General features: G+C 44.4%; 6 protein-coding genes across 6 annotated transcripts; 5 read left to right on the forward strand and 1 right to left on the reverse strand.

The window, feature by feature from the left end:
- Nucleotides 1-3,202: 3,202 nt before the first annotated feature.
- LOC120924613 (gamma-crystallin-3-like) lies at nt 3,203-6,891 on the reverse strand. Its single transcript, XM_040335608.1, has 3 exons — nt 6,846-6,891; nt 4,414-4,656; nt 3,203-3,530 (listed from the first exon to the last, which is right to left on the reverse strand). Exons 1-3 carry the CDS (start codon nt 6,852-6,854, stop codon nt 3,255-3,257), a joined length of 528 nt encoding a protein of 175 aa, XP_040191542.1. The 5' UTR covers nt 6,855-6,891; the 3' UTR covers nt 3,203-3,254.
- Nucleotides 6,892-10,016: 3,125 nt separating this feature from the next.
- On the forward strand, nt 10,017-12,397 carry LOC120924610 (gamma-crystallin-3-like). The gene is made up of 3 exons (XM_040335605.1): nt 10,017-10,117; nt 11,109-11,351; nt 12,070-12,397. The coding sequence occupies exons 1-3, from the start codon at nt 10,019-10,021 to the stop codon at nt 12,343-12,345; spliced, it is 618 nt and encodes a 205-aa protein (XP_040191539.1). The 5' UTR covers nt 10,017-10,018; the 3' UTR covers nt 12,346-12,397.
- Nucleotides 12,398-17,876: 5,479 nt separating this feature from the next.
- LOC120925070 (gamma-crystallin-3-like) lies at nt 17,877-21,177 on the forward strand. The gene is made up of 3 exons (XM_040335953.1): nt 17,877-17,922; nt 18,912-19,154; nt 20,849-21,177. The coding sequence occupies exons 1-3, from the start codon at nt 17,914-17,916 to the stop codon at nt 21,122-21,124; spliced, it is 528 nt and encodes a 175-aa protein (XP_040191887.1). The 5' UTR covers nt 17,877-17,913; the 3' UTR covers nt 21,125-21,177.
- A 10,672-nt stretch (nt 21,178-31,849) lies between these two features.
- LOC120924619 (gamma-crystallin-3-like) lies at nt 31,850-34,146 on the forward strand. Its single transcript, XM_040335614.1, has 3 exons — nt 31,850-31,963; nt 32,934-33,176; nt 33,819-34,146. Exons 1-3 carry the CDS (start codon nt 31,865-31,867, stop codon nt 34,092-34,094), a joined length of 618 nt encoding a protein of 205 aa, XP_040191548.1. The 5' UTR covers nt 31,850-31,864; the 3' UTR covers nt 34,095-34,146.
- Nucleotides 34,147-44,237: 10,091 nt separating this feature from the next.
- Nucleotides 44,238-46,500, forward strand: LOC120924620 (gamma-crystallin-3-like). The gene is made up of 3 exons (XM_040335615.1): nt 44,238-44,339; nt 45,291-45,533; nt 46,173-46,500. Exons 1-3 carry the CDS (start codon nt 44,241-44,243, stop codon nt 46,446-46,448), a joined length of 618 nt encoding a protein of 205 aa, XP_040191549.1. The 5' UTR covers nt 44,238-44,240; the 3' UTR covers nt 46,449-46,500.
- Nucleotides 46,501-57,027: 10,527 nt separating this feature from the next.
- On the forward strand, nt 57,028-59,341 carry LOC120924621 (gamma-crystallin-3-like). Its single transcript, XM_040335616.1, has 3 exons — nt 57,028-57,120; nt 58,081-58,323; nt 59,026-59,341. The coding sequence occupies exons 1-3, from the start codon at nt 57,043-57,045 to the stop codon at nt 59,299-59,301; spliced, it is 597 nt and encodes a 198-aa protein (XP_040191550.1). The 5' UTR covers nt 57,028-57,042; the 3' UTR covers nt 59,302-59,341.
- Nucleotides 59,342-64,753: the final 5,412 nt, after the last annotated feature.

Raw genomic sequence — 64,753 nt, forward strand, 5'->3', positions numbered from 1 at the left:
GTGTTACTCACTGCGTCTCTGGCTTCACTGTGCCTCTGACTTTGTGGTGTCTCGTAGCAGTGACACCTATGCTGAAATCAGGAGATAGGGTCTCCTCCAGCCCCTCCCACTTCACATTCCTCACCAGTGAGCTGACCTCTAGTCTCTGCCCCCCAGCCATGCCGTGAACAGGATGGGCGGCTGCGAAGAGGCTGAGTGGGTGGCCTTGGGCTCCAGGAACAGCCCAGCTGGGTGGCCGCGGGTTCCAGGAACAGCCCAGCTGGGTGGCCACAGGCTCCAGGAACAGCCCTGCTGGGCGGCCGCAAAAAGGCTGGGAGAGCGGTTCGGGCTTCAGGAACAGCCCAGGATTCGGTGACCCCTGACAAAACATCATTCGACCCCCGAGGGGGTCCCGACCCCCAGGTTAAGAACCACTGCTCTAAGCTGTATGAAGACTCACCTTGCTGTACTTTTTTTTTCATGTTTTGCCCATTGGTACATGTCCCCGATGGCAGAGCACAGCTTTCCCAATGTTTATTTTTATTTTTTTACAGAATTCTATTAACCCTAAGACCCCTTTCACACTGAGGGCGTTTCGCAGGTGCTATAGCGTTAAAAATAGCGCCTGCAATCTGCCCTTAAACTGCTGCTCTATTGGAGCGGTGTGCTGGCAGGGCATCGGAAAAGGTCCTGCCAGCAGCTTCTTTGGAGTGCATTAGCAGCGGTGAACTCACCGCTGCTAATGCGCTACTGCCTATTGAAATCAATGGGCAGTACCGCCGGCAATACGCCGCTGTAGTGGCGCATTGCCGGTGGTATAAACCCTTTCTCGGCCGCTAGCGGGATTAAAGGCGTCCTGCTAGCGGCCGAAATGCGCCGCAAATCCGCCTGTAAAATAGCGGCGTTTTACCGCTATAGGCGTCGGCAGTGTGAAAGGGGTCTAAAAATGGCCAGAATCTGCAGGATTCACCTTCCACCGCCTTCAACATAATTTACTGCTAAGTTCAGAATTTCACTCAGAGTTCACCACATTCTTTGTGAATTGAACCCAGGCAGATTTGCCCATCCCTTACCAAAATGTGAGGTGCCCCACTGTAACTGGAAAGTATTAAGGAGAAAAAGTACCATCCAAACTTGATGATACTGTAGACCAGGGGCCTCCAAATGTTCGAAAAATAAGTTCCAGTTTACTGTCTTTTAAACTTTAGGGGGGCAGACTGTGACCAATGGGAGAAGAAATTGTGTTGGCATCAGTGGACGTAAACCATCCCCCGTCATTTGTATTAGGGGAAGGAATAGTGTCCCATCATTTGTATTGGGGGAAAGAATCATGTCCCAAAATTGGTATCAATAGGTGAGATTGGGCCCCAATATTGGTATCAATGGGAGGAATAGAGCCCCATTATTGGTATCAATGTGAGGAATAGCACCCCATTATTGGTATAAATAGGGGAAATAGTGCCCCATTATTGGTGTCAGTGGGAAGAATAGTGTCCCATCATTGGTATTAATGGGAAGCATAGTATTCCTAATGCCTAGGGTTGTCCCGATACCACTTTTTTAGGACTGAGTACGAGTACCGATACTTTTTTTCAAGTACTCGCCGATACCGAATACCGATACTTTTTTTTAAATGTGTCCCCAAATCCAACCATGTCCCCCCACAAATGCAGCCATGTCCCCCCACAGATGCAGCCATGTCTCCCCCCATATCCAGCCATGTCTCCCCCCATATCCAGCCATGTCCCCCCATATGCAGCCATGTCCCCCCATATCCAGCCATGTCCCCCCATATCCAGCCATGTCCCCCCCCCATGCAGCCATGTCTCCCCCCATATCCAGCCATGTCCCCCATATGCAGCCATGTCTCCCCCCCATATGCAGCCATGTCTCCCCCCATATCCCCCCCATGCAGCCATGTCCCCCCATATGCAGCCATGTCTCCCCCCCATATCCAGCCATGTCCCCCATATGCAGCCATGTCTCCCCCCATATCCAGCCATGTCCCCCCATATGCAGCCATGTTTCCCCCCCATATCCAGCCATGTCCCCCATATGCAGCCATGTCTCCTTCCCATATCCAGCCATGTCCCCCATATGCAGCCATGTCTCCCCCCCATATCCAGCCATGTCCCCCATATGCAGCCATTGTCTCCCCCCATATCCTGCCATGTCCCCCATATGCAGCCATCGTCTCCCCCCATATCCAGCCATGTCCCCCATATGCAGCCATTGTCTCCTCCCGGCGGGGGGGCTTGGTATTCTATTTCGGTATCGGGGGTATTTGCGGGAGTACGAGTACTCCCGCAAATACTCGGAATCGGTCCTGATACCGATACTAGTATCGGTATCGGGACAACCCTACTAATGCCCTATTGTCGGTGTCAGTGGCAGGAACTACGTCCCACTGTTGCTGACAGTGGCGGGGGGGGGGGTAATGCCCCAAGGGCCAGATAAAATCCAGCAAAGGCTCACATGCGGCTTCCAGGCCACAGTTTGGAGACCACTGCTGTAGACCAACCATTCTCAACCAGGGTTCTTCCACAACCACTTTAGGTTTTGACAATAAAACCTGAAGCTGATTGGTTCCTATGCAGAGCTGCATCAGATTTTGCAAGCTCCAGTTCTAGTAAATCTCCTCCAGTATGTATAGAAGCAACCAACTTGTTCTACATGGAATAAATTAATTAAGTGAATTTATGATGGAGTCAGTGTGACTCTCTGGGCCGCCATCAGCGGTGTACAGGCATTACACATGTAAGGAGCCCGAATATAGCAAGGGGCCCACCGGTTATAATGGAGAGAGAGAAGAGAAGTGAGATAACACTTACACATTTCTGGTGCCCCCCGTTCTCTGCTCGCGGCTGGAGACAGAAGAGGTGAGAAGATTCTTTGTCATTTCCGGCAGCATCTCCCCCCCCCCCCCCCCCGGTTCCCTGTTCACGGCGGCTGGCTTCTGAAGAGGTGAGATCTCACTCTCTCATTTTCGGCAGCACCCCCCCCCTCCCCCGGTTCTCTGCTCCAGGGGGGCCATGGCTAAAGCTGTGTAAGGGGCCCCAAATTTTCTGATGGCTGCCCTGGCGACTCTCATCCAGTGTACAATATAATCTTATATACATGGTAGATGATTGTGTCTCTAAGATTGGCATTTGACCGGTTGTACGGGCTGCTGCTTTCTCATCGAAAATCGACATTGCATGAATGAAAAACAAAACGGAAAAAATGTCTTTATCAAGTTTATTATCAAGCAGAAAACTTAAAATATTTTTAAACATTTAATAGGAATGATGGACACGTCTGAAGGACCCAATTCTGGGGTTTGTGGCTCCCCAGTCGCTGTATCTCCTGTACTCTCCAGGTCTCAGGTAATACTGACGTCCTCTGTAGTTGGGCTCCTCATAGAACATCCAGTAGCCATCATTGACATGGCAAGAATAAATGTCATGGTAGTGAAATCTCTCATAGACATGAGGACAATCCTCAGTGAACTCCATCATCTGACCTCTGAAGTCTTCTTTCTCGTAGATCCTGATTCTGAAGGAACCTTGGTGCTAAAGAAGAAAACGAAACTTGAAATTACCCAAGCAGTCAAACCTGTAACATCAACACTACCAATTAAAGCATAATTCAACCATGCCTTAGCTTTGTATAGAGTGTAGAGGGGAAAGGAAACTATTAGGTGTTTTCTCACTTTTTTCTCGCCATTTCAGTGCCTAGATACACTATGGGCCAGATTCACAGAAGAGATATGACGGCGTATCTCCTGATACGCCGTCGTATCTCTATGCGACTGATTCATAGAATCAGGTTACGCATAGATAGCCGAAAGATCCGACAGGTGTAATTGAATGTGGACATTTGCCGTCTGAGTTTCCGACAACAAAAATTTGAGAGCTGGTTCTCAAATTTTCCAACAACAAAATCCGTTCTCGTAAATTCCGAGCACGTGTGGACAATTCCACGCATGCTCTGAATCAAGTACGAGACGGAAGTGCTCGGTCTGGTAAAACTAGCGATCGTAATGGAGTTAGCACATTCGTCACACTTTAACGGACTGAAATGCACGAGGCTGAAAACACGCAAATTTTCTCTCCCCAAACTTCTACTAACACAAGATTAGCAGAAGGAGCCCAAAGGGTGGCGTACTTGGTATAGAACTTCAGTTTTATTGTGCCGTCGTACGTGCTGTACGTGACCGCATTCTTGATGTTCGCAATTTCCGACAACGTTTGTGCGACCGTGTGTATGCAAGACAAGTTTGAGCCACCATCCGTCGGAAATGTATCAAAGGTTTTGTTGTCGGAATTTCCGATCGTATGTACGCGGCATTACAAGTATTAGATGGATCACAGGCATCAAGATCCTAAGATGACTAAACAAGACATTTGTCGCATGGCTAGGGGCAGCGTTATGCTTTAACTCCCATTGTATTACCTGAGGGCTCAGACGACAAGACTTAATGGAGTCATTGTAGCCCATCCATTGCTGGAAGTCAGGATACTCTCCTCTATGGAGGAAGTACTGGTGTCCTCTGTAGTTGGGGAGCTCATACAGGATCCAGTTCCCACTCTCCACACGGATGGAGTTGCACCGTCTGAAGTATGAGGACAGGTCGGGACATTCAGCGCTACACTCGTAAGAGCGACCCTGGAAGTTCTTATCCTCGTAGAAGATGATCTAAAGAGATAAAATGGTAGACATTTACTCGTATAAGCCATGTAATTAATTTTACTTCTTGATTATCAAATAAATAGATGGGACGTTCAACACTATATAAACCTAAAGACTATCAGCTGGACACACACAAGATCACAGTTAGATAAATTCTTAAAGATCAGACAAAATATTATTATTATTTTTTTTGATCAGGGTGGAGAAGAGCTTGAATTTCATGTCATTTTATATCAGTCTTTCTCAACAATGGTTTCTCCAGAGGTTACTAGTGGTTCCTTGAACAATGGGCAATATCTGTCTCTCAATTATTAGGCCTTGTACACACGATAGGTTAACCAGAGGACAATGGTCTGAAGGACCGTTGTCATAGGTTAACCGATGAAGCTGACTGATGGTCCATCGTGCCTACACACCATCAGTTAAAAAACCGATCGTGTCAGAACGCGGTGACGTAAAACACAACGACGTGCTGAAAAAAACGAAGTTCATTGCTTCCAAGCATGCGTCGACTTGATTCTGAGCATGCATGGATTTTTAACCGATTGTCGTGCCTACTAATGATTGGTTTTGACCCATCGGGTTAGGAATCCATCGGTTAATTTTAAAGCAAGTTGGCTTTTTTTTTAACCTATGGTTAAATAACCTATGGGGCCCACACACGATCGGTTTGGACTGATAAAAACGGTCCATCAGACCGTTGTCCTCTGGTTAACCTATCGTGTGTACGAGGCCTTACTGACATCTATGATCTTTTTAGCTATAGGCAAGGGAGGACACTTTTTATTTTTAACACTATCGTAATGGTATCACACTGACACAGAATTATCAGTTGCCGCCTTCTGATATCCACCAGGCACTGTTCAGTGACGGAGGAATAGAACTCACAATACCACAGGACAGTGGACACTCTTCCCCAACTTCTTTAGTGAGTTCTTCAGACTAGAACCTTGCTTTGTACACTGGTCCAAATCATTTGGTGGTGGTGGGGGGGGATTATGGTGTTGGGTTGTTTTTCAGGGGTTGGGCTTGGCTCCTTAGTTCCAGTGAAGGGAATACGTCAGCATACCAAGACATTTTGCACAATTTCATGCCCCCAACTTTGTGGGAACAGTTTGGGGACGGCCCCTTCCTGTTCCAATATGACTGCGCACCAGTGCACAAACCAAGGTCCATAAAGACATAAATTAGGGAGTTTGAGGTGGAGGAACTTGACTGGCCTGCACAGAATGCGGTCCAACATCAGCCCCTGACCTCACAAATGCTCTTCTGGAAGAATGGTCAAACATTCCCATAGACAACCTCCCAAACCTTGTGGACGGCCTTCCCAGAAGAGGTGAAGCTGTTATAGCTGCAAAGGGCGGGCCAACTCAATATTGAACCCTACGAACCAAGACTGGGATGCAGGGGCGGCCCGTCCATTAAGGGCGCACCGGCCCCTTCCCTCTATCCTCGCCACACCCCTATATGGTTAATGGATAGATTTGCGCATAGCTTGCATATATTGCCATCAACATCTTTATTCGATTTTCCTTCACTTCTGTCAGACACTCGGACAGGAAAGAATGGAAAATTCCCAAATCTCCCAAAGACAGTAATAACAATTTAATTAATTCCCAAATCTTAAAGCCGAGCTCCACCCTAAAGTGGAACTTCGGCTGATCGGAACCCTCCCCCCCTCCGGTGTCACATTTGACACCTTTCAGGGGGAGGGGGGTGCAGATACCTGTCTAAAGACAGGTATTTGCACCCACTTCCGCTCATACAGTCTCGGACTGCGGGCATGACGTTACCTCCTGTCCCCCCCCCCGTTGTGTTCTGGGAACACTCGGCTCCCAGTACACAGCGGGAGCCAATCATCAGGCGTAGCGCGACTCACGCATGCGCCGTAGGGAACCGGGCAGTGAAGCCGGAGCGCTTCACTTCCTGGTTCCCTCACCGAGGATGGCGGGGGGAGCAGCAGGGTGACGAGCGATCGCTTATCCTCTGCTGCGGACGGCGCTGGACTCCAGGACAGGTAAGTGTCCCGATTTTAAAAGTCAGCAGCTGCAGTATTTGTAGCTGCTGGCTTTTAATATTTTTTTCTCAGCAGATATCCGCTTTAACAGAAAAGAAAAAACAAGTTGGAAAGGGTTGGCATTTAATTATTAATTCCCCCCACCCCCCAAAAAAAAGAATTGTTTTTATAAACTCACCTTTCCCATTTTTTTTTATTTGTCACCGTGCTGCTATTCGCTTACACCAGTAACTGCTGGGATGTCTATGGCCCTTATATACGTCCTTTACTGCTTACACACTCACATGCTGACGTTGTGCTTTGTGTGGAGTATGAATGGCCTTTTCCCTTTACTGTGTTGAACTTTGCTTGGTTTCTTTCTATAACTATTGTTTGAATCTTTCTGGGTGCATCAGCATTCATACGTACCACACCTGAACGAGAGATAAACAGAGATGAATGAATGAATGAATGAAAAACTTATAAAGCGCGGCGCATGCGAACTGAATCGCTATATAGATGAGCTATACACCCATGTGAAGGGTCTAAAATGTATATATATATATATAGATATGTTTTTATGTACTGTATGTAATAGCATTATGTTAACCACTTCAGATCTGACATCTGATCACCCCAATGGATCAGAACAAATTAAGCAGTTCTGCTTTGGTGACCAGATTTTTTAAATGAAATCCGGGGACGTATTTATTTATTTTTTATTGGAAAATGGTAAAGTATTTTATACGCATATTTTCCTCAAATTATATATGCAGTCAGTGGTATAGCGTAGGTTGTCAGAGCCCGGGATGAGGCAAGAAATTTGCACCCCACTGCCAGACTTTTAGCACCCCCTGAGTCCTTTCCACTAGTACAGTAGTACTGACCAACTTGATTCCTACACTGACCTACCTGACCACTGCACTAACCTACCTGATTCCTACATTGACCACTACACTGACCCAGGGCCGCCATCAGGAATTATGGGGCCCCTTCAGGGCCGCCATCAGGAATTATTGGGCCCCTTTACACAGCTTCAGGCATGGGCCCTCCTGGAGCAGAGAACCGGGGGGGGGGGGGGTGCTGCCGCCTGAGATTGAGAGCTTCAGGGATGCCTGAGATTGAAAAGCGGGGGGGGGGGGGGCTGCCGCGAATTGAGAAGCGGGGGGCCCTTTACAAAAAAAAGAAAGAGAAAATAAAGAAAAATATATATAATAAAAGGGGGGGGTTGCCATCCAGGGCCCTAGGGGCGGTAAAAAAAAGAGCGACAATTTTGAAAAAAACACAATATTTTTTACTTTTTGCTATAATAAATATCCCATTTTTTTTTTTACTTTTCCTCAGTTTGGGCCGATATGTATTCTTCTACATATTTTTAGTAAAACAAAATTGCAATAAGCGTTTATTGATTGGTTTGCACAAAAGTTATAGCGCCTACAAAATAGGGGACAGAATTATGAAATTTTTTTTTTAATCATTTTTTTTTTTACTATTAATGGCAGCGATCTGTGATTTTTTTATTGGGACTGCGATATTGCGGCGGACACATCGGACACTTTTGACACATTTTTGGGACCATATGCTGGGTAAAAACAGTAAATTTGTGGTGAGGAAAGTAAAGGTAGAATAGCAGATTCAGGCGTGATGATAGGAAACAGTCCTACTCCCAAGCGTAACACTTCTCTGCGCCACTCCCGCCGGAGTGGGTTTAGTGTACCCGGACAGGCCTCTCACACCGACCTGGCAGCCGGAGTATCACTCGGACAATTTGTAGGATAAAGTCTCTGCCACAGACCCTCCTTGGTGAAGTTGACTCCACTGCTGCCACCTGCAGCACCGGGGCTGGAAGAACACCCCAATGCAACAGAATAGCCCACAGCCAAGCTGAGACAGAGACCCTGTTTTGCACTTAACAATCTGGATCAGAGTCTAACTACACTCTGATCTACCCTTAAATTTAACTAGCACCGGTAGTATAAAGTACACAGGCGCTACAGGTGGTACAGATTATGGCCTAAATACCAAAATCATGGTTATGAGTGGGTATAGGAACCTGTGTAGGATTTATATGTGCTTCTGGAAGAATGGTCAAACATTCCCATAGACACCCTCCTAAACCTTGTGGACGGCCTTCCCAGAAGAGTTGAAGCTGTTATAGCTGCAAAGGGCGGGGCCAACTCAATATTGAACCCTACGGACTAAGACTGGGATGCCATTAAAGTTCATATGAGTGTAAAGGCAGGCATGTTTTAGTCCCCAAATACTTAACCACTTTCCGACCGCCGCATGTATATGTACGTCCACAGAATGGCACGTACAGGCAAATGGGCGTACATGTACGTCCTTGCCTTCTAGCTGGTGGGGGGTCCGATCGGGACCCCCGCCCCCCCCCGCTACATGCGGCGGTCGGATTCCCGCGGGCAGCGATCCGGGACGACGGCGCGGCTATTCGTTTATAGCCGCTCTGTCGCGATCGCTCCCCGGAGCTGAAGAACGGGGAGAGCCGTATGTAAACACGGCTTCCCCGTGCTTCACTATGGCGCTGCATCGATCGAGTGATCCCTTATATAGGGAGACTCGATCGATGGCGTCAGACCTACAGCCCCACCCCCCTACAGTTGTAAACACACACTAATTGAACACTAAATCCTACAGCGCCCCCTGTGGTTAACTCCCAAACTGCAACTGTCATTTTCACAATATTCACAATTTAAATGCATTCCGACGGTCCGACGGTCACATCTATCGCGTCACGATTTTCCGAAAGTAGCCGAACGTCGGTGTGTTCGGCTTCTTTCGGCTACTCGTGACGCGATGGATGCGACCGTCGGAAGCCTGTCGGAAGACTGTCAATCAAATAGGAACGCCCAGTCCTGCAGCCCATACCCGGAAGCGGCGGAGAAGATCGCTCTCTAAAACGGTAAGTACTGCTTCGTTTTAAAAAAAAATTGCCGATTCCCCTAGACAAAATGAGCATGAATCTAATGTTAAAAAATGTTTTTCGGATGAACTCCTGCTTTAATTTTACATTAAACTTCATTTTCCACACAGTTGTCCAATAAGAGCAGATTGTAAGTCAGAAACATCTTATAGGGACATAATTTGGCGTCATTTGCAAAAAACAAATGTAATGATACTTTGAATCCAAAACGCTATAATCACATAACGTCTTACATAAAACACACATATACACAGATTCCAACCTATTCAAGTGACTGGTTGCTGCAGCAAAGGTTTTGTGTAGGCAGTCTAGGTAAAGCATTTGGGTGCTGATGCAAGGGGAACGATACAAACAATGGTCTCACAGAAACACTGAACAATTCTCAATAGCGTGCAATAGCTCTTCATTCTGATTGGTCAAAGCCTAAACATATGAGAAATGTTGCAGGGTATATAAAGGCCATTTCCCACCAGCCATCTACCAGTGCAGACCAACAGGAGCCCACTGACAAGACAAGCACAATGGGAAAGGTAAGAAGGGCTTGAAAGTATTGAAATATAAAATGAATATTTAGCCAATGGTTCAGCCTGTGGATATTGGTTGTTAGTAGCTGCATAACTCTGTTTGAGTTTTATTCTTAAAATTGTGTGGATTTGTAAATTCTGAGGTCTATTTTATAGGCAGCTCATCAGATGGACATTATCTGGCATAGCTAAGTCTATCATTTTACATTATATGGCCAAACATTTGTGAATACCGGACCATTATACCTATATGAACTTGTTGGAAATACCAAAACCTTGGCCATTAATATGGAATTGCTTCCCCATCACACCTAAAACAGTCGCCAGCTCTTTTTGGGTAGGTTTTCTACGATATTTTGGAGTATTTTTGTAGATGTGGGCCCATTTAGCCAATGTGGGCCCAATTAACCAAAAGAGTATTTATAAGATCAGGTACTGATGCAGGTCAAGAACGCTTGGCTTACAATTGGTATTCTAATTCATCCCAAAGATGTTCAATGAGGTTGAGGTCAATGACAGAAGTCTGTGATATATTAGGTGTAGTGTTTCAATTAAAAACAGTCTTTCTCAAACCTTTTACCCCAGAGGAACCATTGAAATAATTTTCATATCTCAGGGAAACCCCTGCTAGGATTAGTCCAATGGGGGTCTTTAGGAAAAAATGGCCCTTACTTTGCTGGTTGGTGGGAAGAATGCCTCCCTTACAGTGGTGGTTAGAAGGCCACTCTTACAGACATATTTAAAGATCATTGGTGCCATGCTACTGGCTCCGCCAAGTGGTGATGGACCTGGATCTATGAAGGCATCATCAGATTGGAGGTCAATTAGCCACAGCTCAGGGAATTCCCAGCAACCTCTGGAGGAAGCCTAGGATTCCAACGAGCCCTGGTTGAGAATGGCTGTATTAAAAATATTATCCACGCTGTTTCATATAATTTTAAAACTCAACCTTTCTATTGATCCTGAATTGACCTGATCTTGTTTTATTATTCAACAGATCATCTTCTACGAGGACAAGAACTTCCAGGGTCGCTCTTACGAGTGTAGCGCTGAATGTCCCGACCTGTCCTCATACTTCAGACGCTGCAACTCCATCCGTGTGGATAGTGGGAACTGGATCCTGTATGAGCTCCCCAACTACAGAGGACACCAGTACTTCCTCCATAGAGGAGAGTATCCTGACTTCCAGCAATGGATGGGCTACAATGACTCCATTAAGTCTTGCCGTCTGAGCCCCCAGGTAATAACACATTGGGTACTCTGAATAAGGGCCAAAGCTGTCTATCAGTGTCATTTTTATGAGGTGAACTACTCCTATAATCATAGGGGGCCATTGATTGTACAGCCAAAAAAAAATATTTTAAGCTTTACTTGTCCTGCCAGTATACACTGACCCAATGGAGTTTACTTCTCCTCTCTCCTATTACTCTGCTCTGTAGGGCTAAACAAAAATCCTCAACTCAGCCAAGGATTTTAATTTTGTTTAAAAAAAAATTGCCAAAATTGATGGAGCACAGTTGTATTAAGCATGGCAAAGTAACCTTTTTCTGTGGGCAGCTTATATGATACTGATGTCAAGTGCCCATTACACTCAAGGGAGAACTGGCCTGGGGGGAATTTGCCTGGGGGGGCATTATATCTTGAAGAGGACCGCCCACTCCTGAAGAGGATACTACCATAACAACTATATTCCACTTCAAAGTAGGGACGTATAACGAAGGTGGGTGGTCCGGAAGTGGTTTAAAATATACTATAGAAGATCAAAAGAAAGTTCTTCTGACCCCAAATCATTAATATTTCAGTTTAACATGTGGGAGAATATTGAGTATTTCTACAATCTATCCAAACCCTCAAAAAATCTTTGGGTGAATTTTTATTGTAAATTATAGCAGTAATGTGACCAGTTGCCTTTTCTATCATTGACTTATGTTTTATTGTGGTGTAACTTATTTTAACAGCACCAAGGTTCCTTCAGAATCAGGATCTACGAGAGAGAAGAGTTCAGAGGTCAGATGATGGAGTTCACTGAGGATTGCCCTCATGTCAATGAGAGATTCCGCTACAATGACATCCACTCCGTCCAAGTCCAAGATGGCTACTGGATGTTCTATGAGGAGCCCAACTACAGAGGACGTCAGTATTACCTGAGACCTGGAGAGTACAGGAGATACAGCGACTGGGGAGCCACAAGCCCCAGAATTGGGTCCTTCAGACGTCTCCATCATTCGTTTTAAATGTGTAAAAACATTTTAAGTTTTCTGCTTGACAATAAACTTGATAAAGACATTTTTTCTGTTTGTTTTTAATTTATTCAATGTCAATTTTCGATGAGAATTTGTAAAGTGCAACCAGTCAAAAGCCACTCTTAGTCAGAGACACAATCATCTATATGAGAATATACTGTACACTGGATGTCCCACGCCATCATAAAATTACTGTAGATACTCAAGTTTAAGCCAACCCGAATATAAGCCGACGCACCTAATTTTAGCACAAAAAAATGGGAAAATGTATTGAGTATAAGCCAAGGGTGAGAAATGCAGCAGCTACTGTAAGTAGAAAAGCGGGTCAACAATGCCCATCTGCAGCCTCACTGTGCCCATCGCAAGCCTCACTGTGCCCATTTGCAGCCTCACTGTGCCCATCTGCAGCCTCTCTGTGTCCATCTGCAGCATCACTGTGCCCATCTCCCTGCCTCACTGTGTCCATCTGCAGCCTCACCGTGCCCATCTCCCTGCCTTACTGTGTCCATCTTTCTTCCCTCAATGTGTCCATCTGCAGCCTCACTGTGCCCATCTCCCTGCCTCACTGTGTCCATCTGCAGGCTCATGTACCTGATCCCCAGAACATCGGCGCTGTGACATGCGGTCAGTCTAGTTGGCAGCTGTCCAGTGTAACAAAGCCCCGCCTCCTCCTCGTCCGTGACGGAACACTGATTCAGTTTCCCAGCAGTGAGTCAATGTTCCACCTATCACGGATGAAGATGAGGAGGAGGCGGGGCTTTGTTACACTGGATGGCTGTCGACTAAACTGCATGTCACAGTGACGGGAGATCAGGCGCATGAGGCTGCAGATGGACACCGTGAGACTCGAGTATTAGCACAGGGGGGCATTTTCGGCACAAAAAAATGTGCTAAAAAACTCAGCTTATACTCGAGTATATACATATTTATTGATTTATTCCATGCAGAATAAGTTGGTTGCTTACTGTATATACATGGAGAAAAACAGAAAAATACTGCGCTAAAAAGAACTACAGTGACATAAGCTGCAACAACTAAGTGTTATACACACAAAAAATGTAAAGAAAGAAGGAATGGAGTTGCGCTGTGATTTAAATACTAACAAAACTAAACTAATAAGGGACCATGTGTGAACAGAGTAACCCTTTTAACATTGAATTAAAAATAAGTCCAAATGTGAAACAAAGTTCAAAATGGCAAATGCAAGCCAAATCAGCTTGCAGCTGTAATCCCAATTGGAAAAATAGTGTGAAAACAAATCTTGCGTCTTAAACGTTGAAAACAATCCTGATGATAGGAGGTCCAATATGCAGTACAAACTACTACAAACTTTGTATGGACCGGCTGCTGACCCAGATGTCCTACGTCAGCACGTCACCTTCCCGACGTACGTTTCGTCATAAAATTGACGTCGTTTGGTGCCCCAGACGACGTCAATTTTATGACGAAACGTACGTCGGGAAGGTGACGTGCTGACGTATGACGTGACGATCCGAGCGGAACGGGCGTTCGAGTAAGCCGGCCGGCTTTACATTTTCTGTGCTTTTATTCATCCGAATTTTTGTAAGTGTAACTTTTATTAAAGTTTCTGACAGTGGAGGGAATAATGCCCAAAGGGCCAGATAAAAACAAGCAAAGGGCTCCCTCCGGCCCCTGGGCCGCAGTTTGGAGACCACTGCTAAAATAGGTTTATACATGTAGGAAGTTACTCTTCCAACATGTGAAATTTGAATGACTCATGGTATAAGCAATTTAGAGGGCTGTTATAAGTTAATAAAAAAGGCATGCCCACTTTTGCCTTAGTTTCAGTACAACCATTGTATCTTGGTTGCATTAGAAACTGTAATTTTGAATTCCATCCTGTTATTACGTACACTATATTACCAAATGTATTGGGACACCTGCCTTTACAAGCACATCAATGTTAAGACTACGTACACACGATCAGTCCATCCGATGAGAATGGTCCGACGGACCGTTTTCATCGGTTCACTGCTGAAGCAGATTGATGGTCTGATGTGCGTACACACCATTGTTTCCAAAACCGATTGGGTCAGAACGCGGTGACGTAAAACACACGACGTGCTGAAAAAAACGAAGTTCAATGCTTCCAAGCATGCGTCGACTTGATTCTAAGCATGCGCGGGTTTGCAACCGATGCTTTTGCGTACTAACCATCGGTTTTGACCTATCGGTCCGATTTTAAAGCAAGTTCTCTGTTTTGGGACCGAAGGTCAACAGACCGATGGGGCGTACACACGGTCGGTTTGGACAGATGAAACTGAACTTCAGTCCTTTTTCATCGGTTTGGACCGACCGTGTGTACGCGGCCTAATGGCATTCCTTTCTTAGTTCATAGGGTTCAATATTGAGTTGGCCCACCCTTTGCAGCTATAACAGCTTCAACTTATCTGGGAGGGCTGTCCACCCCAAACGCGATCATCCATGTCTTTATGGACCTTGCTTTGTGCACTGGTGCACAGTCATGTTGAAACAGGAAGGGATCGTCCCCAAACTGTTCCCACAAAGTTGGGAGCATGAAATGGTCCAAAATTTCTTGGTACGCTGACACATTTATGCCCTGTACACACGATAGGTTAGTCTGATGAAAACGGTCTGATGGATTTTTCCATCAGTTATCCGATGAAGCTGACTGATGATCAGTCATGCCTACACACTATCAGTTAAAAAAACGATTGTGTCAGAACGCGGTGACGTAAAACACAACGACGTCCTGAACAAAATGAAGTTCAATGCTTCCAACCATGCATCGACTTGATTCTGAGCATGCGTGTTTTTTTAACCGATGGACGTGCCTACAAACGTTTGTTTTTTTACTATCGGTTAGGTATCCATCAGATAATTTTAAAACAAGTTCCATTTTTTTAACCTATGGATAAATAACCTTTGGGGCCCACACACGATCGGTTTGGACGGATGAAAACGGTCCATCATACCGTTTTCATCAGACTAACCTATCGTGTGTACAGGGCATAAGAGTTCCTTCACTGGAATTAAGGGGCCAAGCCCGACCCTGAAAAACAACCCCCCACCATAATCCCTCCTCCACCAAATGATTTACACAAAGCAAGGCTCATAAAGGCATGGATGAGCGAGTTTGGGGTGGAGGATCTTGACTGGCCTGTACAGAGTCCTAACCTCAACCCAATAGAACACCTTTGGGATGAATTAGAGCGGAGACTGTGGGCCAGGCCTTCTCGTCCAACATTAGTGCCTGACCTCACTAATGCGCTTCTGCAAGAATGGTCAAACATTCCCATAGACACACTCCTAAACCTCGTGGACAGCCTTCCCTGAAGAGCTGAAGCTGTTATAGCTGCAAAGGGTGGGCCAACTCAATATTGACCAAAACAGACTAAGACTGGGATGCCATTAGGATCCTCTCAATGGCCCACCTCAATGCCTGTCCCCTTAAACCCTGTCCCCTCTCAATTACTGCAACCACCTTCCTGCTCAACTCCCTAACCCACATCTACAAACTCTCCCTCTCCGCTTGCACCTATCCTTCACCCCTCAAACATGCACTTGTTACCCCCATACTTAAAAAACCCTCATCTGTTTGAATAACTTAAGACCCATCTCCCTGCTCCCGTTTGCCTCCAAGCTCATCAAACGCTTTGTCCATGACCGAATAAGTCGTTACCTCATGGACAACAACCTTTTCGATCCCCTACAGTCTGGCTTCTGCCCACAACATTCTACTGACACTGCCCTACTAAAACTCACCAATGACCTACTAACTGCTAAAACCAGTCTTTAGACCTCTCTGCTGCCTTTGACACAGTTGACCACCTGCTCCTCCTCAGCAAATTACACTCCCTTGGCCTCCGTGATTCTGCTTTATCCTGGTTCTCCTCCTCCTACTTATCTCAGCGCACTTTCGGTGTCACTTACAACTCCATCTCCTCCGCTCCTCTTCCTCTTTCTGTTGGGGAACCCTAAGGCTCCATCCTTGGGCCCCTCCTATTCTCACTCTATACCTCTTCCCTGGGCCAGTTGATAACCTCCCACGGCTTCCAATACCACCTCAATGCCGACAACACCCATATCTATCTCTCCACTCCTCAACGCACCCCCTCGACCTCCTCACGGATCTCAAACTTACTGAATGACATATCGTTATGGATGTCACACCACTTCCTCAAACTCAATCTTTCTAAAACTGAGCTTGTTATATTTCCTCCTTCACAGTCCCCCCCCCCATTAATTCACCATTAATATAAACAACACAACCATTGGTCCCTCCACACATGCCAAGGTCCTGGGTGTAATCCTTGACTCAGACCTCTCCTTCAGCCTCCATATCCAATCACTGGCTAAATTCTGCCACCTTAACCTCTTCAACATCTCCAGAATTCGACCCTTCCTGACTAATGACACCACAAAGCAACTTATTCACTCCTTGATTTTTTCCCGCCTTGACTATTGCAACTCTCTCCTTAATGGTCTACCCATACATAGGCTATCCCCCTTCAGTCTATTATGAATGCTGCTGCTAGACTAATACACCTCACTAACCGATTCACAACATCGCCCCCAGCTACATCACCATCCTCATCTGCAGATATCGCCCAAAATGGCCCCTCCGCTGCTCCCAGGACCTCCTGCTCTCTAGCTCCCTTGTTACCTCCTCCCATGCTCGCCTTCAGGACTTCTCCAGAGCCTCTCCCATCCTCTGGAACTTCCTGCCCCAGTATGTCCGATCAGCCCCTACCCTGTCCACCTTTAGGAGATCCCTGAAAACGAATTTATTCAGGGAAGCCTATCCCCCACCCAACTAACTGTCCCAGAGCCAACCCCATCAAATCATTCTCTGCAGCATTTACCCTTTGTACCACCACCCCCTCCCTTTAGAATGTAAGCTCTACGAGCCGGGCCCTCCTGTACCTTTTGTTATGAACTGTACTGCAATTGTGCTGTTCCCCCATATACATTGTAAAGCGCTGTGTAAACTGTTGGCGCTATATAAATTGTGTATAATACTAATAATTATAGTTCTTGTGCGTGTAAAGGCCGGTGTCCCAATACTTTTGCTAATATAGTGTATGACATGTGCATGTTTTAGTCCCCAAATACTTAATTTTACATTTTATAAACATTAAACTTAATTTGCCACATTATTGCCCAATAAGAGCATCCAGATCGGATTGTAAGTCAGAAACATCCTATAGGGACATTTGGCGTCATTTGCAAAAAAAAATTTAAATGATGCTATGAATCCAAAACTCTATAATCACCTAACATCTTACATAAAACACACATATACACAGATTCCAACCCATTCAGGTGACTGGTTGCTGCAGCAAAGGTTTTGTGTAGGCAGTCTAGGCAAAGCATTTGGGTGCTGATGCAAGGGGAAAGATACAAACAATGGTCTCACAGAAACACTGAACAATTCTCAATAGCGTGCAATAGCTCTTCATTCTGATTGGTCAAAGCCTAAACATATGAGAAATTTTTGCAGGGTATATAAAGGCCATTTTCCACCAGCCATTTACCAGTGGAAACCTTCAGGAGCACACTGACAAGACAAGCAAAATGGGAAAGGTAAGAAGGGCTTGAAAGTATTGAAATATAAAATGAATATTTAGCCAATGGTTCAGCCTGTGGATATTGGTTGTTAGTAGCTGCATAACTATGTTTAAGTTTTATTCTTAAAATTGTGTGGATTTGTAAATACTGACGTCTATTTTATAGGCAGCTCATCAGACGGACATTATCTGGCATAGCTAAGTCTATCATTTTACATTATATGGCCAAACATTTGTGAATACCGGACCCTTACACCTATATGAGCTTGTTGGAAATCCCAAAACCTTGGCCATTAATATGGAATTGCTTCCCTTTCACAACTAAAACAGTCGCCACCTCTTTTGGGAAGGTTTTTTATGAAATCTTGGAGTAATTTTGTAGATGTGAGCCCATTTAGCCAATGTGGGCTCATTATGCCAAAGGAGTTTTTATAAGGTCAGGTACTGATGCAGGTCAAGAACGTTTGGCTTACAATTAGTATTCCAATTCATCCCAAAGATGTTCAATGAGGTTGAGGTCAATGACAGAAGTCTGTGACATATTAGGTGTAGTGTTTCAATTAAAACAGTCTTTCTCAAACCTTTTACCCCAGAGGAACCCTTGAAATAATTTTCATATCTCAGGGAAACCCCTGCTAGGATTAGTCCAATGGGGGTCTTTAGGAAAAAATGCCCCTTACCTTGCTGATCGGTGGGAAGAATGCCTCTCTTACAGTGGTGGTTAGAAGGCCACTCTTACAGACAAATTTAAAGATCATTGGTGCCATGCTACTGGCTCCGCCAAGTGGTGATGGACCTGGATCTATGAAGGCACCATCAGATTGGAGGTCAATTAGCCACAGCTCAGAGAATTCCCAACAACCTCTGGAGGAACCCTAGGATTCCAACGAGCACTGGTCGAGAATGGCTGTATTAAAAATATTGTCCTCACTGTTTCATATAATTCTAAAACTCAACCTTTCTATTGATCCTGAATTGACCTGATCTTGTTTTATTATTCAACAGATCATCTTCTACGAGGACAAGAACTTCCAGGGTCGCTCTTACGAGTGTAGCGCTGAATGTCCCGACCTGTCCTCATACTTCAGGCGCTGCAACTCCATCCGTGTGGATAGTGGGAACTGGATCCTGTATGAGCTCCCCAACTACAGAGGACACCAGTACTTCCTCCATAGAGGAGAGTATCCTGACTTCCAGCAATGGATGGGCTACAATGACTCCATTAAGTCTTGCCGTCTGAGCCCCCAGGTAATAACACATTGGGTACTCTGATTAAGGGCCAAAGCTGTCTATCAGTGTCATTTTTACGAGGTGAACTACTCCTATAATCATAGGTGGCCATTGATTGTACAGGTAAAAAAAAACTATTTCAAGCTTTACTTGTCCTGCCAGTATACACTGACCCAATGGAGTTGTTCTTCTCCTCTCTCCTATTACCCTGCTCTGTAGGGCTAAACAAAAATCCTCAACTCAACCAAGGATTTTAATTTTGTTTAAAAAAAATTGCCAAAATTGATGGAGCACAGTTGTATTAAGCATGGCCAAGTAACCTTTTTCTGTGGGCAGCTTATATGATACTGATGTCAAGTGCCCATTACACTCAAGGAAGAACTGGCCTGGGGGGAATTTGCCTGGAGGGGCATTATATCTTGAAGAGGATCGCCCGCTACTGAAGAGGATACCAGGGTTATGGCAGCTAGCTGCTGCCATAACAACGGTATTCCACTTCAAAGTAGTGACGTATAATGACGGTGGGCGGTCCGGAAGTGGTAAAAAATATACTATATAAGGTCAAAAGAAAGTTCTTCAGACCCCAAATGATTAATATTTCAGTTTAACCGCTTAAGAAAAGCCTCACACGTCGACAGAATGGCTGGGCACAAGGGCATACAGGTACGTCCCCTCTAAGATCCAAGCCGTGGGCGCGCGCACGCCGGTCCTGAGCTCCGTGATCGCGCCTGTGAAACCCGCGGGACACCGGCGATCGGGTCACAGAGCTGTAGAACAGGGAGAGCCAAGTGTAAACAAACCTCTCCCCGTTCTTCCTAGTGAGACTGTCACTGATCGTCTGTTCCCTGTCATAGGGAACGATGATCAGTGACATCACACGCCAAGCCACGCCACCACACAGTAAGAATCACACATTAGGTCACACTTAACCCCTTCAGTGCCCCCTACAGGTTCTCCCCTTCAATGCCAGTGTCATTTTGACAGTAATCAGTGCATTTGTAAAGCACTGATTGCTGTAAAAATTACAATGGTCCCAAAATGGTGTCAAAAGTGTTGCATGTGTCCGCCATAATGTCGCAGTCACGATAAAAATCGCTGATCGCCGCCATTACTAGTAAAAAATAATAATACAAATGCCATAAACCTATCCCCTATTCTGTAGAAGCTATAATTTTTGCGCAAACCAATCAATAAACGCTTATTGCAATTTTTTTTACCATAAATATGTAGAAGAATACGTATCGGCCTAAACTGAGGGAAAAAAAAAGATTTTTTTTATATATTTTCTGGGGGACATTTATTATAGCAAAAAGTAAAAAATATTGCATTTTTTTCAAAATTTACGCTCTATTTTTGTTTATAGCGCTAAAAATAAAAACCGCAGAGATGATCAAATACCACCAAAAGAAAGCTCTATTTGTGGGAAAAAAAGGACGCCAATTTTGTTTGGAAACCACGTCGCAAGACCACGCAATTGTCAGTTAAAGCGACGCAGTGTCGAATCGCAAAAAGGGGCCTGGTCCTTTAGCAACAAAATGGTCCGGGTCTTAAGTGGTTAACATGTGAAGAATATTGAATATTTCTACAATCTATCCAAACCTGAAAAAAATATCTTTGGGTGAATTTTTTATTGTAAATGATAGCAGTAATGTGACCAGTTGCCTTTTTTAACATTGCTTTATGATTTATTGTGGTGTAACTTATTTTAACAGCACCAAGGTTCCTTCAGAATCAGGATCTACGAGAGAGAAGAGTTCAGAGGTCAGATGATGGAGTTCACTGAGGATTGTCCTCATGTCAATGAGAGATTCCGCTACAATGACATCCACTCCGTCCAAGTCCAAGATGGCTACTGGATGTTCTATGAGGAGCCCAACTACAGAGGACGTCAGTATTACCTGAGACCTGGAGAGTACAGGAGATACAGCGACTGGGGAGCCACAAGCCCCAGAATTGGGTCCTTCAGACGTCTCCATCATTCCTTTTAAATGTGTAAAAACATTTTACGTTTTCTGCTTGACAATAAACTTGATAAAGAATTTTTTTCTGTTTGTTTTTAATGTATTCAATGTCAATTTTCGATGAGAATTTGTAAAGTGCAACCAGTCAAAAGCCACTCTGAGGCCTCGTACACACGACCGAGGAACTCGACGGGCGAAACACATCGTTTTGCTCGTCAAATTCATTGTTAGGCTGTCGAGGAACTCGACATGCTAATTTTCTCCATTCCCGTCAAGGAAGTAGAGAACATGCTCTCTTTTTGGCTCGTTGAGTTTCTCGACAGTTTTCTCTACGAAAATGTACACCCGACTGGTTTCCTCGGCAAAAAAAATCTCCCAGCAAGTTTCTTGCTGGTTTTTGCCGAGAAACTCGGTCGTGTGTACGAGGCCTGAGTCAGAGAAACAATCATCTATATGAGAATATACTGTACACTGGATGTCCCACGCCATCATAAAATTACTGTATATACTCAAGTTTAAGCCGACCTGAATATAAGCCGACGCACCTAATTTTACCACAAAAAAATGGGAAAACGTATTGACTCGAGTATAAGCCTAGGGTGAGAAATGCAGCAGCTACTGTAGAAAAGAGGGTCAACAATGTCCATCTGCAGCCTCACCGTGCCCATCGCAAGCCTCACTGTGACAATTTGCAGCCTCACTGTGCCCATCTGCAGCTTCACTGTGTCCATTTGCAGCTTTAATGTGCCCATCGCAAGCCTCACTGTGACAATTTGCAGCCTCACTGTGCCCATCTGCAGCTTCACTGTGTCCTTTTGCAGCTTTAATGTGCACATCTGCCTTCCTCACTGTGCACATCTCCCTGCCTCACTGTGTCCATCCGCAGCCTCACTGTGCCCATCTCCCTGCCTCACTGTGTCCATCTGCAGCCTCACTGTGCCCATCTCCCTACCTTACTGTGTCCATCTTTCTTTCCTCACTGTGTCCATCTGCAGCCACACTGTGCCCATCTCCCTGCCTCACTGTGTCCATCTGCAGCCTCACTGTGCCCATCTCCCTGCCTTACTGTGTCCATCTTTCTTCCCTCAATGTGTCCATCTGCAGCCTTACTGTGCCCATCTCCCTGCCTCACTGTGTCCATCTGCAGCCTCATGTACCTGATCTCCAGAACACCGGCGCTGTGACATGCGGTCAGTCTAGTCGTCAGCTGTCCAGTGTAAAAAAGCCCCGCCTCCTACTGATTCAGTTTCCCAGCAGTGAGTCAGTGTTCCACCTATCACGGATGAAGACGAGGAGGAGGCGGGGCTTTGTTACACTGGATGGCCGGCGACTAAACTGCATGTCACAGCGCCGGGAGATCAGGCGCATGAGGCTGCAGATGGACACAGTGAGACTCGAGTATAAACAGAGGGGGGCATTTTTGGCACAAAAAAATTTGCTGAAAAAACTCAGCTTATACTCGAGTATATACGGTATTTATTGATTTATTCCATGCAGAATAAGTTGTTTGCTTACTGTATATACATACTGGAGGAGGTTTACTAAAATCAGATGATGGAGTTCACTGAGGATTGGCCTCATATCAATGAGAGATTTCACTACCATGACATTCATTCTTGCCATGTCCATGGTGGGTACTGGATGTTCTATGAGGGGCCCAGCTACAGGGGATGCCAGTATTACATGAGACCTGGAGAGTATAAGTCCAAACGCAATGTTCCCCATGCACACATTTAAGAAAACCAGCCGCTCAGTGATGCCGGGACTGTAATGACCATAGGCTGGAAACCGTGGATAATCAAAGTGAAGAAAATGTCACCAACACACCAAAGATTCCTCAAAGGGGTCCAAAGTTTAATTCCGTGGTCACATGATAAATATACAGCATGTGACTGTATATTTATCATGTGACCACGGAATATCACTTTGGACCCATTTGAGGAATCTTTGGTGTGCTGATGACATTTCATGGAGAGTACAAGGGATACACTGACCGAGGAGCCACAAGCCCCAGAATTGGGTCTTTCAGACATCTTCATCATTTCCATTAAAATTGCAAAAAAATAAATAAATATTTTTCTAGAATAAACTTGATTTAAAAAAAATATCTTGAAGTGTATGTGTTCGTTTTTTTTTTTTGTATCATAACATTGTTGCATAATAAAATCTATTCAAGTGATGTGAGATGTGATTTTCAGCCAATGACACAATCATCCATACACACATTTACTAAGCAAAAGCAAAAAAAATGCCCAACTGTTGCTGACAGTGGAGGGAATAATGCCCAAAGGGCCAGACAAAAACAAGCAAAGGGCTCCCTCCGGCCCCTGGCAGGGCCGGATTAACAATGGGGCTGATGGAGCTGCAGCTCCAGGCCCCTTTCTCAAGATAGGCCCATTTGCCCCAAAAAAAAAAAAAAAATTTTTTTTTTTTTTTTTTTTTTTTTTTAAGATTTTTTTTTTTTTTAAGATCGAATTTGGGGGGTTGTAGCTCGATGACCAGAGGTCACAGAAACCCCACATTTAGGGGTAGGCATGGGAAGAGCTACCCCACAACTGGTTAAAATATGGGACGGCTATCATTTATGGTTCCGGAGATATGGGCCTGCTTGCACAGCCTGTCAGAAGCTACATTCAGAGCGCCAATATAAATACAAGCTGACACACTACAGCAGACTGATAGGATCACAGTGCTTATAATAATTATTTGTATATTACTCATGGTAATTAACCCCTTGCCACCCAGACCAATTCTGACACTTCTCTACTACATGTAAAAATTTGTTTTTTGCTAGAAAATTACTCTATGGTGGTCTTTGCACTTTTTATGTTGCAGGGTACAGAGCTGCACGATTCTGGCTAAAATGAGAATTGCAATTTTTTTGCTTAGAAGATAGATCACGATTCTCTCACGATTGTTGCGGCGTAACATCATCTTTCACATTAAAACAAAAAAAATAAAAAAGTGGGCTAACTTCACTGTTTTGTTTTTATGGTTTTTATTATTCATTGAAGTGGGCAAATGCAGTGTGACATAAAATATTGCAGCAATTGCCATTGTATTCCCTAGAGTCTCTGCTAAAATATATATAATGTTTGGCGGTTTCAAGTAATTTTCTAGCAAATAATATTGCTTTCTAACTTAAGAAACAAGTGTTGGACTTTAAGTGGTTACATTTAGTTACAATGTTAGTTAGTTACAATGTTTCATTTTGTTTACAAACTTCGCAGACTACCCAGATTTATTCTTTACACACAGAAGTTTATCCCTTTGATCTAAGAAGGAAGCGTTAGTTACAATGTTTCCTGTTAAAAACTTGGCAGACTGCCCAGATATTTTCTTTTGACAGCTGAAAGTCTCTCCACTTGTTATATGAAAGAATCAGCAAACTCTGCATTGAAGATCGTCAGGGGGGTTGAATCGAGATCACGATTTTTTTAACGATTAATTGTGCAGCTCTAGCACGGTATTTGCGCAGAAATTTTTCAACCATGTTTTTTTGGAAAAAAATGTTTCATTCATTAAAAAAACAGTTAGTTAGTTAAGTTAGCACACTTTTTTTTGGTATCCTAAGCGATGCTTTACATTTTTTTTAGGTTACATGTTTAGAGTTACAGAGGAGGTCTAGTACTAGAATTATTGTTCTCGCTCTAACGATCGTGGCGTATGTAACCTGTGTGTATCTGGCTCTGATACTACCAGTGCCTACCCAGCCACTGACTAGTATCTCTCCCCAGCCTGTCCCCACACACCCTCTCACCTGCTGACCTGTGGATGGGGGAATCACTCCTGCAGTGTTATTGTGTTCTGCCAGTGCGTACAATGATCAGTGTTGCTAACTTTAGCTGGCAGCACTGATTGTTTTAAGAAAAAAAAACAGGCTGGTTGTACTCAAGTTGATTAATAGATTGACTTGTGTAAAACCAGCTAGCCCATACATAGATTGACTATGGCTGGTCTCTGCATAATTGGCGTAATTTCAATCCATGTATGACCCGCTTAACCACTACTCAGTCCCTAAATATCCTTCCACTCCTGTACATAGTGCCCACTGTCATACTCTCCACACTCCTCTCCTGTACATAGTGCCCACTGTCATACTCTCCACACTTCTCTCCTATACATAGTACCCACTGTCATACCCTACACACTCCTCTCCTGTACATAGTGCCCACTGTCATACCCTCCACACTCCTCTCCTATACATAGCGCCCACTGTCATACCCTTCACACTCCTCTCCTGTACATAGTGCCTGCTGTCATACACTTCTCTCCTGTACTTAGTGCCCACTGTCGCACCCTCCACACTCCTCTCCTGTACATACTGCTCACTGTCATACCCTCCACACTCCTCTCCTATACATAGTGCCCACTGTCATACCCTCCACACTCCTCTCCTATACATAGTGTTCACTGTCATACCCTCCACACTCCTCTCCTATACATAGAGCCCACTATCATACCGTCTACATTCCTCTCCTGTACATACTGCCCACTGTCATACCCTCCACACTCCTCTCCTGTACATACTGCCCCATCATACCCTCCACACTTCTCTCTGGTACGTACTACCCTCTGTCATACCCCCTCACTCTTCCTGTACATACTGCCCATTGTCATGCCCTTCACACTCCTCTCCTGTACATAGTGCTTTTTTCCGTACCCTTTGTACTCCTCTCCTGTACATAGTGCCCACTGTTAGACCCTCCACATTCCTCTCCCTCACCTGCACATACTTCCCACTTATATACCGTCCATACTCCTCCCCTATGTCGCTACCCACAAAAACAGTTCTTTAAAATTATACTGAATATCCTCAATGTTACCAGCTCTAGAATGGACACACTTTTGTTAGTTCAACTAAAGGAAATATCAGTTCTCATATTTGTTCTGCCCCATTATTAGTACTCATTTAATTTTGTGATTACTACTATGATGTATAGAGGAACATCAGGGATCTCAGCTACTTTAAATATAGCACTTATATAAAAAAGTGGCCCTGAAAATATTTTTTAAATGTTGGCAACTGTGCACTTAGGCACTGCCCAAGGGCCACCGTCCACCGGGTCAGTAGGGGGCCCCATGAGAAGCTCCTGGGATCCTGTGATAATAAAGCGGTAGTAAACTTTCCTGACATTACTACTTTTTAGAGGCCCTGGGGTAGGTTATGCCACAATGTACAAGTATGCACAGCATATTAGCACATTAGTGTACACTTAAATTTTCAGACTGAGCCCTCCAGTGCTGCGATGAATCAGGCGGGGCCCGGGCACTTCCATCTTCATCCGGTCTTCCTTCTGGGTTCTGTGCCTTTGGTCACTTGCCTTGGCTGGGCTGCGTTCATGTCATTCCCACGCATTTATTTATTATTTATTACACCCCATTCACACCTCCGCGACAAAACGCCCGATGCCGGCCGCTCGTGCCGCTGGAGGGGAGAATTCCCATTGCTGTCTATGAGATGGTTCACATCTCATAGACGCCGTACACCTGCAGCATGAAAAAAAGTCCCGGACCCTTTTTTTCAGGCGGCATTGGCGTTCGGCCATACAAAGCAATAGGAAGGATTTGTAAAAAAAAAGTTACACTATTCGCGGCAAAATACGCCGCGTACGCGGCGTTACTTGTCGCGGAGGTGTGAATGCAGCCTAAAAGGCCCCACCAAAATCCTCAGCACCAGGCCCATGATGTTCTTAATCTGGCCCTGGCCCCTGGGCCGCACTTTGGAGACCACTGCGAAAAAAAGGAAGAGTTAGGCCTCGTACACATGACCGGGGAACTCGTCGTAAATGAAACATTGTTTTCCTCGACGAGTTCCTTGTTAGGCTTGTCGAGAATCTTGTCAAGCTTTCTTTGCGTACACACTGTCAAGACAAAATCTCGTCGTTCTCAAACGCGGTGACGTACAACACGCACGACGGCACTATAAAGGGAAAGTTTGATTCCACTGGCGCCACCCTTGGGGATGCTTTTGTTAATCTCATGTTACTGCGTGTTAAGTAAATGTTTAGTAAGAGACGATTCGCGCTTTTCAGTCTGTTACAGCGTGACGAATGTGCTATCTAAATTACGAACGCTACTTTTACCGAAGGCACACTCCCATCTCATACTTTATTCTGAGCATGCGCGGGTTTCTAAGCATACACACAAATGTGTTTCTCGTGGCAAACCAGCCCGACGAGAAACACAACGAGGATATTGAGACTCCCAACGAGGAAAAAAAAAACTTGTTTTCTTTTTTTCTCATCGAGTTCCACGATAGTTTTCTCAACGAAAAACATACACACAACCATTTTCTTGATGGATTCTGTCGAGGAAAACGGTCGTGTGTACGAGGCCTTACTCTTTCAACATGTGAAATTTAAATGACTCATGGTATAAGCAATTTAGAGGGCTGTCATAAGTTAATAAAAAAGGCATGCCCACTTTTGCCTTAGTTTCAGTACAACCATTGTATCTTGGTTGCATTAGAAACTGCAATTTTGAATTCCATCCTGTTATTACGTACACTATATTACCAAAAGTTTTGGGACACCTGCCTTTACAAGCACATCAACTTTAATGTTATTCCTGTCTTAGTCCATAGGGTTCAATATTGAGTTGGTCCACCCTTTGCAGCTATAACAGCTTCAAATTATCTGGGAGGGCTGTCCACCCCAAACTCGCTCATCCATGTCTTTATGGATCTTGCTTTGTGCACTAGTGTGCAGTCATGTTGAAACAGGAAGGGGCCGTCCCCAAACTGTTGCCACAAAGTTGGGACCATGAAATGGTCCAAAATGTCTTGGTACACAGAAGTTGTCAGACAAACCTGATTTCCTTTTATGAAGAGGTAAGTAAAACCCTGGACAGAGGCGTGGCTGTGGACGTGATATATTTGGATTTTGCAAAAGCGTTCGATACAGTTCCGCACACACGGCTCATGTGTAAGGTAAGGTCTACAGGATTGGATATATCAGTTTGTAAATGGATAGAAAACTGGCTGAAAGACAGAATTCAGAGAGTCGTGGTTAATGATTCTTACTCTGAATGGTCCAAGGTTATCAGTGGTGTACCCCAAGGTTCAGTGCTGGGACCCTTACTTTTCAATATATTTATAAATGATATTGGGTCTGAGATCAAAAGTAACATTTCTGTCTTTGCAGATGACACCAAGCTATGCAGTGGAATAACGTCCTTACAGGATGTCGCCAATTTACAAGCCGACCTCAATGCTCTGTCTGATTGGGCGACTAAGTGGCAGATGAGGTTTAATGTAGATAAATGTAAAGTTATGCACTTGGGGGCTAAGAATATGCATGCATCATACATACTAGGGGGAGTACAACTGGGGGGATCTGTAGTGGAGAAGGATCTGGGGGTTTTAGTTGATCATAATCTCAATAATGGCATGCAATGCCAAGCTGCGGTTTCCAAAGCGAGCAAAGTCCTTTCTTGTATTAAGAGAGGTATGGGCTCCCGAGACAGAGATATAATTTTGCCCCTGTACAAATCATTAGTAAGACCTCATCTGGAATATGCAGTTCAGTTTTGGGCACCAGTTCTCAAAAAGGACATCGGAGAACTGGAGAAAGTGCAGAGAAGGGCAACCAAACTGATAAGAGGCATGGAGGAGCTCAGCTATGAGGAAAGATTAGAGGAACTGAATTTATTCACTCTTGAGAAGAGGAGAATTAGGGGGGATATGATCAACATGTACAAATATATAAGAGGTCCATACAGTGAACTTGGTGTTGAGTTATTCACTTTACGGTCAACACTGAGGACAAGGGGGCACTCTTTACGTCTAGAGGAAAAGAGATTTCACCTCCAAATACGGAAAGGTTTTTTCACAGTAAGAGCTGTGAAAATGTGGAACACACTCCCTCCAGAGGTGGTTCTGGCCAGCTCAGTAGATTGCTTTAAGAAAGGCCTGGATTATTTCCTAAATGTACAGAATATAACTGAGTACTAAGATTTGTAGGTAAAGTTGATCCAGGGTAAATCTGATTGCCTCTCGGGGGATCAGGAAGGAATTTTTTCCCCTGCTGTAGCAAATTGGATCATGCTCTGCTGGGGTTTTTTGCCTTCCTCTGGATCAACTGTGGGTATGGAGTTGGGTGTATAGGATTTTACTGTGTTTTTTATTTTTTATTTTTTATTTTTTGTGGTTGAACTGGATGGACTTGTGTCTTTTTTCAACCTGACTAACTATGTAACTATGTAACTGACACATTAAGAGTTCCTTCACTGGAAATAAGGGGCCAAGCCGACCCTGAAAAACACCCCACACCATAATACCCCCTCCACCAAATGATTTGCACAAAGCAAGGTTCATAAAGACATGGATGAGAGAGTTTGAGGTGGAGGATCTTGACTGACCTGTACAGAGTCCTAACCTTAACCCAATAGATCACCTTTGGGATGAATTAGAGCGGAGACTGTGGGCCAGGCCTTCTTGTCCAGCATTAGTGCCTGACCTCATTAATGCGCTTCTGGAAGAATCCCAAAGACACACTCCTAAACCTCGTGGACAGCCTTCCCTAAAGAGTTGAAGCTGTTATAGCTGCAAAGGGTGGACTAACTCAATATTGACCAATACGGACTAAGACTAGGATGCCATTAGAATCCTCTCCATGGCCCACCTCACTGCCTGTCCCCTGGACCCTGTCCCCTCTCAATTACAGCGACCACCTTCCTGCTCTATCCTCAACTCCCTAACCCACATCTTCAAACTCTCCCTCTCCTCTTGCACCTATCCTTCACCTCTCAAACATGCACTTGTTACCCCAATACTTAAAAAACCCTCATCTGTTTGAATAACTTAAAACCCATCTCTCTGCTCCCGTTTGCCTCCAAGCTCATTGAACGCTTTGCCCATGACCGAATGAGTCGCTACCTCATGGACAACAACCTTCTCGATCCCCTACAGTCTGGCTTCCGCCCACAACATTCTACTGACACTGCCCTACTAAAACTCACCAATGACCTACTAACTGCTAAAGCCAGTGTTTAGACCTCCCTGCTGCCTTTGACACAGTTGACCACCTGCTCCTCCTCAGCAAATTACACTCCCTTGGCCTCTGTGATTCTGCTTTATCCTGATTCTCCTCCTACTTATCCTTAACTTTCGGTGTCACTTACAACTCCATCTCCTCCGCTCCTCTTCCTCTTTCTGTTGGGGAACCCCAAGGCTCCCTTCCCTGAGCCTCTCCTATTCTCACTGTATACCTCTTTCCTGGGCCAGTTGATTACCTCCCACGGCTTTCAATACCACCTCTATGCCGACAACACCCAAATCTATCTCTCCACTCCTCAACTCACCCCCTCGATCCCCTCACAGATCTCAAACTTACTGAATGACATATCGGTATGGATGTCACATCACTTCGTCAAACTCAATCTTTCTAAAACTGAGCTTATTATATTTCCTCCTTCACAGTCCCCCCCCCCCATTAATTCACCATTAATATAAACAACACAACCATTGGTCCCTTCACACATGCCAAGGTCCTGGGTGTAATCCTTGACTCAGACCTCTCCTTCAGCCTCCATATCCAATAACTGGCTAAATCCTGCTGTCTTAACTTCTTCAACATCTCCAGAATTCGACCCTTGCTGACTAATGACACCACAAAGCAACTTATTCACTCCTTGATTTTTTCCCGCCTTGACTATTGCAACTCTCTCCTTAATGGCCTACCCATACATAGGCTATCCCCCTTCAGTCTATTATGAATGCTGCTGCTAGACTAAAACACCTCACTAACCGATCCGTGACTGCTGCTCCTCTCTGCCAATCCCTTCACTGGCTTCCCCTACTTCACTGTATAAAATTCAAAATGCTAACCACAACATACAAGGCCATTCACAACATCGCCCCCAGCTACATCACTATGCTCATCTGCAGATATCGCCCAAATTGTCCCCTCCGCTGCTCACAGGACCTCCTGCTCTCTAACTCCCTTGTTACTTTCTCCCATGCTCACCTTCAGGACTTCTCCAGAGCATCTCCCATCCGCTGGAACTCCCTGCCCCAGTATGTCTGATCAGCCCCTACCCTGTCCACCTTTAGGAGATCCCTGAAAACTCATTTATTCAGGGAAGCCTATCCCACACCCAACTAACTCCCCCCGAGTCACCCCCATCAAATCATTCTCTGCAGCTTTTACCCTTTGTGCCACCACCCCCTCCCTTTAGAATGTAAGCTCTACGAGCCGGGCCCTCCTGTACCTTTTGTATTGAACTGTACTGTAATTGTGCTGTCCCCCCTATACATTGTAAAGTGCTGTGTGAACTGTTGGCGCTATAAATTGTGTATAATAATAATAAAAGTTCATGTGCGTGTTAAGGCCGGTGTCCCAATACTTTTGCTAATATAGTGCATGATGTGTGCATGTTTTAGTCCCCAAATACTTAATTTTACATTTTATAAACATTAAACTTAATTTGCCACATTGTTGCCCAAAAAGAGCATCCAGATCGGATTGTAAGTCAGAAACATCCTATAGGGACATAATTTGGCGTAATTTGCAAAAAAAATAAAATGATGCTATGAATCCAAAACTCGATAATCACCTAACATCTTACATAAAACACACATATACACAGATTCCAACCCATTCAGGTGACTGGTTGCTGCAGCAAAGGCTTTGTGTAGGCAGTCTAGGCAAAGCATTTGGGTGCTGATGCAAGGGGAAAGATACAAACAATGGTCTCACAGAAACACTGAACAATTCTCAATAGCGTGGAATAGCTCTTCATTCTGATTGGTCAAAGCCTAAACATATGAGAAATGTTGCAGAGTATATAAAGGCCATTTTCCACCAGCCATCTACCAGTGCAGACCAACAGGAGCACACTGACAAGACAAGCACAATGGGAAAGGTAAGAAGGGCTTGAAAGTATTGAAATATAAAATGAATATTTAGCCAATGGTCCAGCCTGTGGATATTGGTTGTTAGTAGCTGCATAACTCTGTTTGAGTTTTATTCTTAAAATTGTGTGGATTTGTAAATACTGAGGTCTATTTTTTAGGCAGCTCGTCAGATGGACATTATCTGGTACAGCTAAGTCTATAATGTTACATTATATGGCCAAACATTTGTGAATACCGGACCATTATGCTTATATGAGCTTGTTGGAAATCCCATTCCAAAACCTTGGCCATTAATATGGAATTGCTTCCCCTTCACACCTAAAACAGTCGCCAGCTCTTTTTGGGTAGGCTTTCTACAAGTATTGTTGTAGATGTGGGCCCATTTAACCAAAATAATATTTATAAGGTCAGGTACTGATGCAGGTCAAGAACGCTTGGCTTACAATTGGTATTCCAATTCATCCCAAAGATGTTCAATGAGGTTGAGGTCAATGACAGAAGTCTGTGATATATTAGGTGTAGTGTTTCAATTAAAAAACAGTCTTTCTCAAACCTTATACCCCAGAGGAACCCTTGAAATAATTTTCATATCTCAGGGAAACCCCTGCTAGGATTAGTCCAATGGGGGTCTTTAGGAAAAAAATGGCCCTTACTTTGCTGGTTGGTGGGAAGAATGCCTCCCTTACAGTGGTGGTTAGAAGACCACTCTTACAGACAGATTTAAAGATCATTGGTGCCATGCTACTGGCTCCGCCAAGTGGTGATGGACCTGTATCTATGAAGGCACCATCAGATTGGAGGTCAATTAGCCACAGCTCAGAGAATTCCCAGCAACCTCTGGAGGAACCCTAGGATTCCAACGAGCCCTGGTCGAGAATGGCTGTATTAAAAATATTGTCCACACTGTATCATATAATTTTAAAACATAACCTTTCTATTGATCATGAATTGACATGATCTTGTTTTATTATTCAACAGATCATCTTCTACGAGGACAAGAACTTCCAGGGTCGCTCGTACGAGTGTAGCGCTGAATGTCCCGACCTGTCCTCATACTTCAGACGCTGCAACTCCATCCGTGTGGATAGTGGGAACTGGATCCTGTATGAGCTCCCCAACTACAGAGGACACCAGTACTTCCTCCATAGAGGAGAGTATCCTGACTTCCAGCAATGGATGGGCTACAATGACTCCATTAAGTCTTGCCGTCTGAGCCCCCAGGTAATAACACATTGTGTACTCTGATTAAGGGTCAAAGCTGTCTATCAGTGTCATTTTTATGAGGTGAACTACTCCTATAATCATAGGTGGCCATTGATTGTACAGCTAAAAAAAAACTCTTTTAAGCTTTACTTGTCCTGCCAGTATACACTGACCCAATGGAGTTGTTCTTCTCCTCTCTACTATTACTCTGCTCTGTAGGGCTAAACAAAAATCCTCAACTCAGCCAAGGATTTTAATTTTGTTTAAAAAAAAAATTGCCAAAATTGATGGAGCACAGTTGTATTAAGCATGGCCAAGTAACCTTTTTCTGTGGGCAGCTAATATGATACTGAAGTCAAGTGCCCATTACACTCAAGGGAGAACTGGCCTGGGGGGAATTTGCCTGGAGGGCATTATATCTTGAAGAGGATCGCCCGCTCCTGAAGAGGATACCAGGGTTATGGCAGCTAGGGTTTTGGTCCTTTAGCAACAAAAGGGTCCAGGGCTTTAGTGGTGAATATTGAAAATTTCTACAATCGATCCAAACCTGAAAAAAAATATATTTGGGTGAATTTTTATTCTAAATGATAGCAGTAATGTGACCAGTTGCCTTTTTTATCATTGCTTTATGTTTTATTGTGGTGTAACTTATTTTAACAGCACCAAGGTTCCTTCAGAATCAGGATCTACGAGAGAGAAGAGTTCAGAGGTCAGATGATGGAGTTCACTGAGGATTGTCCTCATGTCAATGAGAGATTCCGCTACAATGACATCCACTCCGTCCAAGTCCAAGATGGCTTCTGGATGTTCTATGAGGAGCCCAACTACAGAGGACGTCAGTATTACCTGAGACCTGGAGAGTACAGGAGATACAGCGACTGGGGAGCCGCAAGCCCCAGAATTGGGTCCTTCAGACGTCTTCATCATTCTTTTTAAATGTATAAAAACATTTTAAGTTTTCTGCTTGACAATAAACTTGATAAAGACATTTTTTCTGTTTGTTTTTAATTTATTCAATGTCAATTTTCGATGAGAATTTGTAAAGTGCAACCAGTCAAAATCCACTCTTAGTCAGAGACACAATCATCTATATGAGAATATACTGTACACTGGATGTCCCACGCCATCATAAAATTACTGTATATACTCAAGTTTAAGCCGACCCGAATATAAGCCGACGCATCTAATTTTACCACAAAAAAATGGGAAAACTTATTGACTCGAGTATAAGCCTAGGGTGAGAAAGGCAGCAGCTACTGTAAGTAGAAAAGCGGATCAACAATGCCCATCTGCAGCCTCACTCTGCTCATCGCAAGCCTCCCTGTGCCCATTTGCAGCCTCACTGTGCCCATCTGCAGCCTCACTGTGTCCATTTGCAGCTTCACTGTGCACATCTGCATTCCTCACTGTGCACATCTCCCTGCCTCACTGTGTCCATCTGCAGCCTCACTGTGCCCATTTCCCTGCCTCACTGTATCCATCTGCAGCCTCACCGTGCCCATCTCCCTGCCTTACTGTGTCCATCTTTCTTCCCGCAATGTGTCCATCTGCAGCCTCACTGTGCCCATCTCCCTGCCTCACTGTATCCATCTGCAGCCTCATGTACCTGATCTCCAGAACACCGGCGCTGTGACATGCGGTCAGTCTAGTCGGCAGCTGTCCAGTGTAACAAAGCCCCGCCTCCTCCTCGCCCTCGTCCGTGACGGAACACTGATTCAGTTTCCCAGCAGTGAGTCAATGTTCCACCTATCACGGATGAAGACAAGGAGGAGGCGGGACTTTGTTACTCTGGATGGCCGCCGACTAAACTGCATGTCACAGCGCCGGGAGATCAGGCGCATGAGGCTGCAGATGGACACAGTTAGACTCGAGTATAAGCAGAGGGGGCCATTTTCGGCACAAAAAAAATTGCTGAAAAACTCAGCTTATACTCAAGTATATACGGTATTTATTGATTTATTCCATGCAGAATAAGTTGTTTGCTTACTGTATATACATACTGGAGGAGGTTTACTAAAATCAGATGATGGAGTTCACTGAGGATTGGCCTCATATCAATGAGAGATTTCACTACCATGACATTCATTCTTGCCATGTCCATGGTGGGTACTGGATGTTCTATGAGGGGCCCAGCTACAGGGGATGTCAGTATTACATGAGACCTGGAGAGTATAAGTCCAAACGCAATGTTCCCCATGCACACATTTAAGAAAACCAGCCGCTCAGTGATGCCGGGACTGTAATGACCATAGGCTGGAAACCGTGGATAATCAAAGTGAAGAAAATGTCACCAACACACCAAAGATTCCTCAAAGGGTCCAAAGTTTTATTCCGTGGTCACATGATAAACATACAGCATGTGACTGTATATTTATCATGTGACCACGGAATATCACTTTGGACCCCTTGGAGGAATCTTTGGTGTGCTGATGACATTTCATGGAGAGTACAAGGGATACACTGACTGGGGAGCCACAAGCCCCAGAATTGTGTCCTTCAGACATCTTCATAAATTCCACTAAAATTACAAAAAATAAATAAATATTTTTCTAGAATAAACTTGATTTAAAAAAAATAACTTGAAGTGTATGTGTTTTATTTTTTTTATTGTATTATAACATTGTTGCATAATAAAATCTATTCAAGTGATGTGAGATGTGATTTTCAGCCAATGACACAATCATCCATACACACATTTACTAAGCAAAAGCAAAAAAAAAATGCCCCACTGTTGCTGAGAGTGGAGGGAATAATGCCCAAAGGGCCAGATAAAAACAAGCAAAGGGCTCCCTCCGGCCCCTGGGCTGCAGTTTGGAGACCACTGCTAAAAAAGGAAGAGTTACTCTTCCAACATGTGAAATTTGAATGACTCATGGTATAAGCAATTTAGAGGGCTGTTATAAGTTAATAAAAAAGGCATGTCCACTTTTTCCTTAGTTTCAGTACAACCATTGTATCTTGGTTGCATTAGAAACTGCAATTTTGAATTCCATCCTGTTATTACGTACACTATATTATCAAAAGTATTGGGACACCTGCCTTTACAAGCACATCAACTTTAATGGCATTCCTGTCTTAGTCCATAGGGTTTAATATTGAGTTGGCCCACCCTTTGCAGCTCTAACAGCTTCAAATTATTTGGGAGGGCTGTCCACCCCAAGCTCGCTCATCCATGTCTTTATGGAACTTGCTTTGTGCACTAGTGTGTAGTCATGTTGGAACAGGAAGGGGCCGTCCCCAAACTGTTGCCACAAAGTTGGGAGCATGAAATGGTCCAAAATGTCTTGGTACACTGACACATTAAGAGTTCCTTCAATGGAACTAAGGGACCAAGCCCGACCCTGAAAACCACCCCACACCATAATCCCCCCTCCACCAAATTATTTGCACAAAGCAAGGTTCATAAAGACATGGATGAGCGAGTTTGGGGTGGAGGATCTTGACTGGCCTGTACAGAGTCCTAACCTTAACCCAATAGAACACGTTTGGGATGAATTAGAGCGGATACTGTGGGCCAGGCCTTCTTGTCCAGCATTAGTGCCTGACCTCATTAATGCGCTTCTGGAAGAATCCCAAAGACACACTCCTAAACTTCGTGGACAGCCTTCCCTAAAGAGTTGAAGCTGTTATAGCTGCAAAGGGTGGGCCAACTCAATATTGACCAAAACGGACTAAGACTGGGATGCCATTAGGATCCTCTCCATGGCCCAGCTCACTGCCTGTCCCCTGGACCCTGTCAATTACTGTGACCACCTTCCCGCTCAACTCCCTAACCCACATCTACAAACTCTCCCTCTCCTCTTGCACCTATCCTTCACCCCTCAAACATGCACTTGTTACCCCCATACTTAAAAAACCCTCATCTGGTTGAATAACTTAAGGCCCATCTCCCATTTGCCTCCAAGCTCATCGAACGCTTTGTCCATTAAAGAAATGAGTCGCTACCTCACGGACAACAACCTTTTCGATCCCCTACAGTCTGGCTTCCGCCCACAAAATTCTACTGACACTGCCCTACTAAAACTCACCAATGACCTACTAACTGCTAAAACCAGTGTTTAGACCTCTCTGCTGCCTTTGACACAGTTGACCACCTGCTCCTCTTCTGCAAATTACACTCCCTTGGCCTCCGTGATTCTGCTTTTTCCTGGTTCTCCTCCTCCTACTTATCTCAGCGCACTTTCGGTGTCACTTACATCTCCATCTCCTCCGCTCCTCTTCCTCTTTCTGTTGGGGAACCCCAAGGCTCTGTCCTTGGGCCCCTCCTATTCTCACTCAATACTGTGCTCATCGCAAGCCTCACTGTGCCCATTTTCAGCCTCACTGTGCCCACCTGCAGCCTCACTGTGCCCATCGCAAGCCTCACTGTGCCCATTTGCAGCCTCAATGTGCCCATCTGCAGCCTCACTGTGCCCATCTGCAGCATCACTGTGCCCATCTCCCTGCCTCACTGTGTCCATCTGCAGCCTCACTGTGCCCATCTCCCTGCCTTACTGTGTCCATCTTCCTTCCCCCAATGTGTCCATCTGCAGCCTCACTGTGCCCATTTCCCTGCCTCACTGTGTCCATCTGCAGGCTCATGTACCTGATCCCCAGAACACTGGCGCTGTGACATGCAGTCAGTCTGTCGGCAGCTGTCCAGTGTAACAAAGCCCCGCCTCCTCCTCCTCCTCGTCTGTGACGGAACACTGATTCAGTTTCCCAGCAGTGAGTCAGTGTTCCACCTATCACGGATGAAGACGAAGAGGAGGCGGGGCTTTGTTACACTGGATGGCCGCCGACTAAACTGCATGTCACAGCGCCGGGAGATCAGGCACATGAGGCTGCAGATGGACACAGTGAAACTCAAGTATAAGCAGCGGGGGGCATTTTCGGCACAAAGAAATGTGCTGAAAAACTCAGCTTATACTCGAGTATATACGGTATTTATTGATTTATTCCATGCAGGATAAGTTGGTTGCTTACTGTATATACATACTGGAGGTGGTTTACTAAAATCAGATGATGGAGTTCACTGAGGATTGGCCTCATATCAATGAGATGTGGAGCTCACCCCCGAAGGAGCCGCTGATTGATTTGGGATCGGCAAATTAAATTACCCTGACATGGCTCCATGGTTGCAGTGATAGGACAAATAGTGAGCGAAGGTCCAGACAGTAATTGAAGGGTTTTCAATGCTTTATTCCAGGCCAGTGTTTCTCAATTCCAGTCCTCAGGCCCCCCCAACAGGTCAGGTTTTCAGGATTTCCCTCAGATGAAAAGGCTGTGGTGATTACTAAGGCAGTGAAACTGATCAAATCACCTGTGCAAAATAATGGAAATCCTGAAAACCTGACCTGTTGGGGGGGCCTGAGGACTGGAATTGAGAAACACTGTTCCAGGCCAACACGGCCAACATCAACATCAGTTTGGAAGGACAAGGTTAATGAAAGGATAGGAGGAGATAAAACCTTGCAGTATCAGGCCTGGATAACAATGGAGCAGTCAGTGCTCTGTTTAGTACCAACTTCTGTAAGTCGTCGCCACTCTACTTGGAGTGGGTAAAGTGCCCCCCGGACAGACCCCTATGACAGGCCTGGCAGCCGAAGCGTCACTCCGAACTGTCTGGGAGGAACGGGTCTGTCTCACAGACTCGGCTCTAGGGCCTCTACCACAGGCCAATTTCAATAAAGGACTTAGGTGAATAAAGAGCAACTCCTCCCAGTAGACTTTTTCCTAAACAGGCCCCCGGATGACAGCAAGCATACCTGTCAGTGGTCCGGACACCCGATCCCAGACTGGGATTCTTTCAATAGGTCCTGGAATCCAGCGAAACACTGAAGTCCACCTTTTCCTCTGGATGAGGTCTAAGGCAGTATTGAGCCTTGGCCAGGTGGGCCGCGCTGGCGGGGTCCATGGATGCGCGTACCCTGAAGGTGGGTACCGCACCTGGAAAGGGGACCACGCAAAAGTTTTAGAACACATGACCCCTGTCACAGATATACTCTCCCCCAGCATGCCTTGCGAGGGAAAACTCCTCTAATTGGCTGCTGGGAAAGCTTGCTCTGCCAGAACCCCTCTAGCGCCAACTGCTGACCAGGGATGGCACTGCATCCCTGGACCACAGACTGATCCAGTGGAAAATTCTGGAATGACAGAAGTCCAGAATTTGAACAAATCTTGAATAGGAGCAAGGTAACTCTCCCATTCCCCATTAACTTTAGCGTAGTGCCCATGCTGAAAGCAAAGGGGGCGCTACAGAGAGATTTCACTACCATGGCATTCATTCTTGCCATGTCCATGGTGGCTACTGGATGTTCTATGAGGGATCCAACTACAGGGGATGCCAGTATTACCTGAGACCTGGAGAGTATAAGTCCAAATGGAATGTTCCCCATGCACACATTTAAGAAAGCCAGCCGTTCAGTGATGCCGGGGCTGTAATGACCATAGGCTGGAAACCTTGGATAATCAAAGTGAAGAAAATGTCACCAACACACCAAAGATTCCTCAAAAGGGTCCAAAGTTTTATTCCGTGGTCACATGATAAACATTAGACATGTGCAGCCTGGAATATTTTGTTTTGTTTTTCGTTTTCGTTTGGAAAATAAATTTATTTAGTTACTCCCGAAAATCGTTTTGATTTATTTCATTTTTCGTTGGGGAATAGCTTTCGTCCGAAAATCCAATAATACTTGGTTTCTGTCGAATGGTCAAAAGAATATTCGCCGGAACGTCGAATCTTTTTGGTTGATGTCGAATGGGCAAACGAATATTTCTTTACATCGAATCGTACATTTCCGTTTGAATATTCCGCCTACAAGAATTCTAATGTTGTATGACTAGTAATAATGTCGAATCTATTTTCTATAATGTCGAATCTATTTTCTCATAAATCGAAATCTATTCTCTGTAATGTCGAATCTATTATTTCTATAGTGTCGAATCTTTTCTCTATAATGTCGAATCTTTTCTCTATGATGTCGAATCTTTTCCCTATAATGTCGAATCTCTCTATGTCGAATTTTTACCGCAACAAAAACGAAAATAAAGCATTTTTTATGTCGGATCTTTCGGTTTTCGTTTCTTGCACTTTCGTTATCGTTTGTTAACGATAACGAAAAAAACTGATTTTCGGACGAAAATGCATTCTAACGAAAATGAATGCACATGTCTAATAAACATACAGCATGTGACTGTATATTTATCATGTGACCACGGAATATCACTTTGGACCCCTTTGAGGAATCTTTGGTGTGCTGATGACATTTCATGGAGAGTACAAGGGATACATTGACTGGGGAGCCACAAGCCCCAGAATTGTGTCCTTCAGACATCTTTCTAATTTCCACTAAAATTAAAAAAAATAAATAAATATTTTTCTAGAATAAACTTGATTTAAAAAAAAATTGAAGTGTATGTGTTCGTTTTTTTTGTTTTTTTTTTGTATTATAACATTGTTACATAATAAAATCTATTCAAGTGATGTGAGATGTGATTTTCAGCCAATGACACAATCATCCGTACACACATTTACTAAGCAAAAGCAAAAAAAAATGCCCCACTGTTGCTGACAGTGATGGGAATAATGCCCAAAGGGCCAGATAAAAACAAGCAAAGGGCTCCCTCCGGCCCCTGGGCCGCAGTTTGGAGACCACTGCTAAAACTGACCGTTTTCAGCGGACATGTCCGCTCGGAGATTTCTGTCTGATGGTTGTACACACCATCAAACAGAAATTCGCGCGTACACGATACGCAGTGACGTGGCCGCGACGATGACGCGGCGACGTGCGCGGCCCTGGAAGTTCAATGCTTCCACGCATGCGTCAAATCACTTTGACGCATGCGAGGGCTTTCGGCCAATCGGACATGTCCGGTGAGTCTGTACAGACGACCGAACACGTCCGACGGACAGGCTTCCAGCGGACATGTTTCTTAGCATGCTAAGAAACATTTGTCCGCTGGAAAAAGTCAGCTCGGCCGGGAATCCGGTCCGGTTGGCTGTACACACGACCGAACATGTCTGCTGAAACTGGTCAGTAGACCAGTTTCAGCAGACATGTTCGGTCGTGTGTACAAGGCCTAACTCTTCCAACATGTGAAATTTGAATGACTCATGGTATAAGCAATTTAGAGGGCTGTTATAGGTTAATAAAAAAGGCAAGCCCACTTTTGCTTTAGTTTCAGTACAACCATTGTATCTTGGTTGCATTAGAAACTTCAATTTTGAATTCCATCCTGTTATTACATACACTATATTACGAAAAGTATTGGGACACCTACCTTTACAAGCACATCAACTTTAATGGCATTCCTGTCTTAGTCCATAGGGTTCAATATTGAGTTGGCCCACCCTTTGCAGCTATAACAGCTTCAACTTATCTGAGAGGGCTGTCCACCCCAAACTCGCTCATCCATGTCTTTATGGACCTTGCTTTGTGAACTAGTGTGCAGTCATGTTGGAACAGGAAGGGGCCGTCCCCAAACTGTTCCCACAAAGTTGGGAGCATGAAATGGTCCAAAATGTCTTGGTACACTGACACATTAAGAGTTCCTTCACTGGAACTAAGGGGCCAAGCCCGACCCTGAAAAAACAACCCCCACCATAATCCCCCCTCCACCAAATGATTTGCACAAAGCAAGGTTCATAAAGACATGGATGAGAGAGTTTGAGGTGGAGGATCTTGACTGGCCTGTACAGAGTCCTAACCTTAACCCAATAGAACACCTTTGGGATGAATTAGAGCGGAGACTGTGGGCCAGGCCTTCTCGTCCAACATTAGTGCCTGAACTCACTAATGCGCTTCTGGAAGAATGGTCAAACATTCCCATAGACACACTCCTAAACCTCGTGGACAGCCTTCCCTGAAGAGTTGAAGCTGTTATAGCTGCAAAGGGTGGGCCAACTCAATATTGACCAATACGGACTAAGACTAGGAAGCCATTAGGATCCTCTCCATGGCCCACCTCACTGCCTGTCCCTTGGACCCTGTCCCCTCTCAAATACTGCGACCAACTTCCTGCTCTATCCTCAACTCTCTAACCCACATCTTCAAACTCTCCCTCTCCTCTTGCACCTACAGTATCCTTCCCACCTCAAACATGCACTTGTTACCCCCATACTTAAAAAACCCTCATCTGTTTGAATAACTTAAGACCCATCTCCCTGCTCCCGTTTGCCTCCAAGCTCATCGAACGCTTTGTCCATGACTGAATGAGTCGCTACCTCATGGACCACAACCTTCTCGACCCCCTACAGTCTGGCTTCCGCCCACAACATTCTACTGACACTGCCCTACTAAAACTCACCAATGACCTACTAATGACCTCTCTGCTGCCTTTGACACAGTTGACCACCTGCTCCTCCTCAGCAAATTACACTCCCTTTGGCCTCCGTGATTCTGCTTTATCCTGGTTCTTCTCCTCCTACTTATCTCAGCGCACTTTCGGTGTCACTTACAACTCCATCTCCTCCGCTCCTTTTCCTCTTTCTGTTGGGGAACCCCAAGGCTCTGTCCTTGGGCCCCTCCTATTCTCACTCAATACCTCTTCCCTGGACCAGTTGATAACCTCCCACAGCTTCCAATACCACCTCTATGCTGACAACACCCAGATCTATCTCTCCACTCCTCAACTCACCCCCTCGATCCCCTCACGCATCCCAAACCTACTGAATGACATATCGGTATGGATGCCACACCATTTCGTCAAACTCAATCTTTCTAAAACTGAGCTTGTTATATTTCCTCCTTCACAGTCCCCCCCATGACTTCTCCATTAATATAAACAACACAACCATTGGTCCCTCCACACATGCCAAGGTCCTGGGTTTAATCCTTGACTCAGACCTCTCCTTCAGCCTCCATATCCAATCACTGGCTAAATCCTGCTGCCTTAACCTCTTCAACATCTCCAGAATTTGACCCTTCCTGACTAATGACACCACAAAGCAACTGATTCACTACTTGATTTTTTCCCGCCTTGACTACTGCAACTCTCTCCTTAATGGCCTACCCATACATAGGCTATCCCCCTTCAGTCTATTATGAATGCTGCTGCTAGACTAAAACACCTCACTAACCGATCCGTGACTGCTGCTCCTCTCTGACAATCCCTTCACTGACTTCCCCTACCCCACCGTATAAAATTCAAAATGCTAACCACAACATACAAGGCCATTCACAACATCGCCCCCAGCTACCTCACCATCCTCATCTGCAGATATCGCCCAAATTGTCCCCTCCGCTGCTCCCAGGACCTCCTTCTCTCTAGCTCCCTTGTTACCTCCTCCCATGCTCGCCTTCAGGACTTCTCCAGAGCCTCTCCCATCCTCTAGAACTCCCTGCTCCAGTATGTCTGATCAGCCCCTTCCCTGTCCACCTTTAGGAGATCCCTGAAAACTCATTTATTCAGGGAAGCCTATCCCACACCCAACTAACTGTCCCCGAGTCACCCCCATCAAATCATTCTCTGCAGCTTTTACCCTTTGTGCCACCACCCCCTCCCTTTAGAATGTAAGCTCTACGAGCCGGGACCTCCTTTACCCTTTGTATTGAACTGTACTGTAATTGTGCTGTCCCCCCTATACATTGTAAAGCGCTGTGTAAACTGTTGGCGCTATATAAATTGTGTATAATAATAATTAAAGTTCATGTGCGTGTAAAGGCCGGTGTCCCAATACTTCTGCTAGTATAGTGTATGACGTGTGCATGTTTTAGTCCCCAAATATTTAATTTAAAATTTTATAAACATTAAACTTAATTTGCCACATTGTTGCCCAATAAGAGCATCCAGATCGGATTGTAAGTCAGAAACATCCTATAGGGACATCATTTTTGGTGTCATTTGCAAACAAATTAAAATGATGCCATGGATCCAAAACTCTATAATCACATAACATCTTACATAAAACACACATATACACAGATTCCAACCCATTCAGGTGACTGGTTGCTGCAGCAAAGGCTTTTTGTAGGCAGTCTAGGCAAAGCATTTGGGTGCTGATGCAAGGGGAACGATACAAACAATGGTCTCACAGAAACACTGAACAATTCTCAATAGCGTGCAATAGCTCTTCATTCTGATTGGTCAAAGCCTAAACATATGAGAAATGTTGCAGGGTATATAAAGGCCATTTTCCACCAGCCATCTACCAGTGCAGACCAACAGGAGCACACTGACAAGACAAGCACAATGGGAAAGGTAAGAAGGGCTTAAAAGTATTGAAATATAAAATGAATATTTAGCCAATGGTTCAGCCTGTGGATATTGGTTGTTAGTAGCTGCATAACTATGTTTAAGTTTTATTCTTAAATTGTGTGGATTTGTAAATACTGAGGTCTATTTTATAGGAAGCTCGTCAGACGGACATTATCTGGCATAGCTAAGTCTATCATTTTACATTGTATGGCCAAACATTTGTGAATACATGACCATTATACCTATAGGAGCTTGTTGGAAATCCCAAAACCTTGGCCATTAATATGGAATTGCTTCCCCTTCACACCGAAAACAGTCGCCAGCTCTTTTTGGGTAGGCTTTCTACGATATTTTGGAGTATTTTTTTAGATGTGGGCCCATTTAACCAAAAGAATATTTATAAGATCAGGTACTGATGCAGGTCAAGAACGCTTGGCTTACAATTGGTATTCCAATTCATCCCAAAGATGTTCAATGAGGTTGAGGTCAATGAAAGAAGTCTGTGATATATTAGGTGTCTTTCTCAAACCTTTTACCCCAGAGGAATCATTGAAATAATTTTCATATCTCACGGAAACCCCTACTAGGATTAGTCCAATGGGGGTCTTCAGGAAAAAAATGTCCCTTACTTTGCTGATCGGTGGGAAGAATGCCTCCCTTACAGTGGTGGTTAGAAGGCCACTCTTACAGACAAATTTAAAGATCATTGGTGCCATGCTACTGGCTCCGCCAAGTGGTGATGAACCTGGATCTATGAAGGCACCATCAGATTGGAGGTCAATTAGCCACAGCTCAGAGAATTCCCAGCAACCTCTAGAGGAACCCTAGGATTCCAACGAGCCCTGGTTGAGAATGGCTGTATTAAAAATATTGTCCACACTGTTTCATATAATTTTAAAACTTAACCTTTCTATTGATCCTGAATTGACATGATCTTGTTTTATTATTCAACAGATCATCTTCTACGAGGACAAGAACTTCCAGGGTCGCTCTTACGAGTGTAGCGCTGAATGTCCCGACCTCTCCTCATACTTCAGACGCTGCAACTCCATCCGTGTGGATAGTGGGAACTGGATCCTGTATGAGCTCCCCAACTACAGAGGACACCAGTACTTCCTCCATAGAGGAGAGTATCCTGACTTCCAGCAATGGATGGGCTACAATGACTCCATTAAGTCTTGCCGTCTGAGCCCCCAGGTAATAACACATTGGGTACTCTGATTAAGGGTCAAAGCTGTCTATCAGTGTCATTTTTATGAGGTGAACTACTCCTATAATCATAGGTGGCCATTGATTGTACAGGTGAAAAAAAAATGTTAAGCTTTACTTGTCCTGCCAGTATTAACTGACTTAATGGAGTAGTTCTTCTCCTCTCTCCTATTACCCTGCTCTGTAGGGCTAAACAAAAATCCTCAACTCAGCCAAGGATTTTAATTTTGTTTAAAAAAAAATTGCCAAAATTGATGGAGCACAGTTGTATTAAGCATGGCCAAGTAACCTTTTTCTGTGGGCAGCTAATATGATACTGAAGTCAAGTGCCCATTACACTCAAGGGAGAACTGGCCTGGGGGGAATTTGCCTGGAGGGCATTATATCTTGAAGAGGATCGCCCGCTCCTGAAGAGGATACCAGGGTTATGGCAGCTAGGGTTTTGGTCCTTTAGCAACAAAATGGTCCGGGGCTTTAGTGGTGAATATTGAACATTTCTACAATCGATCCAAACCTGAAAAAAAATATCTTTGGGTGAATTTTTATTCTAAGTGATAGCAGTAATGTGACCAGTTGCCTTTTTTATCATTGCTTTATATTTTATTGTGGTGTAACTTATTTTAACAGCACCAAGGTTCCTTCAGAATCAGGATCTACGAGAGAGAAGAGTTCAGAGGTCAGATGATGGAGTTCACTGAGGATTGTCCTCATGTCAATGAGAGATTCCGCTACAATGACATCCACTCCGTCCAAGTCCAAGATGGCTACTGGATGTTCTATGAGGAGCCCAACTACAGAGGACGTCAGTATTACCTGAGACCTGGAGAGTACAGGAGATACAGCGACTGGGGAGCCGCAAGCCCCAAAATTGGGTCCTTCAGACGTCTCCATCATTCCTTTTAAATGTATAAAAACATTTTAAGTTTTCTGCTTGACAATAAACTTGATAAAGACATTTTTTCTGTTTGTTTTTAATTTATTCAATGTCAATTTTTGATGAGAATTTGTAAAGTGCGACCAGTCAAAAGCCACTCTTAGTCAGAGACACAATCATCTATATGAGAATATACTGTACACTGGATGTCCCACATTATCATAAAATTACTGTATATACTCAAGTTTAAGCCGACCCAAATATAAGCCGACGCACCTAATTTTACCACAAAAAATGGGAAAACGTATTGACTCGAGTATAAGCCTAGGGTGAGAAATGCAGCAGCAACTGTCAGTAGAAAAGAGGGTCAACAATGCCCATCTGCAGCCTTACTGTGCCCATCTGCAGCCTCACTGTGCCCATCTGCAGCCTCACTGAGCCCATCTGCAGCCTAACTGTGTCCATTTGCAGCTTCACTGTGCACATCTGCATTCCTCACTGTGCACATCTCCCTGCCTCACTGTGTCCATCTGCAGCATCACTGTGCCCATCTCCATGCCTCACTGTGTCTAACTGCATTCTCACTGTGCCCATCTCCCTGCCTTACTGTGTCCATCTTCCTTCCCCCAATGTGTCCATCTGCAGCCTCACTGTGCCCATCTCCCTGCCTCACTGTGTCCATCTGCAGCCTCACTGTGCCCATCTCCCTGCCTCACTGTGTCCATCTGCAGTCTCACTGTGCCCATCTCCCTGCCTTACTGTGCCCATCTTCCTTCCCCCAATGTGTCCATCTGCAGCCTCACTGTGCCCATCTCTCTGCCTTACTGGGCCCATCTGCAGCCTCATGTACCTGATCTCCAGAACACCGGCGCTGTGACATGCGGTCAGTCTAGTCGGCAGCTGTCCAGTGTAACAAAGCCCCACCTCCTCCTCGTCGGTGACGGAACACTGATTCAGTTTCCCAGCAGTGAGTCAGTGTTCCACCTATTACGGATGAAGACGAGGAGGAGGCGGGGCTTTGTTACACTGGATGGCCGCCCACTAAACTGCGACGGGAGATCAGGCGCATGAGGCTGCAGATGGACACAGTGAGGCTCGAGTATAAGTAGAGGGGGGCATTTTCGGCACAAAGAAATTTGATGAAAAACTCAGCTTATACTCGAGTATATACGGTATTTATTGATTTATTCCATGCAGAATAAGTTGTTTGCTTACTGTATATACATACTGGAGGAGGTTTACTAAAATAAGATGATGGAGTTCACTGAGGATTGGCCTCATATCAATGAGAGATTTCACTACCATGACATTCATTCTTGCCATGTCCATGGTGGGTACTGGATGTTCTATGAGGGGCCCAACTACAGGGGATGCCAGTATTACATGAGACCTGGAGAGTATAAGTCCAAACGCAATGTTCCCCATGCACACATTTAAGAAAACCAGCCGCTCAGTGATGCCGGGGCTGTAATGACCATAGGCTGGAAACCGTGGATAATCAAAGTGAAGAAAATGTCACCAACACACCAAAGATTCCTCAAAAGGGTCCAAAGTTTTATTCCGTGGTCACATGATAAACATACAGCATGTGACTGTATATTTATCATGTGACCACGGAATATCACTTCGGACCCCTTTGAGGAATCTTTGGTGTGCTGATAACATTTAATGGAGATACAAGGGATACACTGATAGGGAGATGGGTTAATGCAGTTAGAGGGAGTGGAAGGGGCGTGAAGAAAGGGAAGGCCAGTCCTGTATTTGTGCATCAAAACAAATTTGCCAAGTTGGGTGATGATGTGGAGGTGGCAAACACAGAGGTGGCAGCCCTAGATGTTACTGCTACCCCTAACAGCCGGGAGAGCAACCCATCTAGTAGAGGTGGGGAGGGGAGTGCAGGTAGGCCTAGACAGTTGGTGGTAATAGGGGATTCTATAATCAGAAGGACTGATAGAATAATTTGTCGCCAGGATCGCTTCAACCGAATGGTTTGCTGTCTCCCTGGTGCCAGGGTTCGGCATGTGGTGGACCGGGTGGATAAATTACTGGGAGGGGCTGGGCATGACCCAGCTGTCTTGGTCCACGTTGGAACCAATGACAGTATACATGGAAGGTGGAGGCTCCTTAAGAATCAATTTAAAGAACTAGGCTGCAAGATGAAGGGAAGGACCTCCAAGGTGATATTCTCTGAAATATTGCCTGTGCCATGCGCAACACAGGAAAGGCAGGGGGAGATTAGAGAGCTGAATGCATGGCTAAAGACCTGGTGTAGGAAGGAGGGATTTGGGTTTCTAGAGCACTGGGCTGACTTTTCATTGGGGTGCAACCTATATGCTAAAGACGGTTTGCACTTGAATGGAAGGGGGTCTGCTGTGCTGGGGGAGAGGTTTATGGGAATGCTGGAGGAGTATTTAAACTAGGATTGAGGGGGGAGGGTGAATTAGAATTACATCGAGCAGATAGGTCAGTTAGTGGTCAGACATTAATGGAGAGTGGAATGGGGATAGATGGGGGAAGGGTTATGGCAGGTGACAAGAAAGTTCCCATGTTGCAAACAGCGATTGGAAATAATAGTGCCATTTGTACTACTATAAATTATATGAAAAACACCAGAGAAAAAAAATGTAACAATACATTTAAGTGTTTGTTCACCAATGCCAGAAGTCTGCCAAGCAAAACAGGTGAGCTGGAAGCTCTGGTGCATGAGGAGAGCTATGATGTAATCGGTATTGCTGAAACTTGGCTTCAATCCTCACATGACTGGGCTATTAATATTCCTGGCTATGCTCTCTTTCGGAAAGACAGGGTAAAAAGGAAAGGTGGAGGGGTCTGTCTCTATGTGAGAAGTGACCTCAAAGCAAGCGTGAAAGAGAACCTGGTTGATGGAGAGTGTGATGAGGCTGAAGCATTATGGGTGGAACTGCATACAGATGTGCGTAGTTCAAAATTAATCATTGGAGTTTGTTATAAACCACCCAATGTTAATGAGGAGGTGGAGACTCAGCTCCTTGCACAGATGGAAAGGGCTGCAAGGTCTGGGACGGTGATAATAATGGGGGATTTTAACTACCCAGAAATTGACTGGATTAATGGCACTTCTGGGACAGTTAAAGGACAAAAATTTAAAAACCTATTGCAGGACAATTTTATGGTGCAGTTTATTGAGGCCCCAACTAGGAATGATGCCCTGTTGGACCTGATAATCTCAAACCATGCAGAGCTTATTACTAATGTTCAGATAAAGGAACACCTGGGTAGCAGTGATCATAACATGATTTCATTTAATATTAACTATAAGCAAGAAATACATACAGGAAATATTAAAACACTAAATTTTAAGAGAGCAAATTTTCCAAGGATGAGGGCTGCTCTCCAGGACTTGGACTGGGAGGGACTATTGGCACAGCTGAACACAGAACAGAAATGGGAATTCTTCAAAAAGACTGTGTGGAACCTCACTGCAAAGTATGTTCCCATGGGCAATAAGTTTAAAAGGCTAAAAATAAAACCTATGTGGCTCACGGTCAAAGTTAAAAAAGCTATAAACAAAAAGAAAGCAGCTTTTAAAAAATATAAAAATGTAAAAACACTAGTGTTGTTTAAATGTTACAAAGAATATAACAGGATATGCAAAAAGGAAATCAAGGAAGCAAAAATTCAAAACGAACGACAGATTGCAAAAGATAGTAGGACAAACCCCAAAAAATTCTTTAAATATATTAATAGTAAAAAGGTGAAGTCTGAGCATGTAGGCCCCTTACAAAATATTCTAGAGTGGGTGACTGGGGACAAAGAGAAGGCAAATTTATTAAATGTTTTCTTCAGCTCTGTGTATACAATGGAGCATGGGGGAGCTCATGTCCAAAATGGGGGTGGGAGTGACACAGCCTCAAATCCACAATGGCTCAAAAGTGATATGGTCCAGAAATATTTAGACAGAATAAAGGTGGATAAAGCACCTGGACCTGATGGCATCCATCCACGGATCCTAGGTGAGTTGAGCTCTGTCATTTCAAAGCCACTGTATCTAATATTTAGGGACTCATTAAAGACAGGAATAGTACCACTGGATTGGCGCAGGGCCAATGTGGTGCCCATATTTAAAAAGGGAACAAAGTCTTTACCAAGTAACTATAGACCTGTTAGTCTAACTTCTATAGTTGGGAAGATACTGGAACGTTTAATAAAAGACCACATGGATGAGTTCTTGCAGGAAAAAAACTATTTAAGCAGCAGACAACATGGATTCATGAAAGACAGAAGTTGTCAGACAAACCTGATTTCCTTTTATGAAGAGGTAAGTAAAACCCTGGACAGAGGCGTGGCTGTGGACGTGATATATTTGGATTTTGCAAAAGCGTTCGATACAGTTCCGCACACACGGCTCATGTGTAAGGTAAGGTCTACAGGATTGGATATATCAGTTTGTAAATGGATAGAAAATTGGCTGAAAGACAGAATTCAGAGAGTCGTGGTTAATGATTCTTACTCTGAATGGTCCAATGTTATCAGTGGTGTACCCCAAGGTTCAGTGCTGGGACCCTTACTTTTCAATATATTTATAAATGATATTGGGTCTGAGATCAAAAGTAACATTTCTGTCTTTGCAGATGACACCAAGCTATGCAGTGGAATAACGTCCTTGCAGGATGTCTCCAATTTACAAGCCGACCTCAATGCTCTGTCTAATTGGGCGACTAAGTGGCAGATGAGGTTTAATGTAGATAAATGTAAAGTTATGCACTTGGGGGCTAAGAATATGCATGCATCATACATACTAGGGGGAGTACAACTGGGGGGATCTGTAGTGGAGAAGGATCTGGGGGTTTTAGTTGATCATAAGCTCAATAATGGCATGCAATGCCAAGCTGCGGTTTCCAAAGCGAGCAAAGTCCTTTCTTGTATTAAGAGAGGTATGGACTCCAGAGACAGAGATATAATTTTGCCCCTGTACAAATCATTAGTAAGACCTCATCTGGAATATGCAGTTCAGTTTTGGGCACCAGTTCTCAAAAAGGACATCGGAGAACTGGAGAAAGTGCAGAGAAGGGCAACCAAACTGATAAGAGGCATGGAGGAGCTCAGCTATGAGGAAAGATTAGAGGAACTGAATTTATTCACTCTTGAGAAGAGGAGAATAAGGGGGGATATGATCAACATGTACAAATATATAAGAGGTCCATACAGTGAACTTGGTGTTGAGTTATTCACTTTACGGTCAACACTGAGGACAAGGGGGCACTCTTTACGTCTAGAGGAAAAGAGATTTCACCTACAAATACGGAAAGGTTTCTTCACAGTAAGAGCTGTGAAAATGTGGAACAGACTCCCTCCAGAGGTGGTTCTGGCCAGCTCAGTAGATTGCTTTAAGAAAGGCCTGGATTCTTTCCTAAATGTACAGAATATAACTTGAGTATTAAGATTTGTAGGTAAAGTTGATCCAGGGTAAATCCGATTGCCTCTCGGGGGATCAGGAAGGAATTTTTTCCCCTGCTGTAGCAAATTGGATCATGCTCTGCTGGGGTTTTTTGCCTTCCTCTGGATCAACTGTGGGAATGGAGTTGGGTGTATAGGATTTTACTGTGTTTTTTATTTTTGTTTTTTTATTTTTTGTGGTTGAACTGGATGGACTTGTGTCTTTTTTCAACCTGACTAACTATGTAACTATGTAACTATGTAACTGACTGGGGAGCCACAAGCCCCAGAATTGGGTCCTTCAGACATCTTCATAATTTCCACCAAAATTACAAAAAAAAAAAAAAATATTTTTCTAGAATAAACTTGATTTAAAAAAAAAATAACTTGAAGTGTATATGTTTTGTTTTTGTATTATAACATTGTTGCATAATAAAATCTATTCAAGTGATGTGAGATGTGATTTTCAGCCAAAGACACAATCATCCGTACACACATTTACTATAATAAATTAAAAGCAGAAAGAATGCCCCACTGTTGCTGAGAGTGATGGGAATAATGCCCAAAGGGCCAGATAAGGGCCAAAGGGCCAGATAAAAATAAGCAAAGGGCTCCCTCCGGCCCCTGGGCCGCAGTTTGGAGACCACTGCTAAAAAAGGAAGAGTTACTCTTCCAACGTGTGAAATTTGAATGACCTATGGTAAAAGCAATTTAGATGGCTGTTATAAGTAGGGATGCGCTTCGAGTTCGACTCGAACGTTGCCTGTTCGGCGAACAGCGAACAATTTGGGATGTTCGCGGCAAATTCGAAAAGCCGCGGAACACCCTGTAAAAGTCTATGGGAGAAATCTAAAGTTCTAATTTTAAAGGCTAATATGAAAATGATTGCCCTAAAAAGTGTTTGGGGACCCGGGGACATGTATCAATGCAAAAAAAGTTTTAAAAACGTCCATTTTTTCAGGAGCAGTGAATTTAATAATGCTTAAAGTGAAACAATAAATGTGAAATATTCCTTTAAATTTCGTACCTAGGGGGGTGTATAGTATGCCTGTAAAGTAGCGCTTGTTTCCCGTGCATAGAACTGTCCCTGCACAAAATGTAATTTCTGAAGGAAAAAAAGTAATTTAAAATCACTCGCGGCTATAATGAACTGTCGGCTCCCGGCAATTCAGAGAAAAGTCATTCATAAAAAAAAAGCGTGGGGGTCCCCCCAAATTCAATTAACAGGCCCTTCAGGTCTGGTATGGATATTAAGGGGAACCCCACATCAAAAATTTTAAAGAAAATGACATGGGGTTCCCCCCAGATATCCATTCCAGGCCCTTCAGGTCTGGTGTCGATTTTAAGGGGAACTCTACCCCAAATTTAAAAAAGAATGGCGTGGATTTCCCCCAAAAATCCACACCAGACCCCTTATCTGAGCACGCAACCTGGCAGGCTGCAGGAAAAGTGGGGGGGGGGCGAGAGAGCACCCCCTACCTGAACCGTACCAGGCCACATGCCTCAACATTGGGAGGATGCTTTGGGGGTCTGTGACCCCTCAAAGCACCATGTCCCCATGTTGATGGGGAGAAGGGCCTCATCTCCACAACCCTTGGTGGTTGTGGGGGTCTGTGGGGGGGGGCTAATCGGAATCTGGAAACCCCTTTAAAGGGGGACCCCAGATCTTGCCCCCATTTGAATTGGTAATGGGGTACATTATACCTCTACCATTTCACTAAGGAAGTGTAAAGAATTGTAAAAAAAACACACACACACACACACACTGTGAATGGTCTGGAATGGATATTTGGGGGGAACCCCACGTAATTTTTTTTTATTTGATGCAGGGTTCCCCTTAATATCCATACCCAACCTGAAGGGCCTGGTAATTGAATGTGGGGGGACCCCCACGCTTTTTTATTTTTATGAATGACTTTTCTCTGAATTTCCGGGAGCCGACAATTCATTACAGCTGCAAATCATTTTAAATTACTTTTTTTCCTTCAGAAATTACACTTTGTTAAGGGACAGTTCTAAGTTCGGGAAACATGCGCTATTTCACAAGCATACTATACACCCCCCTAGGTATGAAATTTAAAGGAATATTTCACTTTTATTGTTTCACTTTACACATTATTAAATTCACTGCTCCCAAAAAAACGTGTTTTTAAAACTTTTTTTTTGCATTGATACATGTCCCCTGGGGCAGGACCCAGGTCCCCAAACACTTTTTAGGACAATAACTTGCATATTAGCCTTTAAAATTAGCACTTTAGACTTCAAATATTCGAGACCCATAGACTTTAACGGGGTTCTAAAGTTCACACAAACTCTTGGTCTTCAGGTTCTGGTGCAAACCGAACGGGGGGTGTTTCGGCTCATCCCTAGTTATAAGTTAATAAAAAAGTCATACCCACTTTTGCCTTAGTTTCAGTACAACCATTGTATCTTGGTTGCATTGGAAACTGTTATTACGTACACTATATTACCAAAAGTATTGGGACACCTGCCTTTACAAGCACATGAACTTTAATGGCATTCTTGTCTTAGTCCATAGGGTTCAATATTGAGTTGGCCCACCTTTTGCAGCTATAACAGCTTCAACTTATCTGGGAAGGCTGTCCACCCCAAACTCGCTCACCCATGTCTTTATGGACCTTGCTTCGTGCACTGGTGTGCAGTCATGTTGGAAGGAGCCGTCCCCAAACTGTTCCCACAAAGTTGGGAGCATGAAATGGTGCAAAAGGTCTTGGTACACTGAATTCCTTCACTGAAACTAAGGGGCCAAGCCCGACCCTGAAAAACAACCCCACACCATAATCCCACCTCCACCAAATGATTTGGACCAGTTCACAAAGCAAGGTTCATAAATGTCCTAATCTTAAACCAATAGAACACCTTTGGGATGAATTAGAGCAGAGATTGTGGGCCAGGCCTTCTCATCCAACATTAGTGCCTGACCTCACTAATGCTCTTCTGGAAGAATGGTCAAACATTCCCATAGACACCCTCCTAAACCTCGTGGACAGCCTTCTCAGGGTGGGCCAACTCAATATTGACCAATACGGACTAAGACTGGGATGCCATTAGGATCCTCTCCATGGCCCAGCTCACTGCCTGTCCCCTGAACCCTGTCAATTACTGTGACCACCTTCCCGCTCTATCCTCAACTCCCTAACCCACATCTTCGAACTCTCCCTCTCCTCCGGCACCTATCCTTCAAAGCTCAAACATACACTTAAAAAACCCTCACCTGTTTGAATAACTTAAGACCCATCTTCCTGCTCCTGTTTGCCTCTAAGCTCATCAACCGCTTTGTCCATGACCGAATGAGTCGCTACCTCATGGACAACAACCTTCTCGACCCCCTACAGTCTGGCTTTCACCCACAACATTCTACTGAAACTGCCCTACTAAAACTCACCAATGACCTACTAACTGCTAAAACCAGTGTCTATTACTCCATACTCATACTTTTAGACCTCTCTGCTGCCTTTGACACAGTTGACCACCTGCGCCTCCTCAGAAAATTACACTCCCTTGGCCTCCGTGATTCTGCTTTATCCTGGTTCTCCTCCTTATCTCAGCACACTTTCGGTGTCCCTTACAACTCCATCTCCTCCGCTCCTCTTCCTCTTTCTGTTGGGGAACCCCAAGTCTTTGTCCTTGGGTATCTCCTATTTTCACTCTATACCTCTTCCCTGGGCCAGTTGATAACCTCCCACGGCTTCCAATACCACCTCTATGCCGACGACACCCAGATCTATCTCTCCACTCCTAAACGCTCGACCTCCTCACGGATCCCAAACCTACTGAATGACATATTGGTTTCTAAAACTGAGCTTGTTATATTTCCTCCTTCACAGTCCCCCCCATGACAAAATTAATATAAACAACACAACCATTGGTCCCTCCACACATGTCCTGGGGGTAATCCTTAAATCATACCTCTCCTTCAGCCTCCATATCCAATCACTGGCTAAATCCTGCCACCTTAACCTCTGCAATATCTCCAGAATTCGACCCTTCCTGACTAATGACACCACAAAGCAACTTATTCACTCCTTGATTATTTCCCACTTTGACTACTGCAACTCTCTCCTTAATGGCGTACCCATACGCAGGCTATCCCCTTCAGTCTATTATAAATGCTGCTGCTAGACTAATACACCTCACTAACCGATCCGTGACTGCTGCTCCTCTCTGCCAATCCCTTCATTGGCTTCCCCTACCCCACCGTATAAAATTCAAAATGCTAACCACAACATACAAGGCCATTCACAACATCGCCCCCAGCTACCTCACCATCCTTATCTGCAGATATCGCCCGGATTGTCCCCTCCGCTGCTCCCAGGACCTCCTGCTCTCTAGCTCCCTTGGTACCTCCTCCCATGCTCGCCTTCAGGACTTCTCCAGAGCCTCTCCCATCCTCTGGAACTCCCTGCCCCAGTATGTCTGATCAGCCCCTACCCTGTCCACCTTTATGAGATCCCTGAAAACTCATTTATTCAGGGAAACCTATCCCACACCCAACTAACTGTTCCCGAGCCACCCCCATCAAATCATTCTCTGCAGCTATTACCTTTTGTGCCACCACCCCCTCCCTTTAGAATGTAAGCGCTATGAGCCGGGCCCTCCTGTACCTTTTGTATTGAACTGTACTGTAATTGTGCTGTCCCCCCATACATTGTAAAGCGCTGTGTAAACTGTTGGCGCTATATAAATTGTGTATAATAATAATAATAATTAAAGTTCATGTGCGTGTAAAGGTCGCTGTCCCAATACTTTTGCTAATATAGTGTATGACGTGTGCATGTTTTAGTCCCCAAATACTTAATTTTACATTTTATAAACATTAAACTTCATTTGCCACATAGTTGCCCAATAAGAGCATCCAGATCGGATTGTAAGTCAGAAACATCCTATAGGGAAATAATTTGGCGTCATTTGCAAAAAAATGTAAATGATGCTATGAATCCAAAACTCTATAATCACATAACATCTTACATAAAACACACATATACACAGATTCCAACCCATTCAGGTGACTGGTTGCTGCAGCAAAGGCTTTGCGTAGGCAGTCTAGGTAAAGCATTTGGGTGCTGATGCAAGGGGAAAGATACAAACAATGGTCTCACAGAAACACTGAACAATTCTCAATAGTGTGCAATAGCTCTTCATTCTGATTGGTCAAAGCCTAAACATATGAGAAATGTTGTAGGGTATATGAAGGCCATTTCCCACCAGCCATCTACCAGTGGAGACCAACAGGAGCACATTGACAAGACAAGCACAATGGGAAAGGTAAGAAGGGCTTGAAAGTATTGAAATATAAAATGAATATTTAGCCAATGGTTCAGCCTGTGGATATTGGTTGTTAGTAGCTGCATAACTCTGTTTAAGTTCTATTCTTAAAATTGTGTAAATACTGAGGTCTATTTTGTAGGCAGCTCATCAGACGGACATTATCTGGCATAGCTAAGTCTATCATTTTACATTATATGGCCAAACATTTGTGAATACCGGACCATTATACCTAGATGAGCTTGTTGGAAATCCCGAAATCTTGGCCATTAATATGAAATTGCTTCCCCTTCACACCTAAAACACGCCAGCTCTTTTGGGTAGGCTTTCTACGATATTTTGGAGTATTTTTGTAGATATGGGCCCATTTAACCAAAAGAGTATTTATAAGATCAGGTACTGATGCAGGTCAAGAACGCTTGGCTTACAATTGGTATTCCAATTCATCCCAAAGATGTTCAATGAGGTTGAGGTCAATGACAGAAGTATGTGATATATTAGGTGTAGCGTTTCAATTAAAACAGTCTTTCTCAAACCTTTTACCCCAGAGGAACCATTGAAATAATTTTCATACCTCAGGGAAACCCCTGCTAGGATTAGTCCAATGGGGGTCTTTAGGAAAAAATGCCCCTTACCTTGCTGATCGGTGGGAAGAATGCCTCCCTTACAGTGGTGGTTAGAATACCACTCTTACAGACAAATTTAAAGATCATTGGTGCCATGCTACTGGCTCCGCCAAATGGTGATGGACCTGGATCTATGAAGGCACCATCAGATTGGAGGTCAATTAGCCACAGCTCAGGGAATTCCCAGCAACCTCTGGAGGAACCCTAGGATTCCAACGAGCCCTGGTTGAGAATGGCTGTTTTAAAAATATTGTCCACGCTGTTTCATATCATTTTAAAACTTAACCTTTCTATTGATCCTGAATTGACATGATCTTGTTTTATTATTCGACAGATCATCTTCTACGAGGACAAGAACTTCCAGGGTCGCTCTTACGAATGTAGCGCTGAATGTCCCGACCTGTCCTCATACTTCAGACGCTGCAACTCCATCCGTGTGGATAGTGGGAACTGGATCCTGTATGAGCTCCCCAACTACAGAGGACACCAGTACTTCCTCCATAGAGGAGAGTATCCTGACTTCCAGCAATGGATGGGCTACAATGACTCCATTAAGTCTTGCCGTCTGAGCCCCCAGGTAATTACACATTGTGTACTCTGATTAAGGGCCAAAGCTGTCTATCAGTGTAATTTTTATGAGGTGAACTACTCCTATAATCATAGGTGGCCATTGATTGTACAGCTAAAAAAAACTATTTTAAGCTTTTCTTGTCCTGCCAGTATACACTGACCCAATGGAGTAGTTCTTCTCCTCTCTCCTATTACTCTGCTCTATAGGGCTAAACAAAAATCCTCAACTCAGCCAATGATTTTAATTTTGTTTAAAAAAATTGCCAAAATCGATGGAGCACAGTTGTATTAAGCATGGCCAAGTAACCTTTTTCTGTGGGCAGCTTATATGATACTGATGTCAAGTGCCCATTCAAATCAAGGGAGAACTGGCCTGGGGGGAATTTGCCTGGGGGTATTATATCTTGAAGATGACCGCCCACTCCTTAAGAGGATACCGGGGTTATGGCAGCAAGCTGCTGCCATAACAACAGTATTTCACTTTAAAGTAGTGACGTATAACGACGGTGGGCGGTCCGGAAGTGGTTAAAAATATACTATATAAGGTCGAAAGAAAGTTCTATTGACCTCAACTCATTAATATTTCACTCTATTCAAACCTGAAAAAAATCTTTGGGTGAATTTTTTTTGTAAATGATAGCAGTAATGTGACCAGTTGCCTTTTCTAACATTGCTTTATGTTTTATTGTGGTGTAACTTATTTTAACAGCACCAAGGTTCCTTCAGAATCAGGATCTACGAGAGAGAAGAGTTCAGAGGTCAGATGATGGAGTTCACTGAGGATTGCCCTCATGTCAATGAGAGATTCCGCTACAATGACATCCACTCGGTCCAAGTCCAAGATGGCTACTGGATGTTCTATGAGGAGCCCAACTACAGAGGACGTCAGTATTACCTGAGACCTGGAGAGTACAGGAGATACAGCGACTGGGGAGCCACAATCCCCAGAATTGGGTCCTTCAGACGTCTCCATCATTCCTTTTAAACATTTTAAGTTTTCTTCTTGACAATAAACTTGATAAAGAATTTTTTTCTGTTTGTCTTTAATTAATGTGATGTAGATTTTCGATGAGTAAAGTGCAACCAGTCAAAAGCCACTCTTAGTCAGAGACACAATCATCTACATGAGAATATACTGTACACTGGATGTCCAACTCCATCATAAAATCACCTTTTGATTTATTTCATACAGAATAAGTTGGTTGCTTACTCTATATACTGTACATACTGGAGGAGATTTACTAAAATTGTATGATGCAATTCAATGAGGATTGGCCTCATATCAATGAGAGATTCCGCTACCTCGACATTCATTCTTGCCATGTCCATGGTGGCTACTAGATGTTTTATAAGGGGCCCAACTACAGGGGATGTCAGTATTACATGAGACCTGGAGAGTATAAGTCCAAACATAATGTTCCCCGTGCGCACATTCAAGAAAACCAGCCATTCAGTGATGCTGGGTGCTGTAATTAAAGATGAGCTGAACAACCCCCCGGTTCGGTTCGCACCAGAACTTGCGAACAGGCAAAAAATTTGTTCGAACTCACGAACACTGTAAAAGTCTATGGGACACGAACATATAAAATCAAAAGTGCTAATTTTAAAGGCTTATATGCATGGTATCGTCATAAAAAGTGTTTGGGGACCCGGGTCCTGCCCCAGGGGACATGTATCAATGCAAAACAACATTTTAAAAAAGGCAGATTTTTCGGGAGCAGTGATTTTAATAATGCCTAAAGTGAAAGCAATAAAAGTGAAATATTCCTTTAAATACCTTGGGGTGTCTATAGTATGCCTGTAAAGTGAAAATGTTTCCGTGTTTAGAACAGTCCCTGTAGCAAAATTATATTTCTAAAGGGAAAAAAGGAATTTAAAACTGATCGCGGCTTTAATGAATTGTTGGGTCCCGGCATTACAGATACAATTCATTGAAACAAACGGCATGGGTTCCCCCCAGTCCATTACCAGGCCCTTTGGGTCTGGTATGAATATTAAGGGGAACCCTGAACAAAAATTAAAAAAAAAAAATGCGTGGGGGTCCCCCCAAATTCCATACCAGGCCTTCAGGTCTGGTATGGATATTAACGGGGACCCTTCACCATTTTTTTTAAATGGCGTAGGGGTCCCCCTCGAAATCCATACCAGAACCTTCAGGTCTGGTGTGGATTTTAAGGGAAACCCTGTGCCAAAATAAAAAAAATGCTGTAAGAGTCCCCTCAAAAATCCATACCAGACCCTTATCCGAGCATGCAACCTGGCAGGCCGCAGGAAAAGAGGGAGGAAAAGAGAGCGCCCCCCTCCTGAACTGTACCAGACCACATGCCCTCAACGGGGGGAAGATGCTTTGGGTTCTGGACCCCAAAGCACCATGTCCCCATGTTGATGGGGACAAGGGCCTCATCCCCACAACCCTTGCCTGGTGGGTGTGGGGGTCTGCTGGCAGGGGGCTTATCGGAATCTGGAACCCCCAGATCCCAACCCCCCATGTGAATTGGTAACAGGGTACATTGTACCCCTACAATTTCACCCAAAAAAGTGTCAAAAATGAAAAAACAAACAAAACAGAGCCAGTTTGGGACAAGTCCTTTATTAAAAAAGGAAAAAGTCCAGAAATGTAGATCCATCTCGCTCCGACGATACAGAAAAAAAAAGCCGCAATTAATGCGCCTCCATAGGAGACTCCCGTCGAGTGATGCTACTTCCACAGTGACGGGATTGTTTTTCTCACATATTCTCAAGTTTGCGCTTCCTTAGATATATGTAGAACACCTCTGACACCCCAAAGGCAGAATAGCACCTCCAGAGGCCAGGGGTGGGCTAGTATTTTTCTCCAGGGCTTAGTCCATGGTTAAAATTGGGGCCGAGAAAGATATTGGGTGGCAGTCATGATTATCTTTCTAGCGTTTTATTGCAGAATGGTTAAGGAGGTGGGGGTTAGGGTAGGGTGACCAGACATCCCCGGTTTCAGGGGACAGTCCCCGGATTGAGGACACTGTCCCCGGACCAAGTCTGTCCCCGGTTTTGTCATTTTAACAGACCTGGCAACACTATAAGCACATTCCTAAATTTCAGTGCATTCTCTAATCGAGTCCCCTTGAGTCAGGCCCTTCTAAAAGATCAGCCTTCTTCTTGGCTCTCAGGAAAGGTCCTCTCCTGGGTCTCCTTCTTGGTGCAGCCTCCTCCAGACCGGGCAGGACAGCTTCAGGACCACTTCAGCACACTTTAGGCCCCAAAACAGGCTATTGGGCCTAACAGCAGAGCTCCATCTAGCAGCAGCCCCCTAGGCCTCAGTCCAGGCAAAGAGAGCAAGCACGTGGCCTGTCCCAAATATTTTTATCATTCCCAGCATGCATCAGTGGCATAAACCTCCTTCTGGATTTTCTGAAAGAAATATAACTATTCATAACTTAGTTTTGATTTGTAAAATCTCATACTATGACTAGTGATACCAGTGACATATATTGGTGACAATAAGAAATCGAAAGCCAACTTAACCTGGTTATAAACCTCAGACATGAAATATGAACAAAGCATATCTCTCTATAGGGCGTACTCAGTTATGAGCACTAATGACGAGTACACACGGAAATTCCGACAAGAAAAGTCTGATGTGAGCTTTTGGTCGGAAATTCCAACCGTGTGTAGGCTCCATCGGACTTTTGCTGTCGGAATTTTCACCAACAAAAGATTGAGAGCAGGTTCTCTATTTTTCCGACGGAAAAAAATTCAGATCGGAAAATCCGCTCATCTGTATGCAATTCCGATGCGGTAAAAAACATGCATGCTCAGAATCAAGCAGAAGAGCCAAACTGCCTATTGAACTTCATTGATCTCGGCTTGTCGTACATCTTGTACGTTACCGCGTTCTTGGCGCCTGGAATTTCCAACAAGATTTGTGTGACCGTGTGTATGCAACACAAGTTTAAGCCAACATTCCATCAGAAAAAATCCACAGTTATCTTGTTGGAATTTCCGATCGTGTGTAAAAAGCATAAGTGTCACTTTGGTTTGCTATTTAATTCCTATGCTATCAGCATGAATCACTTCTGACAAGTTTTCCTGGTGACAGGGGAGGGGCCTCCGGCTGATTGACAGCCTCAGCTCTGTTCCTGTGTGGAGGGGGTGTGTCCCTTTCCTCCAATCAGATCTCAGAGCTCTCCTTATTGAGGCATGCAGCGTGCAACTTTAGCTCTCTGTCCCCTTTTTTTCTGAATTCTCAGGCAAGCTTTAAAATTCAGCACTTTGAGCAGATGTAGAGAAAAAAAGGGCTGAAAATAAATATATACAACGGGAGTTTTGGAGTTCACTACATCATCTCTCTCACATATAGGAATGTGTTGAGCTACTAAGGATGGAGGTATTGCAACATGACTCCCACCACTAGCGTAGAAAGAATACAAGGCACGTTAAGATTCCAATGCACTTCCCTATGCAGGTGATTATCAGTACGGGAGCCCAGGCGTCTCTCCAATCTGAGAACAGGAGTTTGGGGGTTCTCTACATCATATCACCTTTACATTTTAGAGAAATGCATTAGGCCACCAAGAGAGCAAGAATATAAAATACCTTCTACCCTTAGCATAAAAAGGTTAAAGCGAACATGTTCAGTAATTTAGGGCCTAAGCCCAATTTCATTTAACAACGTATGTCAAGCACGTAGGAAAATAGGAATACTGTAAGCAAGTAATATTTGCATAAGAGAGGCAAGTATAGCTCAGCTGAGTTGAGAGTGTTCGTCCCTTTAAGATATTCCACAGTGAACAACTGAAGACACAGTAATCCCAAGCAATAGGTTAGTACTCAGTAAGCCAGATGTAAATATAGTACTTGATAGAAGCAATATATGAAGCAGGTAATTCTAGAGTAGTACAATAGAAGTAAATGCTACTTATCCGTTTGCAGAGGATGAGCATTGTAGTATCTTAGCAGCAATGGGATTCCGTAGTGTAGGGTGTCCTGGAGGAAGATAACTTTTAGGGTGTCCCCAGCAATGGCAGCATGGAGTAAAAGCAAGGTCTGCAGCTTGGGGATTGATGGTATTGTTTCGTTTGTAGCGTGGTCGGCTACGGCTGACAATAATAGAACAGCGTGTGTATTGTGTATGGCGTGTGTATGGCACTCGGCACTTCCGCAATTCAGGCTCGAACTCACGTGACGCCGGGCAGTGACGTCATCGCGCGGTCGCCGCATTGTGGTCAAGCGTGGAACGCATTACGGCGCCAGGAGCCAATTACAGAGAGAGAGGGGAGTGAGAGAAACAGAGGTAGGAGGTGAGAGAGAGGGAGATGTGAGAGAGAGAGAGAGAGAGAGAGGGGAAAGTGGGGGAGAGAGGGTGAGAGAGGGGAAGGTGAGAGAGAGGGGGTGAGAGAGAGGGGAGTGAGAGAAACAGAGGGAGGGTGGGAGAAAGGGGGATGTGAGAGAGAAAGAGAGAGAGATGGGGAAGTGGGGTGAGAGAGAGAAGGGAAGGGAGAGAGAGGAAAGGGGTGAGAAAGATAGGGGGATAAGAAGAAGAGGGGGAGAGAGAATGGGGTGAGAGAGGGAGGTAAGAGAGAGAGGTGAGAGAGAGAGAGTGGGGGTTGAGAAAGAGAGCGAGAGAGGGGGTGAGAGAGAGAGGGGGTTGAGAGAGAGAGTGAGAGAAAGAGAAGGTGAGAGAGAGGGTCCGAAAGAGGGGGTGAGAGAGAGAGAAAGAGAGGGGGTAAGAGAGAGAGGGGGTGAAAGAGAGAGAGAGGGGGTGAGAGAATGGGGAGGTGAGAGAGAGAGGGGGTAAGAGAGAAAGGAGGGGCGAGAGAGATAGGGGGCTCCCCATCATACAACACCAGGAGACTCTCCCACCCCCTCAAAAAAACTACACCAGACTTTCACCTTGCCGCAGCCCATGGGCTCCTTTTTACTAGCTGTGTGTAGTGAGGCTGCTGAGGCACAATCACAGCCTGGGACTCCGACCTGCTCTGCTTAGTGGGCTATTTCCAGGATTGGAGACCCCTCTGGTGGCTGTCTCCCTGGTGCGGTCAGCCCCCTCGTAGTTATATCACTGGGGAAGGGGGTTGTGGTTTCAAGTCCTTTGTCCTGAGAGTTAAGCAAGGTATACACCGTGATATTTTTGTAAGTGGGTTGAATGAACAAAAACCTGACAGATCTCTGCTCCCACACAAGCAATGTAGATGCAAGGATCTCCCCCACTGTGCTATTGTATTCTGACAGGTGGGACTTCTTCAGAATACACAGATCAGTGCTGCAGCCATTGGCTGCATGTTCTGGTCGAATTAAAACTCAATATACGCTTACTTTGATTTTTTTTTTTGTTACCAAAAACATGTAGCAGAATACACATTGGCCTAAATTCATGAAGAAATTCAAATTTTTGCAGTTTTTTATTGGCAGAAAGTAAAAAATATTGCTTTTTTTCTAAATTGTCTTTTTTTGTTTATAGCACA

This window comes from Rana temporaria, chromosome 1 (assembly GCF_905171775.1).
Source record: "Rana temporaria chromosome 1, aRanTem1.1, whole genome shotgun sequence".
NCBI lineage: Eukaryota > Metazoa > Chordata > Amphibia > Anura > Ranidae > Rana > Rana temporaria.

Bases quoted from the DNA above. Each gene is read 5' to 3' on its own strand.
- LOC120924613 (XM_040335608.1), bottom strand. The intron at 3,531-4,413 runs GTAATACAATGG...TTTCTTCTTTAG, and splicing joins CTTGTCGTCTGAGCCCTCAG to CACCAAGGTTCCTTCAGAAT.
- LOC120924610 (XM_040335605.1), top strand. From the start codon at position 10,019: ATGAGAAATGTTGCAGGGTATATAAAGGCCATTTCCCACCAGCCATCT. The intron at 10,118-11,108 runs GTAAGAAGGGCT...ATTATTCAACAG, and splicing joins AGACAAGCACAATGGGAAAG to ATCATCTTCTACGAGGACAA. The intron at 11,352-12,069 runs GTAATAACACAT...TTATTTTAACAG, and splicing joins CTTGCCGTCTGAGCCCCCAG to CACCAAGGTTCCTTCAGAAT.
- LOC120925070 (XM_040335953.1), top strand. The intron at 19,155-20,848 runs GTAATAACACAT...TTATTTTAACAG, and splicing joins CTTGCCGTCTGAGCCCCCAG to CACCAAGGTTCCTTCAGAAT.
- LOC120924619 (XM_040335614.1), top strand. From the start codon at position 31,865: ATGAGAAATGTTGCAGAGTATATAAAGGCCATTTTCCACCAGCCATCT. The intron at 31,964-32,933 runs GTAAGAAGGGCT...ATTATTCAACAG, and splicing joins AGACAAGCACAATGGGAAAG to ATCATCTTCTACGAGGACAA. The intron at 33,177-33,818 runs GTAATAACACAT...TTATTTTAACAG, and splicing joins CTTGCCGTCTGAGCCCCCAG to CACCAAGGTTCCTTCAGAAT.
- LOC120924620 (XM_040335615.1), top strand. From the start codon at position 44,241: ATGAGAAATGTTGCAGGGTATATAAAGGCCATTTTCCACCAGCCATCT. The intron at 44,340-45,290 runs GTAAGAAGGGCT...ATTATTCAACAG, and splicing joins AGACAAGCACAATGGGAAAG to ATCATCTTCTACGAGGACAA. The intron at 45,534-46,172 runs GTAATAACACAT...TTATTTTAACAG, and splicing joins CTTGCCGTCTGAGCCCCCAG to CACCAAGGTTCCTTCAGAAT.
- LOC120924621 (XM_040335616.1), top strand. From the start codon at position 57,043: ATGAAGGCCATTTCCCACCAGCCATCTACCAGTGGAGACCAACAGGAG. The intron at 57,121-58,080 runs GTAAGAAGGGCT...ATTATTCGACAG, and splicing joins AGACAAGCACAATGGGAAAG to ATCATCTTCTACGAGGACAA. The intron at 58,324-59,025 runs GTAATTACACAT...TTATTTTAACAG, and splicing joins CTTGCCGTCTGAGCCCCCAG to CACCAAGGTTCCTTCAGAAT.